The following is a 61,826-nucleotide window of genomic DNA, read 5'->3' as shown; positions in this document are numbered from 1 at the left end:
ACCGAATCTATAGTTTTCCGTGTACATTTTTCTATGTCTAAGGTTTCGGCCTATTGATACTGCTCATTATCATGTTTTATTCGACGTCGTGACTGTCGTATTATTAAACTTCGTTAAATATCGGATTTGTATTTGAACTTTCGAAGCTTAAGCTTGGAAGCCGTTAATGACGGCGAGCCAAAACAAACCGTTGATCTGTATACGGGTTGGAACTGTTGTAGATTATTGAACACTGTTTATATATTAAATCTCGTTGGTTGATGCCGAGTTTAGAAGCAGTGGATGGTGCTGTCGAAGCTCTGTCAGAGCTTTGTAAATGTATTCATGGCGGCACCAAGGAATCGCCTGTCCAAATTTTATGTAACTGTCATTGTCGTTTTTGTTTGGTTGTGGACTGATGATAGGTTGTAGATTCGTGGGGAGGGGTTTGAGTGAGTGCTGGAGAGTGTTAATTGAAAGCTAGAAGGTCCATTAATGGCAGCACGCCCAGACGTCCTCCAGTAACATAATTCAAACTGTGATTTGGTTGGTTGTTGAGGTATGTTTGAATGTTGGTATTTGGTGGGGGACTGTCGGAGGTTGTAGAATCCATTAATGGCGGTCGGAAAATTCTAGATCTAGTTTTGAAGAATATATGGATTGAATGATTTGAGGGTTTTGGTTTTGTTAATGTTGTGGGGTTTTTCCCCCTAACCAATTTTGGTTGGTTGTTTTTGGGTGGCGAGTGGAGATTAGGGTGGCCGAAATTTGGGGCTAGTGGTGGAGGAAGAAGCCTGGAGAAGATGAACTGTTGGGGGTTGGGCCTTGGGCCTTAGCAAGTTTAAGTTGGTTGGGCCAGTTCTATTTTGTTTCTTTGGGCCCAGTTTAGTTGTGTTAGTTGGGCCTTAGTTGGTTTTCCTTTGGGCCGATTCTATTTTGTTTATTTATGGGCCAATATTAATCTTTTGGTTGGGGCATGTTATAATTTTTGTGTACATGGACTGGTTCTCTTTTATTTTTGTGGGCTGGGCCATTATTGTTTTAAGTGGATCTGTTCCCTCTAGATATTTCTAGTTGGGCTAAATTTATTGTTGGGCCGGTTTCTAGTTTGGTTTTTATGTTGGATCTGACTAATATTATTTGAACCTTTGGTTGAGTCATAGGCTTGGCTAGTTGGGGCTGAACAATGACCCTAACCATGACTTTAGCCATGATATGAGCCATGCACTTTTGCCTTTAGCCATGAACCATGGCTACGACCCTGAACCTGTTGAACATAGAAACGACAGTTTGATTTTGACAATGACGTGTTGACTTTCGACTATGACTTTGACCGTTGATTGTGAAATGTTGACTTTTTCAGATTTCCACATATTTGATTTTATGGACAATTGTAATAATAAAATATTGTCGAAAATTATATAACATTGTTTGTCATTATCTAATTAAGATTTGACGTGGGTAGTGTGTAAAACCTATATAAGATTGGCACGTAACCAAAGGAGAATTATGATAATAAGACTTAGATATATATGTTTTTATGAGTATTAAACTACATACGGGCTTAGATTCATAGACTTTAGATTTTTGGGGATTTGATTGTGGACTGTGGACTGTTAATTGTGCTACATTTTATGTTGTAAATTGTATGGACAAATCAAATGCTAAAATATTGTGGAAGCTTGTGTAAACTTGTTTGTCAGTATTTAATATAGATTTGACGTTGAGGTTGTGTATTTTTGACACGTGACGAGATAGAAACTTTAGGAGATATAATATTCCTAAAACGCTACAAAAATGTTATGCGATATCTTTGAAGCAATTGTGACATTATATAATATATTGGGATATATATATATTAAATACAATAGTTTTGGATAAATAAATGTATATATATATATATTATTTTATCCGTTGAGATTCTAGTAGACTATTATTTTATTTGTGGATATTTTGTGGATATTTCCCACGAGATTGTGGCGTAGTACAATAATATATTGGCACGTGAAAGAATAAAAGTTGTATTGAGATGTATTGAGATAATTCTAAATATATTTGGCTTAGTGCAATAATGTATTTGACCTGCACGTGATATAGTGGAATTATTATGAGTCATAAATGTATGACACTTGAATAAATTACGTAACGAAAATCCTGAACCTAGCTACTACAACTCATGTGATATGATTGGCCCTTCTGGCGTTTCAGTGAATCTGAATGGCCCTTTTGGCGTAAGTAATGTGATTGGCCCTTCTGGCGTTTCAATAAATCTGAATGGCCCTTCTGGCGTAGCCGAATAATGACTTGATTATTCCGTTCGTAAAATAGAACGAGATGCGCGATATTTTATGCCGAATAATGGCGATGATTTTACATAATGACTTTTCAGTATGAGGGTTACCGATGTGCAAAGATCCCGCCGGGGTAGTTACGCATACGAGTGGTTCATTATGTAAGGGGAGACATGTGGATATACATGTTCGGCGTTGGAAAGCGATTGTGATAGCCAGAGAAACTAGGTAAGAGATACGATGTGATTTTAGGGATACACAAAGAAAGCCTTAAATAATATAATTATGGTAAAATGTTTGTTAACTATATATCTTTAGATAGAGGATTGTATATGGCTTTGTTGAGGGGTGGGTCAAACTAATTACTTGGGCAGAGACGACCCACTCTGTAATTGAGCATGAAATGCGGTACGGATATAATATGCTTGGTTGGATATTTGTTTAGTTAGAACCTAAGGCGCCTCGATGGAGGAACTACATGCCTTATTTATTATGCGTATAGTTTGTTGTGTGGTTAGTGGGGGGTTAAGGCGCCTCAGTGGAGGAACTACCTACCTTACTTATTGTAGTTAAGAATGTTGTATTAGTTGTTGGAAATTAAGGCGCTTCAGTGGAGGAACTAACTGCCTTATGGATTATATATATATATATATATATATAAGTATATGTTTTATTTTAGGGCTACTCACACCAACATTTTTATAATGCTGACCCGATTTGCATGTTTGTTTATCGGGTGTGTTCATTAAATGAACATAGTTGATAAGTCTTGACATGTTTAGTGTTGAAGAAGGTTGGTTGCTGCTTGTGGTTTGCATTAACGTCGCATTTCAAGATATGTTTTGTTTTCCCTTGAGGTGATATAAATTTTCAGTTGAGACAATGTTATTTGTATTTTTATTTGTAAATTTAATTAAAGAGTTATTGAAAAGAGATTTGTAACCTAATCTTATTTGTGAATTTTTGCAATGAAGATGACTTTTGTTTAAGTTAAAAAATTTATTGGTTTTTAATTATCCGCATATTTAAACTGTTTATGGGTTTTTGGGAGTTGAGTCGTCGTCACCCTCAAGATCGAAGAGTCGGAAACAAATATTTTTTCAAATTTTTGGGTAGTGGTGGTGGTGGTAGTAGTAGTGGAGGTGATGATATTGGTCTTAATAGTACGGTGGTAGTGGTGGTGGTGGTGGTAGAACTGGTGGTAGTTTTAATAGCACAATGGTTGATAAGAGCCCAAAAACCGTAGTTTTAACCCCTTAACAATCGCTTTTAGACCCGATTATGTGAATAATAAGTAAGAGTTATCTGATTACATGTTTTATACAATTCAGGGCTTCAAAGTCCATTATGTGCAGAAATGCCACACTTTAGCGAGATAAAGGAGTAAAGGTCAGTTTCTTTGGAGTTCTCGATTAAAGGCCAATTTCCAAGAAGACAAAGCCTCAAAAATGGCCAAAAGATGAAAAGTCAAAGTCCACGCGGCGAAAACAAGACAAAGTCAATAGAACTTCCTCCGTATCTTTGGACTCGGACCTCAGAATTGGGCCTACCTTATGTCAAAACGACCGCTCGGAAAGAGTTTCCAATGGTCCAAGCCTTGGCCCAATCAGAAGAGGAAAAGTGGATGAAAAGCCTGTCGAAGTCAACTGCACTTTTGAATAGGCCCTTTTGAATTTGAAAAGAATTAGGTTTTGGGCCCGATTCTTCGGCCCAAACATGGCTCCAAGCCCATGCACGATTTTGGATCCAAAACATATAAAAACAAAGAAAAGCTTAGTTCTTAAGTTATCTAGTTTTATTTAGAAAACTAGTTCCTTGTAATGGTAGCTAGGGTTAGGTTAGAAAAAGTAGATCTAGATCTAATTAGTTTTTACATTCAATTAGTTAGTTTATAATCCTATTTAGTTTTTAGAATAAAATATTAGTTCTTCATTTTCAATTTATATTATTGCTTAAATTCTTATTTAGATTTAGTTGTCTTAAATTTATAATTAGTTTAGTTTAAACACCAAACACCAAACACATCACTCTCACTGTTCCTTGTGTTTGATAAATTGAATTATATTTAAGTCTTGAAGGTTTAAGAGTGGAACGAATCCTTACTCGTTATATTGCATGATTATGTTTTGAGAGTAAGAAGAATTGATTTAAACGTAAGAACGGTAGGATTACGTATTAGTGTTGTTAACATTAATATTTAGGATTCAACTGTTTTTACGGGTTATCAGTAGTGGTGGTAGTAGTAGTAGTAGAAGCGGTGGATGTCTTAATAGCACAATGACGGTGGTGGTGATAGTCTCAATAGTACGGTGGTAGTGGTTGTGGTGGTGGTGGTGGTGGTAGTGGAAGTGATGATATTAGTCTTAATTGTATGGTGGTAGTGATGGTGGTGGTAATAGTAGTAAAAGTGGTGGTGGTTTTAATAGCACGGTGGTGGTGGTGGTGGTGATAGTCTTAATAATACAGTGGTAGTGGTAGTGAAGGTAATGATAGTGGTGGTAGTGGTGGTGGTGATGATGGTGGTAGTAGTGGTGGTGGTGCTGATAGTCGGTGGTAGAGTTATTTGGAGAAGAAGATAATGAAAAGAGAATAAGAGAAAAATGAGGCTAGGGGTATATGGACGGGGGTGTTTGAGTCATTTTTCAAGTTATAAGACTTGTAGAATTGAAGTAGATCCAATTTTAGTACTTATAGAATTAGAACCTCTTAAAAAACAAACAAAAAAAATGTCCAAAATCACTCGACCACATCTTATAAGAGGTTATAAGACTTCAAAGTCTTATAAGAGTAAAAAACAAATGGCCCTTAGTTGGGTTTTCACACAAGCCAAATTTAGGATACTTATTAGGATCCCTCTAGCAGCCCATTGTAACGGTCATTTGGGGTGCTATATCCTTTGGACTTGCTCTTATTTTGCATTTTCCAGTTTCCTCCTATATTCGAGTGAGCGGAGCGAACGATTTTGACAGAAAGGCGGACAAAAACCAACTTGGTTGGTTTCTGTCAGTCTTTGTCCTCATCTTCTCTCTCTCTTTTTTTTTTTTTTTCTTCAAAATACTTTCTTTCTTCTTCACCCATCTCTCTCCCCTACATCACCCAACTCTCTCTCTCCCCCAGCAGCCCGCCACTCCCCATCGCCAATGCCAAAGATATCTTAGTATATTAAAAATTTCAAATTAGGGTGTGTTTGTTAAATTTTAACTCATGGAAATGAAAGGAAATAAAATGGGTGGTCCACTACTAATGGAATGGAATGGAATGGAAAGGAAATAATTTTAAATGGTATGTGTTTAGTAAACCTGAGAAAAGGAAAGTAAAAACTGGGAAAGGAAAGTAAAAACCGGGAAATGAATAATCATGTTTGTTTGTTAAAGCTATGAAAAGGAATAATTGTATTGTTGGGTGGGGTGTATTAGTAGTAAGTCCCTATCTATCTATTTACTTTCACTTTCCTTTCCACAAAATTTTCAGGGGTTAGTTAATGACACAAAACTTTTTCCATTTGTTTCCATATGGAAAAGCCCATTTCCTTTCCATGGGTAAACAAACGCCTTAAAAACTATGGAAAAGATGAACCACTCTCATTTTCCTTTCTTTTCCATAGTGTTTCCATCATAACAAACACACCCTTAGTTTCCATTTTCCACTTAAAACCAAAACCACTACCGTTTCAGATTATTCAAAAAGTCAGAATTATTATTTTCTCCATAATAACACTCGCAAGTTGTAGACGAGAGAATAAGTTTCTGAAAACAAGGTACGTGACAAACCAAACGTGCCTTTTTATGACTCAGCCGTTTTCAGCGTGTTAATTTAAAGTTGTAACATAAAATAAAATTTATTGTTTCAGTGACTAAAAAAATGGCTCTCTCTATCAGTCACAACCACATTAGTATCAGAGTTGTAGACCTTAATAATAAGGTAATCCTTTCCAATTTTTCGGCCCGGTGTAGTTTCAAAGTTTATGCTTCTTCTTCTTCTTCTTCTATGACGAGTTTAGACCAATCTTCCAAGTACATCCCTGCTGCTCCAATTCTTCTCCCTCAAGGACCTTGGAAGGAGGTAATAACAATTCTACAACTCTTTATTCTCTATAGTTTTGTTTAATAATAATATGAGGTGAAAACTATATATAGGTGCCAGGTGGAGTGATTGCTGCAAAGGGGTTTAAAGCCGTGGGTATGTACGGTGGGCTGCGTGCAAAAGGAGAGAAACCCGACCTTGCATTAGTGACTTGTGATGTTGATGCTATAGCTGCAGGTGAGAGATTTCATTTTTTTTGTCATGTTTCCATATATTTAAATGCTCACGATTTACGATTGTGTGTTTTCAGGGGTTTTTACTACAAATGTGGTTGCAGCTGCACCAGTGATTTACTGCAAAAAGACGTTAGATAATTGCAATACTGTATGATGCAATACTTTTTTCTTTACCCCGCCTTTTGTATATAGTAGCTTCAAACATACGGTAAACAAGTAGCTTGAAGATGACAAATTTGCTAATAAAAACTTAGAATCAACTTATGTTAGCTAAAGTTTTACATCTATAACTAAATAGAATTTTTTTTGTTTCATAACTGTTTAATGGATTTTCACAACAGTGTAAGCATCGAGGCTTAGAAAAAATAAATAAGGGACTTCACTAATGCCTTGAGGCGTAAGCCTTTTATACAAACAGCCCTATATTTTGAACTGCACACAGCATGCATATTATGAATGACAAGTCCACAATAAGATGTGATTTTGCTTTCTAACTTTGTTAGACATTATTAATCTTGCTAATGCCATGACGGATTTGATCTCTCTCTCTCTAGACATAGGCTTACATTTCTATCTTAGTACGGCGTTTGTATAATCTTATATTTTTTTATATCTTCCAGGCTCGGGCAGTGTTGATAAATGCTGGTCAAGCTAATGCAGCCACGGTGAGCACATTTGTTATGTTGCTTGGTAGTGTGATGTCAAAGACACATATTCTTTCATTTATGATCTTAACTACATTCTGGATGAGTTGCATAAAATTTAAGGTATTGACTGTTATGTGGCTTTTGGATTGTTTCAACTTGTTTCAGGGCGATGCAGGATACCAGGATGTTATAGAATGTGCAACCTCTGTTGCTAAGGTATTCACTTTTGGGACATACATATTTGTTAATAACTCTCAAAGTGTCCTTCATACTGGGGTTTCTGATGCTGTAGCTTCTCCACTTGCGTTCAGAAGAGGTTTTGATTGAATCTACTGGTGTAATTGGTCAAAGAATAAAAAGGTACTCATGGCAATGGTATATATATGTAACTAAGTTTCCCTTAAATGCTGACAATGGCTTGTGCGTCGTTGCTTAAGTGACCCGAGAAGTGGTTTCTTAAAAATGTTTTTTGGTTGAGTCTGTTGGTAAATTTTCTATTAAGCTTTATCTTATTCATGTCTGTGTTTTCCTTACAGGAGGCTCTTCTTCACTCACTTCCGAAGCTAATTGATTCACTCTCCTCAACTATCGATGGGTATCTCAAATCTGTCTCCTACTCTCTCCATACAAAGATTTTTTTCTGATTCTTTTTTTCAGTCCTAGCCTTGGAATCCTGATATTTTTATATTCATTATAGAAATTCATGTTGTCCGAAGTTTTTTGCTGAACAATTAATAATTTGCAAACTTGTTCCTTGGTTCAGTTGTTGTAGATAGAACTTAAATTTGATTGACGGTGTGCAGGGGAGACTCAGCAGCTGTGGCAATTACAACAACTGACCTTGTGAGCAAGAGTGTGGCTGTCGAGTGTGAAGTATGTGCCATCAGCCAATATCTCTATTAAATTAAATTATAAACATAAGATGCACAATCCTTTTACAAAAAGACAGGGTCTTGAATATAATGACTGTATATAGATCTAATTTTATCATGTTTAAGGAGTTGGCCATCTTATTCGGCACCTACTTATAGAGACAAAACTAAGTTCAGTCACATTGACATCTTTTATGAACAAAATACTTGAGGCTTTAGGCTTGTATGCCATTGAAGGGCCTTGAGTATCCACTACAGTTCACCCCTCTATATGTCTTTCAGAACTGGTGTACAAGTCATTGCCAAACTAAAGTTTTTAAAAGTTTTGGCGAATGAATCATCCTTTGTTTTGTTCAGTTTCATCATCTGTAAGCTGTAAATGAGACACTTATGCATACTCTGTATCTTCTGAAGACTCTTTTCTTGACTAATATTTATCTTTGAATGGCTCGTATTCCTCAATATCCCCTTTTAAATGGTGAATTCGTAAAGTATACTCTCCCAAGCTCTGCTGTGAAAACTTGCCAAACAATCTGACAGTCTTGACCTTCCAATCTCATATGCAAGAAAGAGAAGCACAACTTCGTCAATAGGGTAACCGAGGGTTGGAATATGTCAAATGGATGGATGGATAAAGAGTCTAATAAACTGGTAAAGATTGGCAAAGTTTATATTGTTAGAACATGATTTCCATCCACACAGAGAAGCTCACTCTTTCATTTTTAACTGAAGTGAGAATGATAATTAAGTTTTTCCTCTGTGGAGCTTGTATTCTGTTCATTCCAATGAACTAGAAATACTTTACTTTAGCTGCCCAACTCCCTATATGGTAGAGTCATTTTAGTGTTGATTAATTTATCTAGTTTAAACTGTATATTTAGGTTGGAGGTGCCTTAGTAAGAGTTGGGGGAATGGCCAAAGGTTCTGGAATGATCCATCCAAATATGGCGACACTTCTTGGTGTACGTATTTTGCAGTCTTCCCTCTTGCATTATTCCCTCTATGTAATCTTGAAGTTGTAGATCTAATAACAAAATGTTCCAGGTGATAACGACTGATGCACTGGTTACCAGTGATGTATGGAGAAAAATGCTGCTGACAGCGGCAAACCGGAGTTTCAACCAAATTACTGTGAGTCGGAGTTTTCGAATTGCGTAGCTTAGTTTGATTCTAAAAATTAGTAACCCATTATATTCTGGACCTAATTGTCTATCTCGATCTGTCAATAATGAAAGCTATTGAAAATAGTTGAGTGTTAATTATCTTCTTCTCGAGCTCTACTGTCAAACTATGTAGTATTTTTCAGTGCATTATGAGTGTGAACGTGAGTCTAATTCAACCTTTGAACTGTAGTTTGGTGCTGTTTATTCGATCTATATATGTTACCAGTGTGTATAAAACGTGCATCTATCCAATATGAATTGTTGTTTTCTGCTATGTTTTGCTGTATTGTCCATATTTATGACAATTCCAGGTGGGTCTGGGACTAGTAAATTTCGCTTAACATGCCACAATCATAATTAATTGCAACGCTTTATTGAACCCTGACCATTATGCCATTCTTTTCCTAGCCATTGAAAATACTCCATATTCTTTTAGTGTATCATATCTTTTTTCTAACCATCCTATCTGATTACATGTAGTACTTGAAATGTCTGCATGGTAGTTGCTTGTTCATTTCCTTGAAGAATATTTCATAATTAGTAGACTTGGTGCTTGCTATAATACTGTTATTTCGATATCCTATAGGTTTTTAGAGTTCCATTAAGTTAAGAAACAAACAGTTCTGTTAAAAAACACTTTACTGCAGAAGTGTGATCTAATGTAGAGAGGCAAAACAATGTACATCGAAGAGTCCATGTGATGTAGTGATGTATCTTTGTCGCGGAAGCAAGAACAATAGATACACAATGTATAAAAATACCCAAAACTAGGGTTTAATGAATAAAAACGAATTTCATAAATTCAATCTAATAATAAATCAAGTCTCAAAATCTTAAGGTTTACATCTGCTTATATAGAGAACTAGGTAACAAATCCTAATCATAATAGAACTTGGGAAACTAAAATAGAAGCTAGTCTAATTCTAATTAACTAAGGATTTAAAATAGAAGTAGAATAAAAGATAAACTCTAGTCAGAAGCATTATGCATGTGATGTGCACATGATAATCTATTAAAGGCCCCTCGCATCAATCCCCCCACTGGTAGAAGAGCTCGTCCTCGAGATTAAGTCCTTGTACTTCCGGTAGAAAGTAGATCCATGAGTTGAAATGTAGCATCGAAATCCATGAATTTTCCGAGAATGGACGGTCACACCACTTCACCAAATAACGATCATAAGTACCCCCGGCGAAGTCGTAGTAGTAGAAACATCAATGACAGCGGTTTCAATCCGACCAGAAGTTTTATGATCTACGTGGCTATTGCCAACAAAAGGAGTGAGATCCGCTACATTATGAGTCGCGATATATCGATCTCGGAGGGAGGTCCAATTCATAAGCATTTTCTCCATGACGGCGACAATGGAATGAGCCAAATCGTCGCATCATCAACTTGTGAGATGAAGGCCGACGTTCTTTCTCAAATAAACCATCACCAAATCACCAACCTCGAAAGTCACCAAGCCAGGTTTGTTCCGCATTAGTCTTGTACATGACATACGATTTCTCCAAACGCTTTGACATCCCTCATGAATAAGGTGAATCCGAAGCAAATTCCTCTGCAGATGCACAAACGGAACAAATCGATGGAATAAGAGCAAGATCAAGAACGAAGAGGGAGTTATTCCAATCACAATCATGAAAGGAGAAAGGCACAGAACGGTTGACGAGTTATTATAAGCAAACTCTCGCACAGGTTCCCAAGATTTGGGATTATCATCAATCAAACACCTCAATAGGTCACCCAAACTACGATTTACAACCTCGATCGCCCATCACCGGTGGGAAGCGTCAGAAAAATTGGAGCTTACTTTTAAAAAGCTTCCATAATGTTTTCCAAAATAGCTAGTAAACTTGACATCTCATCGGGATAAGTGATAGTCTCCATGCAAACTACTTAACCCGAAGTCATCGTAGGCGAACAAAGCCACTAATAATAGCCCGGACTTTGGAATCATCAACATGAATACCATCGCCAGAAACCACGAAACCCAAAAATACCACAGAGTCAACCATGAAAGAACATTTCTTGAGTTGTAAATAAAACTTCTCAGTACGCAAAACACCCAAAAGAATCTCAATATGCTTGATATGTTCAGACTCAGAAGAATTGTAAATCAAAATATCATCAAAGTAGACAACACAAAATTTATTCATATAAGGCTTCAAAACCCGAAATCATAAGACGCATGAAGGTAGAATGAGCATTAGAAAGACCGGGCGGCATGACCAACCACTCATATAAACCGCCTTTTGTTTTTAAAGGCGGTTTCCATTCATCTCCAAAGGCGGATACTGAATGTGATGAAATCCAGATCGCAAAATCAAGCTTGGGAAACACCTTAGCACCATGCAATGAATCAAGCATATCCTCAAGGCGTGGAATGGGAAAACGATATTTCCAATTTTGTTAATAGCCCCGCTATCAACACACATCCTCCAACTCCCATCTTTCTTAGGAGTAAGTAAAGTCGGCGACCTGACAAGGGACATACTTCTAACAAATCCCTTTAGCTAATAATTCAAGAACTTGCCTCCAGTAACTTCGGCGTGTTCGGAAGGAGCCATGCGATAATGTGGTAAGTTAGGAGGGGAGCTCCGTGAATAAGATCAATAGCATGTTGGATATCTCGTAAAGTGGGCAATCCTCCATTAGCGTGCTCAAAAAACATCGAATATGAATCTAGCATTGGTTGTAAATACGTGGTATAGTAGTAGGGTTTGCAAGAAATGACGCAAAGAAGAGCAAGAAACATACCGCAATGACGTCCGAGAAAACCCGGTTTCACCGGGAATGGTGGGCGAAATGGAGTTAGTGGTGCCAAAACAATTTTCTCGCCACTAGAAGTGAAAGTATAAGTGTTCTCACGCCCATGAATAACAAGGAGATCATACCGCTAGGGGACGACCAAGTAACAAGTGGCATGGCATCGTCCATGGGTGCAAATGTAACACCAAACATCATCCTTGTATTTAGGACCAATGGAGAACGAAACTAGACAACGGCGAAGTAACCTTTGATCGTGGCACCATCCCGTAACCAAGAAAAAGTGTAAGGTTCGGGGATGTGGCTCATCCCTCGAAGTTTCAAATTTTGTCCACCATATCGTTAGAAACAATATTATCACCGAAACCGGCCAATGATAACATTACATAACATGCCATTCAAGCGCAAATGAAGTACGGAAGATATTATGACGGGCCATGACGTAGGATCATGCTTAACAACCGGAGTAATTAAAGAATCCATTTAACAATCAATTGGGGACAACCATAATCTGCGATAAGTTAAAAGTCATCAATCTCGGTGACGCCTTCTTCCTGGGATGGTTGAGATTTTTTTCATCCCGTGTTAAACCCACGCCATGCGTTTAGGGCCATCCACTACTTAATATGTCCAATTTCCTTACACTCATAGCATGTGATTGGACCCACTCGGGTAGGAGGAGGTTTGGATGACGGCGAACATGGGTAGAAGTGGCACTAGCAAGAATGGCGGGATGAAATGAGAGCATATTTAATAGCATCGGACATATCATAAACATCTTTGAAAGCTAATGCCTCTCGAAGTGGTTTTCGCAACCCATTCAAATAACTTCCAATTTTTGATCGACGGATTCGCATAAATCAGCCCGTGCACAACAAAAAAGAAACTCCTCAAGATACCCGACCACACTTTGAAGCCGTTGTTTCAAGTTTTGGAGGCGCATGAATAAATCCCTTTCATAGTCATGAGGAATAAATTCTTTTTCAACTCTACAAGATCTTATCCCATATAGTAATCTTATTGTAACCTAATTTAGCACGAGTCAATTGAAGTTCATCCCACCAAACAAGTGCATAGCCCGTTAATTTAGTCGCAACTAATTTAACACACTTAGGATCCTCAAAAATTTATAATCAAAAACTTTTTCAATCTTATTTAACCAAATGACAAAAGCATTAGGTCGCAATTTTCCATTAAATTCGTGCACGCCTAATTTAATATCACCCATCCGATTCTTCTCTAAAATGCGAATAAACGATTAATATCAAAATTACCAGTATTATGGTGCACATTTTGTTGATGCCCACGCTTTGATTAAGGTTTGGGTTATTAGTGGAGAAAGGACTAGATGGAGAATCAAAGGTCCGAGGATCAAAAGTTTGTGCTAACCGATGTATCGGCTTCGGTATTTGGCGAATCAACTTCGAATGGGGTGCACCCCGGTCGCCAGTGAATGTTGTTCTTCTTCAGGCGTGCCTAGTATTATGTTGGATTTGAATATAATTTGTAGCCCCGAAGTATCATGAGGTCTTCCATGGGCCCGCATTATTGTAGCCCCAAGGAGCATTAGTTTGCCCGACCAAATTAGGCAAATAGGATCGCCTCTTTGGCCGATCGAAATTCTAATGAAGCATCAATATGCCTTTGACCACGCCGGCCCCAGATTTCGACGATAGCTTATCGCGATTTGCATCGAGATCCGCATCATAATAAATTTCGAGCAAAATCTTTATGCTGAAAAGTTGGATCAACATGGGAACTCGAATTGTGTGATTCGCGTCTGCGATCTTGACTCGGAAGGCCAAATCAGACGAGGAAATCGACCCGATCGATCAAATGGATTCAAAATCGACCACTTCCATCAACAATAGTCGTCCCAATCGATCCAATTGAGAAGATGGTGATTTAGTGTTTGAAGCTACATGCGATTCTTTATCGCTTTCAATGGAAGATGGATGTGGAAAGTTCTCATGCGGGTGCATTCGATTCGATTGAAATATTTTGGGGCTGCAACAACTAACTCAACTTCGAACCGGTGGTGCGAATCTTGGGGTCATCGTCCACCCACCGAATCCGGCCCACAACGCCAATGGTGTGTTTGGGTTGAAAGTCGCACGAGCTTCATCAAAATCTTTTTATGTCGCAAATCGGTCGAATTTGCTTGCAATTCTTTCAACAACACGAACCAATCTTGAATTCATCATTTGTGGTCCCCGTCCTCTTCGTTGAGTGGCCATGACGAGCAAAACCAGAAAAAACCTAAAAATCGATACAATTTGATGTATCTTTGTCGCGGAAGCAAGAACAATAGATACACAATGTATAAAAATATCCAAAACTAGGGTTTAATGAATAAAAACGAATTTCATAAATTCAATCTAATAATAAATCAAGTCTCAAAATCTTAAGGTTTACATCTGCTTATATAGAGAACTAGTTAACAAATCCTAATCATAATAGAACTTGGGAAACTAAAATAGAAGCTAGTCTAATTCTAATTAACTAAGGATTTAAAATAGAAGTAGAATAAAAGATAAACTCTAGTCATTATGCATGTCTTTGTTGATAATCTATCAGCGTCCTTGCATCATGTTTGCATCATGTAGACATAGAGTTCAAGTCAAACCCATGGGTTGCATTAGGGCGGGCCCCTTTTAGTTCGTTTATTTTATTTAGTTATTTGTCATATGAAATATTTTCATTGGTTTGTTTTGTTGTCAGTTAGTATAGATAAGGGTTTGTAGTTAGGGTTTCAGTAGTTGTTTTTGTGTTTATGAATTATTTAGTGAGATTCAATAAAAGGTGAGACTTTTAGGGGTTTGCAAAGTGTAGATCTTAATTAAGTGTTGCTTCCACCACTTCAATATACATTATTTGGTATCGGAGCAGGTTGATTTTTGAGAGATTTGTGCATAAAATATTGTTTACGGGACCATTCACTGCAAATTGTCATGTGAAAAAAATCATTTTTTATTGTTATTATGGTGAATCACAAAACAACTCGAGGTCGTCCTCCTTTTATGGATACTCCCATGTCTCGTTTAGAAGAAAACATGAAAAACATGACACAGATGCTCCAGAACCTGATGGAAGCAAGATTTCCAGTCCAAAGAAAGGTGCAATAACCACCTCCACCACCACAGAATAATGGTTCAGTGGCTAATACTGATGATGCATCTCACGTTGATGGTTCAATCCCTCTTATGAACTCTTTTACGCCTATATATCCAGAAAATGACGGAGAGAATAGAGTTGGCAGAAAAGATAACACCAACAGGGATCCTCCTCTCAATGAGGAACGTGAGGGTGTACCCCTCAATGATGGTGCCACTCGGCTGCCGACAGGTGTTGAAGCCCCCCTATTGGGCGCTCCACCAATCTCTGATAAGTATGAAGATGAGTCTCTTTTTGATAAGTGCAAAGATCCGATTTTGGGGAAATTTTGTGAATTATTTTGACAAACGAAGTGATTTGATTTTTAGATAAGTACGATTGCAGGTTTGGATTTCCTTAAAGAAAGTCACACATGTTGGTGAAGTTACAAGCTTTCAAGACGAGCCTTTGGTACGAAATTTTTTAGTACATCTTCTGGTTATTGTTTTCATAATCTGTGTAAGAGCATGTTGTGGGTTATTGATTTTTAGTCAGGGAAACTTCTATAAAGGAAAAATTCATGGTCGGATTCCTTTCAGCTGGAGTGTAAGCCGATTTTCTAAAGTTTGTGGACGTGGTTCTCTTTACTTGAAGTTTTTGTTGATCAGAAATTCAAGGACGGATTTTTTTTCAGTTGGGAAGAATGATGTAGACATTGAGTTCAAGTCAAGCCCATGGGTTGCATTAGGCAGGCCCTTTTTAGTTGGTTTATTTTATTTAATTATTTGTCATGTGACATATTTTCATCGGTTTGTTTTGTTGTCAATTAATATAAATAAGGGTTTGTAGTTAAGGTTTTAGTAATTGTTTTTGTGTTTATGAATTATTTAGTGAGATTCAATAAAAGGTGAGACTTTTAGGGTTTGCAAGGTTAGATCTTGATGAAGTGTTGTTTCCGCCACTTCAATCTACATTACCATGGGTCTAACAAGAGGAAAAAATTCACACAACACCTGGGGGAAAATGATATACAATACAATACCTCTTCTCTCTCTCAGAATATTAGTCCAAAAGGTGAGGCTGATGGAGAGAGGCACACTAGGAAGCACGGATACCGATACGTGACACAGATACGACACGACACGGATACGCGGACACAGCATTTTTCACAAATATAGGACACGGATACGTCATGGACACGTTTAAATAATATATATATAAATATTATATGATTGAGCATTTTTCACCAAATTAAAATTAAAATGGCAATTCTACTTCATAAAATGACCAATTCAAACACATTAAGCAGCAACTTACATGTATAACTTGGATTCACTTCATCTTTCTTCTCTTGCATCTCTTCTTAACTTGGATTTTATTTCACTTACTTTTTTTTGTTGAAGTTCCAAAAAAAATTCTTGTATGTGTGAGATTATTGTCCCCTACGTGTCGGAAATTAAAAAATTAATTATAAAATTGGATACTCCAAATCGCGTATCCGACACGTATCGGACGCGTATCGGGGCATATTTGTGTCGGACACGGATACTTCACCCTTAGGGACGTATCGGTGCTTCATAGGAGGCACATCCATGTATATAACAGGGACCATATGTCTGAGACACGTTGAGCACACACACAAACACACCTAGATACCTGTAGGGCAAAGACTTAGACAAATACATCAGCACAAGTTGACATAAGGAAAATATATCCTGATTGTACAATAATTTCTAGATTCCCAATGACAAATCTGATATTGCATATTGATGCAACTGTCTTCTATCAATAGGTTAAGCAGTATTAACTTGGATGATGTAAGTCTACCACATTGATCTAACAAGGCACATCAAAATTTATGCATACAGAGATTACTCTTGCAGTTCATTTGTTTCTTAATATTTTGGTCGCCTCACTCTTAGTCAATATTCTTTAGTTATTGTCAGATGCAATACATGTTGATGGTTATGGTTGAAAATTTTAAGCATACTGGTGGATTGCCAGGCATCATACCCTGCCAGTCACAGCCGTTGCTAGGTTCGAACAAATATGTTGAATCATCTTATGATTTGTAACTAACTTAGGTAATCAGCATGTACTTTTTCAATTACTTATTGCACATTTGTGCTACAGCCGAACTTGAAAATACAAATTGTAGCCATGAGATTATATGGAGGGTGGATCCCACACCATCCATCCATGTTACGTCGATTGTGTACCCTACTAAATAGTGGGATAAGTAGATATTTGAACCTTTAAGTTGGCATTAGTTCAAAAACTAGGTTCCTCATAAGACACGTAATTGCTGCAGGTTGATGGTGATACAAGTACTAATGATACTGTTATTGCGTTGGCTAGTGGACTATCAGGATCAACCAAGATATCTTCTTTAAACAGTTATGAGGCGAAACAGCTTCAAGCCTGCCTTGATGCAGTAAGTTGTGCCCCATTTTATGTTTACCTGTTGCAGTGTTGCTATAGTTTCAAGTTCTAGAATCAGCCTGTATGCATTGAAGTTAGTTAAAGAAGAAATTCAATGCAGTCCTCAAGATTGGGTCTTTTGAATAAAATTAGCACTAAATAGTAAGTTAAAAAAGGTTAAAGTTCACTACTGTAACGCCCAAGAAATCATGCTACTATGTCGTACTACTTTGTCAATTACATTGAAAGGTTCTCATGTAGGCCATTGGTACTTTCCTTCCCAAAACTGTAATAGCATTGTGCCATTGTTTACTAGTATAAAACTACTAAGACATATTTATTTAAGCAAGGCGAACAATTGCATAGAGCTCACTCTCTTAAATAAGGAGTGAACATGACACGAGATTCCTAGTTGTTCAATGTGGGACTAAATACCAACTACACAACACTATATAAAGGGGTCACTCTCTCACTTGAAATTGAACCTAATTGTTCCATGTATCTCTATTTCCCGTATCAGAGCAACCACCAAGAAGAGTTTGAATAAAAAAAAAATGGATGTCACTTGCTACCACCACCTTCATTATCTGTTTGATAAATACCACCCCACGGTGTTCTAAAGACGCTAGGCGGTAGTTGGGACGGTGGGAGAGTTTCTAGGCTGCGCGTAGACGAGTTAGGCGGCTTTATTTATTTATTTATTATATATATACTAGAAAGCAGGCCCGTGCATACGCACCGGCTCTTTTGAAAACTTGTCTAATAACATATAATAATTTCGTGACAAATCTTATGTTTGAATTGGAATAAAATCCCATTTTAATTGAAACGTTTGAATTTCCTAACAAATTGTTTTAATTGTGCTTTAAAATCCCGTTTTAATTGGGGGAGGGATCCCTTTTTTATAGTTGACTTAATCGGTATGTCGTTTTAGTAGAAAAATGATTCTTATTTTAATTTAGAATTGCTAAAATTTCCCTTTTTAATAAGGGAATGAATTTCCATTTTAATAGGAGATGATGTAGATTTTTAATAGAACTTGAAAAATACATTTTAAGATATAGAATAGTGTAATTGTGTAAATGTGTTTATATGTATGAAAAATGAAGAAATGTAACTTTACAGACTTCTTAAAATGCATGTTAGTGAACACCAAAAGGCATATCAATTTCCAATGCAAACACGTTTCATAATTGACACAAACAAAAGGATAAAAATATCAAATATTCCACTATTTCTCTAACTCTTCCTCTCCATATCTTTCCAAATTGGGTTTGTAACTAAATTTTTTAAGTCTGCCTTTATATTTTACAAGTAATTGGGCTGAGAGCCCAATTTTCCAATTATTTTCGCCCCAAGTCCGCCCTAAATTTTAATTACGAATTTAAGAAAGAAACGCGAGCTGATGTCAACAATGTGATTTACAAATTTACACAAAACAATTATGTAAATATAATTTTATAAACTTCTTCAATTGCAAAAAATAATGTGTAAATTTAAATTTTCACATGTAAAATGTACATTGTCAGATGTCAATAACCTTTTTGAATTTTTGAATTAGATCACATGCAAAACAGTCGAGAGGCTAATAAGACATTAGGAGGTAATGCTATTGGGATTAAGGAATCATACAGATTATGCAATGATTTCCTTATCCTCATTTGAGTTTACCCTCCCTTCGGCGCCTATACCTCCTTTGGCAAATCTTAATCAACCACCATCATATCTATAACATTCCATAACATTCTAGCGAGTGTCACGCTAAAACCTCCAAACTTTATTTATATCTCCAAAACTTCCCGACTTTCCTTTTCTTCACAAAAAAAAAAAAACACCCATTTTCTTCACACCAAAAAAAAAAAAAATCTAAGTTCTAACTATTCTCCAAAAAACATTCTTTTTCAAGTATTCTTCTTCCGTAACCTTCTTCAAACAAGTAACCTCCAATTCTCAAATAGGTAACTTTCAATTCTAATCTTTATAGTGGTTGTTTGTTAACCCCATTTAATCGAAAGAATTATAGTTTATGTAATGATGTTTTCCATTGATCTTTGTTTTTTTACCGAATAATTAGTGATTCTATGAGTACCTAATAATCACTTTGTTCCCAATGGATAAATCTGTTTAATTGTAAATCCCTTCTATGTTAACTCACGGGTTATGATCATACCCCTATTCAGATTAGATTTTGTAATAGTATATTACAAAATAAATTCTTTTATGTGATTAGGTTGGCAATAACTGATCACTCGTGACTCACTCACTCACCCTTTCAGTGATATGTAAAATAGTAACTACCCTTCCGAAGGAATAATTTTGTCAATATATCAATCCAGTAATTGTTTGAAAGAAAGTACAACATGAATAGTTAAGTTTGTTACTTCACGATGGGTAAAGGCTTTAGAATAATTAATTTCCATTGTTGACTGCATTTTCATTATAATAGTTTTGATACGGAGTTTCCCTAACCCCTAGGTGCAACATTATTAGGTATTATTGGAACTGTGATGAATTCTCTAGCACTGTAACAAGGTTGGAGAACATAGTTTGTAAAACTTTTTTTTGTTTAGTAACGGGTCTAGGATGTAAGTGATATGAAACTTAACTTTTGGACTCACCTTAAAGAACATCATTTGGTGAAAGGAGATGCTGATGATCTTTTTTTCAAGATGCTTAAAATAGTTGTTTAGCGTGAAACTGAATAGTACAAAAAAATGTTGTATGCACTTCTGTAAAAGCAGAGTGCTGTAAATGTACATTGTCATATGTAAATACAATTGTACATATCTACATATGTAAAATACTATGTAAATTTAAATTTATATAGGTAAAAGAAAACTGTGTAAATTTCTACTCATATGTAAATACAAATTTACATATGATGACGTCAGCCCGGTTTGTCCTTGAGCCGAAATTATTAATGAAGATTTGTCCTCAAATCGAAATTATTATTGAAGATTGCGGATGTTAGCCCAGTTTTCCTTAAATCCGAAATTAAAATTTTGGGTGGACTTGGGGCGAAACTATTATTGGGTTTTGTCCTTGGGCTGTAATCCCAGTATATTTTTATTTTGGATAGGCCTCTTAAAAAAAATTGGACCCGTCTAGTCCCGCCTAGACCGATTAACCAGCACGCCTGGGCCTGTCTAATCGGACCACCGATTATAGTCGTAAACAGTTCGGCTAGGCACCGCCTAGGCCGATTTTAGAACTCTGTATCCCCCGAAAAAAACAAAATCTCCATGGGTTTTGTCTATCAACTCCAAAAATTGCCATGGGTTATGTATGTTATACCCTGACTGCAGCAGCAGTACTAAGAAGAATATTTATTGTTCTTCAGTTGACGTAGGCTGATTCTTGATTTCGACCACAACTTCTCTTCATTTCTCAATCTGTAGTTGCCCATTTCTCACCCAATGATAATCAGCGGTGTACCTGCCTTGTGTTTGATGAAATTGATGAGTCAATCTGCAGTGAGTATTTCAGCTCCCTGGTTTGCAATAATTTCAATGCTTCACTAATTGGCTAGTTTCTATGGTTTTCATCTTTGCATCATTTGCAAAATCAGATTTCATATGACTGGAAGTGGAACAAATAGCAGGACACTGAACCTTTGGCATCCAATGAGCCAGCCGGAATATCATATGGGTCTGGATCCAAGATGTGATTCTAGGTTATATTTGGAATTTCACCATTTGGTTGTAGAAGGATTCCTTGACTTTTATGGTACAGGAAACTTCCATTTTTGGAGTTTACCTTATGAACTCTTTTCAATTAGGATCCTTTTATTTTAGGATTACTTTGATGGTTTTGTAACAAGAGCAGGAGTTCTATGGTGATGCTTTGCTTGGACTCGAAGCAATCTAGGGATACCGATTTCAAGTCTATAAGATAGAAGCCACGCTTGGAGGTGTGCACAGAATTTCTTCTCGCACCACAAAAGTTTGTTTGGCCAAATTTAAGTTTAAAATGTGTTTGAAGGGAGTTCCCACTACCAAATTCAGTATAGAGGATGATCCAAAGTTTAGTTAGAACTCTTCTGCCACAACCAACTGCAAGGTTTTGAGTCGATTCAGCCTCCATAAAGTCTTTTAAATGAGAATGTGAGATTTATTAGGGATGATGACACTCTTATGCCCTTAAAGCCCACTAATCAATATAATCAGGCAAAGTCACTCGGAAACATTTTGCTTTCTACAAACACAAACTGTATGTATTTCCCCCACTTTCTCTTCTTTGACGTGATTGATATTCATTAATCCAAATGAAAAATGCACAAGTGATTTCTTAGTATTTGCCAACTGTATAGAATACAGCTTCTAGGTGTTGTTCAGGGAAATCCTTTTAAGACCATCTCTCTTTCCAGGTAATGCAGGGTCTCGCGAAATCAATAGCATGGGATGGAGAAGGAGCAACATGCTTGATTGAGGTATCCTTTATTTTTTAAAAAAAAAAACCTTTCTTCTTATGAGCTATACTTTGAACTTTTACTAAAAGTAGAGAAAGCAACCAAGAAACATGGTTGGAATTTGGATAATTATCATCAAGTACATAATCCAAATATTGTTTTGGCATTTGTTCTTCATAGCTTTTATTGATCATCATCCTGTTTTTTGATAAGTCCGCAAGCCACTTATTATTGGTTAGAGCTGGACTCATTTATATATTCTCCCCCCCCCCCCGTCACGAATCTTACTAGTGCAGGTCAACTAGAACTATGATTTTGTGGGATTCATGCATTAGTGAAATTACTTTTCACTTGAGACTGTTTCAAGGTCAGTCGTATGCCTTCTTGATAGGATATTTGATGTGTAATTGTTTTGTTAACTTTTGTCCAGGTCACAGTAACTGGTACCAATTATGAGGCTGAGGCAGCAAAAATAGCACGTTCGGTGGCATCTTCTTCACTTGCAAAGGCATTTAATTCACTATTATCCCTCACTTTCTTTGTTATGAGCATTTTATCTTAGCTGGTCTGGGTTGCTTATAATTTATATAACCATTTTAGGCTGCTATATACGGTAGAGATCCAAACTGGGGAAGACTTGCTTGTGCTGCTGGTTATGCAGGGATTGCTTTCCATCCAAATGACCTTCGCATATCACTTGGAGATACTATTCTAATGGATAAAGGCCAACCACTTCCATTTGACAGGTAATTTTAATCTTGTATCCCACCCAAAAATCTTGACAAAATTAAGATATAACTTTTGCAACTTTACCATTATTATTTTCTTTTGTTTGTCCCTTGTTATATGTCCTATACGAATCATGCATGGAGAAATGCGGGTGTTGTGGTTGCCGGTTCGATTAGTATAGTTGTTTTACATTCTTTACAGTTTCAAAGTTGTTTATGCGTTAGTAGTCTGAGTGGAAAAGTTTTTGATTGCTCTGAAGGAGATGACACTCGCAGAATCACGTTAATAAGCACCAGCATACAGGAAATCTTTTACTTGAGTAATAAGAACTCGACAATGACTTTGTGATTGGCGGATTTGGTAGGAAATTAGGAATAGCTTCAATACTTGAAGCATAGTCTCCTTCCAACAAGGATGTAACCAATAAGAGGGTGGAAATGGTCCCATGAAATCAAATACCCCAAAGATAAAAAAAATCTTTGAAATAAGGAGTGGTTGTTGAGGCCATTCAAACCCTTTCGAAATATTTCCCAGATGCTCACATCTAGCCATCCAGGACAAGTTCGATGGTATGCATGCGAATCTTTGAAGAGAGTAGGCTAGTAGAATCCAAATTGTAGTACCTTGTCTGCAGTACAGTACGTTGGGGACCAAAGTGGTCTCGACAATAGAATGGATTCTTGCTCGGACTCTGGAATGCACCTCTCAATGATCTGATATGAACATTTCTTGAATAGATTGGGGCTGTCCCAAGAGTAGAAATTGGCTTCAGAGTAAAACAAATCTCTCTCTTGCTTGCTCTGGAGAGTGCTTTGTCAATAACAAGATAATTGGCTATATTAGCATAACAAGATAAAGGTCGTCTCTCATCATCAAATACAGAGATTTTTGGTATCTGCATCCATGCGCATAACCTTGCCTGGTAAGGATCCAAATTTTTGGTAATCAGTCACAAAATTTTGATAGAAAAAACTTGCACTTTGGGTTTCGAAAATAATTTCTTCAATGGGGAGTCGTAATAGCGAATCTTATGTGTGTTCCAAACCATCCTATTCCGAATATTTCTCGAGGCAAATGCATAATCAACGGTGTCCATTTTCCTATGGGATAGTTTGAGGACTAGTTTTGTGTTAATAAGGTGGACTCATCTTGTGCATTAGGTGGTTGGAGTTCCAAACCATCCCATTTTCCCAGCATTGGGTGGTTGGAGTTGTGCCCTGTCAGAAAATAAGTTTGAAAATTGGCTTATTGTGTTTGCTATGTGACATTTGTATGTATTGTCATTCTAAAACGAAATATTTAATTCTCTATCTGTTTTTATTGCGATAGAGTATTTTTGGTTCTTTGAACTCCTTTCAGTCAACGTCATTTCCCACTCGGTGTTGCGTGGTTGGAATTGTGCACTGTCAGAAATAGTTTGGAGATTTGGTTATTGTGTTTGTTATGTGAAATTTATTGTGTTTGTTATGTGAAATTTGTGCCTTCAGAACTGTTTATACATTATTCTCATTGTAGTCACTTGTTTTTGCCCTGTTATTTATATTTGAGAAGGTGGTAATTTCTTTTTCTTCTATTACTTACAATGAGCCAATTTCAGGGCTGCTGCCAGCTCTTATCTTAAGAGGGCTGGAGAGACTCATGGCACTGTCAAAATATCCATTTGTGTTGGTAAGCTTTTGACCTAGCACAAAAACACCTGCATGCACACGGTATGCCATTATCGATGCTAAAGTTTTCATAATGTTGATAATTAAGATAAAGAAACATTTTTTTTTTTATTTAGTTGCTGGTGCCAACTAGCCAAGTTGGTAAAATCTTTGGGTGATGATACCAGAGGTCTGGGGCACTGATCTCATTAAAAAACAGGCTTGCCAATCAGGAAGTGAATTTCCTACATACTTATTTACAACATTTAACTTATTAGTTAAGATCAATTTTCTGCTAGGATACCAAACTATCATATTAGGGTCCTCTTTTATGCTATCATATTTGGGTCCTCTTTGGTCCCAAATTGTGTCTTGGGTGCGGCCAAACGCCTTTGTCAACAAACTCCTTAAGTGCTTCGTTAGGAGTGGTGCCTAGGCATTGCTTTGGATGCTTAGTATAGGTCCCATCAACTTGGAATAGTAGCCTTTATTCTTACCCCTAAGAGAATCTAACCTATCGATGGGATCCCAGACTACTAGAATGGACCCTGTCCGCTATCCATGAGTTCATTAAGTCTGTGTCCGTTGAGGAATGACTTTTTGAACAGTGTTTCACAATCATATATAAAGGATGGGGCCCTGAGTCAGGTCTTCCCAGAAAAGATATGACTCCCACATCCACTATATGCCTCTAAACACTCATTATCCCTCTTCAAAATCCACAACTATTAGGATATCTCATCCATCGTGTGATAGTTTTTCTATATTAATATAAATTCTCATTTTACCTATAAAAAATAAAATAAAATCCACGACTATTAGGGTTAGGAACATCCACTCCGAACAAGCAGAACCATTACTCGAGATCACAACTCGACACCAAGGTATCCTCTCCAACCCAGATTTCCAAAGGCATTTACTTAAGAGTCCCGTCGAATCTGTGCATATTTGGGATCCCCCAACATTGTCTTTTTTGGACAAACACACCAATGTCTTAGGTCCATGAATGTCAGTCATCCCATGGGTTGGAGCTGGTGTCTATGACGCTGGTTACTACCACCACACAATACCGATGGACTCTTCCTATGACCCACACCCTTGGGATAGAGAAGAGCACATGTAATACACTTGATAATTCCATCGATTTAGTTCGTCTGTTTCTTCTACAATGATAAACAAAACTATATCTGTTTATAATTGCTTCAAAAGAAATATTAGTATGTTGCTAATATATGTTAGTACCGTTGTCCAAGATATTGTATGGAAATCCACCATGCTGCTCGTCCCTCAATTCGTCATCGGTCCGAAGTTCTGTTTTAGTTTGTCCGTGTATGTTGAAGGTTTTGTAATGTGTTCACTCATCCTTTTTAACAGGAAATGGACAGGGTTGGGCACAGGCATGGGGCTGTGACTTAAGCTATGACTACGTCAAAATTAACGCAGAGTACACAACGTAGAAGGCTTGGGAGCACCTCTAACAGGTTTTTCAGTTACTTGGAGTCAAGAAATTGTGGTCCTTGAGACAGTCGTAGGCTCATAGCTCCACAGGCAGTACAATCTCAGTGAGTGTTTCAGGAGATTTTACAATCTAACGCAGAAGGAAGAGGTCTCCGGGATGTTTTAATGAGCAGAGGACACCTGATGCAGCATTGCTTTGGAACTCACAAGTCAATTTTACTAAATAGGTAGGAGTTCAAAGGAATGGCCGCTATAGATTTTTGTTGTGTCGTATGTAGGATTGGAGTACAGGTACAACTACATTGTGCTCTGATACTGCCTATATAGGAAGGAAACTTCCCTCCCCGTTGATGAAACATTGATCTTTTTTTTTAAAACATGGTTCAAGAAGATAAAAAGACCAAAACCCTCATGCGTCACAATAAGGTTGAACAGATTATGCCCTCTGCTTAGAAAGGAAAGCCGAATATATAATTTAAATGGATTGAAGTCTATAGGAAAACAAAGTCTTTGAAGAGAAACGCAACAAACATAATTAGAGATTTTAAGACATTACTCGTTCTCTCAAATTCATTGGCCAGTGTAGAAAGACGAGAGACTGGCATTAGGAATGCTAGTACACTCTGCCAAAGAGGCTCATGTTTGCGATTAAGCTAATCAAATTATAGCCATTGGTTTTTCCCAAATGAACTAAAAGGAGACTTTGACTGAGTAATCTTTCAGTCGTGGAACAGTTAGGAGCATCTTTGCTTGTATCACTTTACGAGCAACTTTTAAGCGGTTGAAAAGAGATCAGTGGGCTCTCGCAAAACACGACTTCCAAAATTGGGTGACAAGACGCAGGGATCAGTGTCTCACAAAACACAACTTCCAAAATTGGGGTGACAAGACCGCAAGCAGTGTTCATAGATATGTTCCAAAGAAGTTAATTTCTCTCAATCTTCTCTCCACAGCACTTTTCAAAATTATTCCCCTTTTAACGTATATATATTGTGCATGTCGTTTCTTATTAAGGGTGGAATTCGCAAACAAGTCATTTACTATGTAAAATAATGGGTATGGTTAAACGAAATGAGCTCGAGCCGAGTTTAAATGAGCGAGCGGTTATTTTACCGATTGGTTTTGAACTAATAGGCCAATTTCATCAATCATTTGTTAATTTTATTTACCCTATAGTAAGCACATTTTAATTTTCCATCAAGTCAAACAATTAGTTTAGATTTTTTGTTGGTTTTCCCCCACATAATAATTTAATTAGTTGATTTTAATTTTCCATCAGTCAAACGTTAGTTGACTTTGTTGATTGACGGAAAACAGGTTAGTTGATTTAGTTGGCCGGTCAATCTAACTGTTTGACCGATTATTAATGTGGGAGGTATCCGGAATAAAACCAATCTATCGAAAACCAATCTTTCGGGGGCAATCGCTAATTTATCCTAAAATAATTTATCGATTATGCCCATCTACTTTTATTTCTTTCATTGTTATGGCATCCCATTTAGGATGTCAACAGGTACCGTTTATCGAACCTGAAGAAAAATTGAGGTTCCGGTTCCATTTTTCTAAGAACCAATTAGAAATGGGGAACCATAATCAAATGGTTATTATCCGGTGGGTACCCATAAGAACCCTAACCAATTGGTATATATAAAATTTTTAGAGAATAATTATAACTATTTAGTACCACGATTTATTTATTATTATTATTTTCTTCCTAAATAGTACTATATTTTTTTTTCCTGGTATTCAAAATTTTTTTTCTCGCATATTAATACAACGTATTCTCAATTTGTTTCAATTTAGTACTTCAATTTAGTTGCCGTCTCAATTTGTTTGATTTCTATAACGGCGAGCAAGTGAGCTCGGTTGTTTTAATTTATATTGCTAAATCAACCAATTAGTTAAGTGGCAGGCAGGCAGGCTTACTACAAATGCTTAAAAGTTTTTTGGTGGGATAGAAATTAATATAGCTCGGTTGTTTTAATTTATATTGCTAAATCAACCAATTAGTTAAGTGGCAGGCAGGCTTACTACAAACGCTTAAAAGTTTTTTGGTGGGATATATATATATATATATATTAATTTAAAATTTGACCAATATAAAAGGATAAAAGATTTTAGCCTACTCAAAATTTCTGAGTTACCGAATGTATCATATCTTTCATTTTTTTTTCCTATTAATAAGTGTATACCGTATCAAACTAGCACATATACTTCATATTGATTGAACTTGCAAAATGATGTCTGACAATCGATCAGAAACTCTTTACTAGTACTTTCACTTCACCGGTCGTAGCTAGGTTCCTATACCACCTCAATATTAACTCTTGTCCATTCCACATGCCTAAAATCATAGCCCACCATATTCCATTAACTTTGTAAGTACTCATTATTTTGAAAATACTTATAGTTAACATGTTTTTTTTAATTTTAATTTGTTAGTAAAATGTATAGTTTTTGTACTAATTTAAAAGAATAGTTAGCTAAGAGCATTTTTAGGTGGTGGTAGTATACTCTTTAAATTTGAAGAAAAAATTTGAAGAATCTGATCGCAAATTTCGACCAATTCTAAGTGGTCGCAAATATCATTCGCAAATTTAGAATATAGACTACCTTGCGCGACATTATCAATATCGTCCAAAAAAAAAAAAACTCACGCGACATTCCTACTATCACACCAAATTGAAAAGGTAAAAAAAAATAACTCTCGCGACAGTACTATTGGTGCATGGTGCTAGTCAAAATCAAAAAAAAAATTGGCACAACATTACCAATGTCGTTCCATATCCGCAACCAAATTGCCTAATTTTGCAAACAAAAATGTGAACAAACAGGTAATGCGACCGAATTTGAGGCCACCTAGAAATGCTATAACAACCTTTAAAATGGTTTTTTTTTTTCATATACAATTAAATGAAATAGTCATTTTATACCAATGTTAGAAAAGTAAAGCGTTATCGCGTTTTTTATTTGTGTTTGTACGGTATAAAAATGGAGCTCATAAGAACCAAAATAAAGAACCAGAACTGGTGGGCACCCGCTGGACCGGTTTCTATATAAGGTTCCACAATTTTAAGAACCGGACTCAAAACGATAAGAACTGGAGCTGAAAAGTTAAATGGTTCTTACAGGACCGTTGACACCCTATTCCCCAATTGCCAAGTGGAAGCAATGAGACAATGGCGAGGTTTGTTTGTGCTTTCCACTTTGATTTGAACTACTACCTGATCTGTCTCCCATTGGATAATATATTGCTTTATGAGACAAGCGTTGGACCCTTCAACAGTTCAACCACTCTAGATGACTTTCTAAGAAATGATCATATATCAATGGTTCGTTAAAGGGTTTTACAAACAAGAAAATACTTTTTTCACCTATTCTAAAGGTTTTCTTTAATTGTTTTGAGAAAATTAATGAGTTGACTCAGTTTCTTCTCTCTCTTTTTTAACAAATGCAGCACCCATTAGTTCCGACTGCCGGAATCCGTTAAAGGTCATTTTTTTTTTCAAACAAGAAGAATCAACACTTAATGTTCTTTGTTTGAGATACAACAAAAGCATAACATCATAGCATCAAAATAGATGCCTTCAAGTTTGAGATGTAAATCTTCTAGAAATTTGACACTTCCCATAAAAATTTAACCATTAATAAGTAACGCCATCATGTTTAAAAAAATGAACTACAATAATTTTTTGTATGTGTATGATTTTTGTTGGTGTTGGTGGTGTGGAAGGAAGAAAAAGAAAAGAAAAATCAAATGAAAAAGGTTTTAAAAAGAATTATCAACAATTAATTCTAACAAAATATTAAAGATAACAACAGTGACGGTGCTGGATTTTTGCTGCTGGATGGGGATTGCTTGTGGTGGTTTTGAAAAAGATGTTTTGAGTTAAATCAGTTTTAAATTTTAAATGGTCACTATAGTTTGTTTCTAGTGTGGTAGGACGGTCCTACCCCTTTAAAGGGGCAGGACGCTAGCAATCCTCATATCAATGGTTTGTTATTTTGTTTTATTTATTCTTTAACAGGAAAAGTTATACTTTAGGGTAAGTGTTTACTTTAGGGTAAGTGTTTACTTTCGTCAGCTGTAGGGTCATGTTTAGAAAAAGATACTAGAAATTGGGCTATAGATATTTTTTTTAGTGTGTTTTTTGTCAAGAGAAAGACCAATATTATCTTTTGATTCTACTCCAATTTTAACAACACGTCATTTTTTGGGTATATTAACTGTTTTTAAAACATTTTATTTCTCCTTTTTACTTTTTTATTTGTAACTGCCAATTTCTTCCACAAATAAATAATACAAAAAAATATGTGCGATTTGTCGTTTCATCAGGCAAGGATTTTTGCTCCAAGATGTCTTCATCAAATAATACAATTGTCTTATAAAAAAAAACGATTTGTCATTTCACAATTTGAATTACATCAAGCTTAAACATGCTATTCAAAATTATCAGAGATATATTTTAAATTGTAAAAACTGTATTGAAATTAGTTGTAATCAACATACATTTTTTCCGTTTTTGAAGTTGATGTTTTTCACATTGTTTTGGTCTCTCCAGAAATTCATCTCAACTTTTAATTAGAATTTTGTAGATTTAAGACGAATTTTAGTTATTTTGATTAACCCACTACTCTTTTAATTGGAATTTTAGTATCTAGTATTTTTTTGTTGGTAGTTGGTTTAGTTGGGACTAATAAAAGAGGTCAAAATTATAAAAGTCAGTCTGAAATTTGAGACAGATGTCAAAAATTTGAGACAGATGTCAAAAATTCAGTTTTTTTTTTTGCTATTTTCCCTAAAAACAAAAAAAAAAAAAAAAAGTGCTATTTGTGTCCGTATACCCAATTTCCTGGAAAAAGATATAAACAAAGTAGCAGTTAGAAAAGTCCCAATTAACAGCTTCCTGGCTGAAGATTGTAATGCACATTTTATCGAAAAAAAAAAATTGTAATGCACTTCATGCATCTTTTGCTCTCATATTCATTTGTTGAAATTGGAACAAATTACATATCACTCTAAAGGAGTTCCACCCCTTAACATATTTCATTGTTTACCACAGACATGTAAATCGCCTGACTAAACATCATATCCTCTCTAGACAATCTTCTCTACCTATATACGGTCCCCACGATCTTCGGTTGCAAGGATACGTGCTGCATTTACAAAAGACCCTATCTATAACTGAACATTCTGAATTAAATTACCGCCTTTCGGCCTTGGTCCAATTTCTTTCCTCTTGGGAGGAACACGAACGGATCATTCTGTACTTACGGGTAGACGCGTTTGTTCGTAAAGCCTTTTCCATTTGATAAGTGCAACAACTGATATAAATTTATTTCTTATCCGCTTTCTGTCATTACGAGTGAGTTTCTCAGACTCTTTGTTCCAATTAATCCTTATGGCTAATATGACTAGGGTGATAGTCTGCAAGAGAAATCCCAGTATAACACCCCACCAAATGCCCTGCACGCACAGAGAATCAAGATGCAATCAAAATCTAAATAGTTCTAAGAAAATGTAACTAGAGATTGAGTTGGTTATGGTGTATATATAATGGCCGGACTTACCGATACACCAAAGTTTGTCATGAAAGCAATACCATATCCGAGGCCAAGACCAACCAGGTAGTAATTACATGCATAAGAGCATACAACAAAGCCTGCCCGTCCAGCTCCAATTGCCACTCCTACATAACCAAAAGCAGCAACGGTTAAAAGGATAAGAAAATTTGCTTAATTATCACTAACTACAAGCAGGTAGGTTCAACAGGTAAAGGATACTTAGTTAACACTCAAATTACCTGAAAGGATGGGTTCGATTCCATTTAAGAATATGGAGAACGCAAGTAATGGCGAAAAATCTGATACTGCTTTAATAACCTCGATGTCACTTGTAAAAGCCTTGCTTAAAGTACCACCATATAACAAAACAATTGCGCAGAATATTAAACTGATGAGAAGGCTATTGCAATTGGCAACAACTGCTGAGAACTTTGCTACTGTTGGGTGAGCACCTTCCAGCTCACCGCCTACGCGAATGCTGCAGACACAAAGGAAATGATATTGAACAATGCCGAAACAACTGGCTAGAATTGGACGCAACGTAAATAGGTCATAAGGTGCATAATTAGTAGTTTAAAACAAACCTGGCTGCTGTACATACTCCCAACATAAACGCGAGATCCAAATGTAAGTAATTTAGGCTGATACAGAAAAAGAAATGAAAATAAGTGCACAAATAACAAATCTTACTTTATGCATGTTGTGCATTTTTGGTGCGAAGGAGTGTTCAAATAAGGATCAATAGTTACCATATAGCAAACGAGGCGATTGAGACTGCTGGACTGGCAAAGAAACCAGCTGAAAGTACAAGTCCGATACTGAACCATGACTCGAAACTGCATATACACAATCAAGTTAAGTTGACGGCAATCAGTTCAGTTCGAAAATTTATACTTTAGTACGTGTTCAGTGTTCTTTATATATTAAAGATTGTATGAAGTTATATACCTCAGCACAAAAAGAGATGAAAATGCTATCTTTGAGTAGCTCCAAAGCCCTTTGAAAGCCTTGGTGGAAAAGCCTGTCCATGTTTTCTCACAGGAGGGGCTAAAAATGATATAAATCAAAATTATAATGACTTGAAGCCACCAAGAGAAACTCAATGTTAGAGCTGCTCCCATGAGCCCGTAGTTGAGCACATCAACCACCACCCAGTTGAGAAGCAGATGTAAGAAAAAGATCCCAACAGCGGTGAAAACCAACGGGTTGACGATGTTTTGCGCTTGAAGAAATCTTTGTAGTGGGAAGTTGAGGGCATACGCAAAGAGTTGAGGGAGTAATCCTCGTGCGACTATCTGGCTTTGGTCGGCTATGGCTGCCCATAAGCCAAACGTTTGCAAGATTGTGCCTGAGTACCAATAAAGAGAAGAAAGAACCACTGCTGTTCCCAAGTGCAATATGATGGCTTGTTGGCATATAGTACCCAGGGAGTCATACTTCTTAGCTTCAAAAGCTTCACCACAGAGACTTTGCACCGCTATTGCCATGCCCGTCTGGATGAAGAATCAATAAGCTAGTTAGCAGGATCAACAAAAATAAAAAAGAGAGACAGGGATCAATGAGAACAAAAGTAACTACCATGATGATAAAAGCAAATCCTTGAATTTCAAGAATAGCTATGGATACACCAGCAAGCTTCAGGCTACCCATATAGTGTCCAATAAACATCTGAGTAACTAAACTCAGCATAAAATTGAAAACAGATATAATTATGCACAATCCACAGAGGCTCCATAGTTGTCTCAACTCCCAACCAATAAGCAAAGCCCACCATTCGGAAGGTAAGTTCTCCTGACCAAGATACTCCTCAATTCTGTCGGAGGACAGATCTGTACTTACGGCCTTTTTCTTTTTACTTCCATATTCATCATCGCGACTGGGGTGAGTCTTCAGCAATGGCTCCGTTATTTTTATGACAGTTTCCCCCATTACCATGGAATATAATATAGAGTTGCAGTTGCTAGTACTTTGAAGCAGCTACTCCGGTATCTAGCTAACTAGAGAACTTTCAAGTGCACACACTGTAAATATTTAATTGATGATGTTTTTTATTTTGCAAAGTTGCAATGAAGAACGAGTATCGATGTTTCTTGGTCCCTCAATATATATTCATGGGAATACATGACGACGCATCCTTGAGTATTCCAATTGAGAATGTCATTTGACTCCCAAGGAAAAAGTAGAAAGTACTATCGAAGGTGTATACGTTTCAAAGTTGGGTGGCTGACTTGGCGCATATATGGGCGCTATACTGTGGGTTATATTTGGGATGTTCATTTTTTTTGTTATTTTTGCTGGGTAAGTTAATATTCATATCAAAACTAAATTAAAAAAATTACAATGCTCAGTGCGAACCAATGTTTTGAAAACTGAACCGGTAATTGAACCGATTTTTTGTTAAAATGGTTCAACCAGATTATATTTGGGATGTTTTATATAGCAAATTTTTTTTTTTATATCAAAATAAATTTCTGGGTAGTATGTTGGTTAATATTCATTATCAAAAAACTAAATTTTAAAAAAAATTACAATTCAACTACTGGCTCCGGTTTTCTAAACACTGGTGCGAACACTAGAGCATCAGATCAAACAATCCTTACAAAATAGTCATAGGGCATTTGGTTTCCATGTCATAAGCCATGGAGGTTTGTCACCATAAACAAAACTATGATCAACTCCCAAACCAGCTGCAAGCTTGGCTGCCTTATCTGCAACAGTGTTGCGTGCTGCCTTCCCTTACCAATAATGAAGCAATAATCCGGATAATATCACAAGGTTAAACTTGATTTAGTGATGTAGTGCCAAACTGCCAATAACTTTCATGTTACGCGTGGATATGTATTAAGGTATGTAAATTATGAAAAAGTATATCCAGGGCACTAATAAACATGGTATACCGTACACAACGATATTAACATACCACAAATAACCTTGCGTTATCTTTTTATGAAAAAAGCTCCGTTTTTTTCAATACCATCAATAATTTTCTTAGTAAGTTCAAATCTGGTCATTATGCAAGCGCAGTATCTCTGCATTGGATAAGGACATCCATATCTCTCTAAGTGGGACTCGTATTTTGAACAAAGCGACAATGGTCTAGTGGCGTCGACTTGTCTGTTCTCTTTGGAGTTATATGGTGCTTAGTTTTCAGCAGTACGTACTTGATTCAATTGAATTCTTGAGTCAATTATTCAATTATTGAATTGGAAGAATAGCTAAATACTATCGAGCTTCACGTGTAAGGTGCTGCCTGCCATTAACAATTTAAAGATAAATAACAATAACAAAAACAATTGCTGCTCATAACATTTTGTACCTAAATAATGCACAATGTCATATGTCCATATGAGGCACCAGATAACCTAGTGGATTTTTAGTACATCGCTCTCGAATTTGTTGCGACACGACTTGAAACAGAAGAATGAGAGCGGGGTTGTGCCACCAGAATAATAATGAAGTATACAATGAGATGCGGAACATAAAATTGTTATTAATGATAGAATAGTAAGAAATATAAAAAATTTGATAATATCAATTAATATATTATAAAATAATATATAATATATAGTGTATGAAAAATATATTCTAAAATATTTTATACTGTGAGAGATTATAATTTATTAGATTTTATTTCTATTTGAGTCTCGACGATCTAAATGAAACCTTGATTCAATAAAAATCATCCTATTCTTATTTTACTTAAATGGTTGCAGGGTATACAAAACGAGACTGTCGTAGTATACAGTGTTAGTCTGATAGCTTAGATCATTATTGTTGTCTGCACAAAATTTTCAAAGTCTTCATTCAGAAAAACTGGTAAATGCGTCCAAAGAGATCTTATATCCAGTCAAGTTTGTTTATCACGAGCATTTGTTTGATATAATCCGCGGTTGAGTGTTAGACACTTTTCTCATCGTGTCAAACATCAAGGGCAATTTTAATGGTAATTTTAGAGATATTTGCATGGCGGCCGCCTGACTTTCAAGTTTCAACTAACCACACCTTTGAATTAAGATACAGCTCTTTTAACGAACAACTAAACTTTATCCTATTCAACATGATGATGTAAGTTAGTTGAAATTTCAACATTAATAAAATAGGGATATTATTGACCTACAGGAAACTTGGAAATTATTTTTGTAGCGTAAAATCCATACATATATATACTCGAAATCTCCAATACTACTTGGTGATCGACATCTGGTCCGTTGATGTTTTCAAAATGTTCCGTTCTTTTAGGAGGCTAAGTCAAAAAAGTCCTATTGTTTATCGTTTATCTTTTACTAATTTAAAAACTCATACACACACCTACGCATAGTACAAAATATCTTGATATATCGTGATATTTGGAAATATCTATCTAGATTTTAAAAAAAGATATATAAATATCACGATATGTTCAGAAATATATACAACTACAAATATCGGTGATATTTACGATATTTGTGATATTTGGAGATATTTGATGATATTTTGTGTATATAACAATTTTATTTAATATTTACCATTATATTTTAAATAAATATAAATAATGTATCATGATATATCAAAAATATCCACAATATCCACGATATTTGTATGTGAAACAATGTCAAATATCTCCAAAGAGAGGGATATATCCATGATAGATATCCAGAAATTGAATATCGATAAATACCCATATCCTAATATTTTGTACTATGGATCTACGTGCCCACAATAGTATTTTATAATATTTTGTGTAACTCTTTGTCTATTTTTTAGACGGTTTTATCTCTATTTAAATTATTAAATTTCAGTAGTTGTTTTGTCACAGTATAGTTATAAGTGTTGTAGTGTAAAGGTATAAAGAGAAATAGAAAAAAAGACAATTGGTTGCTATATGTTTTCTGCAAGGTATTCGCTATGGACACCTCCCATTTTGTGTTAAACGGACCCCATAAATTAACATTTTATTACAAATTTACCATTGACCTGAAAATCATAACCCTCCCTCCCCCCCCCCACTAAATCAAGGTAACATGTAGCCAACCTATTTAGCCTTTCTCTTTCTCTTCTCCCATGTTCATAATCCCTAATCCCTAAACTATACCCTAAATCCTAAACTTCGAAATACTAAAATGGAAGACCCAAACTTTTTAGAACATGAAGAAGAGAGAAGAATGGAAGATGACCAAATGAGAGAAAATATTGAAAGTGAAGAAGTTGCAATGGAAACTGAAGAAGTTGCAATGGGAAGTGAAGACGAAGATGATATGATTAGTTAGACAATAGAGATGCCAAGAAATCGTCGATGACCAAGACAAAAGGTAAACCTAGCTAGCTAGATTATGTGTTTGTGCAAACCCGAGATTTTCAGTCCCAACGACCCGGCCACATCGCATTTAGTCATCCCGAACGACTCAGCCATATCAAATTAGGCTGGGTCGTTTGGGACTTACCCAGCTCGATGTGTCTAGGTCGTTTAGGATTGTCTTAGTCCCAAATGACCCAACCACATCGAACTGTATTAGTCTCAAACGACCCAACCACATCAATTAGTTTCATCATCTGTATAATACATCATTTTAACAATTGTTCTTCATGCAGGATTCTTTGTGGGATTCCGAGAACCCTAGAAACTTGAATGACGTGGATGATGTTCAACCGTTTTCAATGGATACAACAGAAATATTTACTACAGATTAGGCATTGATTTTATTTGTTTATGTTCTAAATGAAATAATATTAGTGTATTGATTGTTGTTTTCTTCATATCTTTAGGTATTTCACGTAATGAGGTAATTGGTTGGGCAATTGCTCGGGGAAAACTTTGTAATGTGGTTGTAGTAATTGGAAAGTCACAGAATGCTAAGGGGAACCGAGTACCAAGGCTGGATTTAACTTGTGAGAGTTCGGGTGTGTATCGTTCACACAAAAAGGTAGGTGAAGATAAAACTAATAAGAAAAATACAAGAACCGCAAAATGTGGATGTCCATTTAAGTTAAGATATTTTTTCCAACGCGACATTGTCGATAGTTGGAAAATTGCTGTTGTTAATGGTGTTCACAACCATCCACTGGCGAAGACCTTTGAAGCACATACATTTGCTACTCGGTTGACCATTCCATAATTCGAGTACTTGTCAGAGATGACTCAAAAATCAGTTAAGCCTAAAGAAGTTTTGAAGTCCATAAAAAATAGGTATCTTGAAAACCTATCCAGCATATATCAAGTCTATAATGCGAGGCACAAGGTGAGGACGTTAGATATGAACGGTTACACACAAATGTAGAGATTACGTGAGATGTTAGCAAAAATCATTATTTCGAGGAGGTGAGAGAGGATACGAATACGGATGAGATAACGAGGTTGCTATGGGACTATCCAGAGGGTGTTAAGTTGGCACAGACTTTTCTAAAAGTTATCATCATAGATGCCACCTACAAAACCAATAGGTATCGATGGCCTTTTGTACAGTTTGTGGGGGGTGACTTCAACCTAGAAGTCTTTCACGGTCTATCAAGTGTTGTTTCGGTCTGAAACAACGATAGACTATGAGTGGGCTTTGCGTTAGTTTAACGGCTTGCTGGGTGACGAAAGACCATCCGTGATTGTGTCTGATAGGGAGTTAGCCTTGATGTGTGCCGCTGATATTGTATTCCCTGATGCACACAAGCATCTCTGTAGATGGCATATCGCTACGTGTGTCCTTCAGAAATGCCATGATTTTTTCCCAACCACATAACTTGTAGAGAAAGGCCAGTTCTCGTGGAACACTATAGTGAAATCAAGGATTGAGGATATCTTCAACCGTAGATTTGCTGCTTTGGAAAACCATTATAGGGTTGATGTACTCCAATTTTGTCAGTTATCTGCGAGAGACTTGGTGGCCTTACAAGGATCGAATTATATGTTGTTGGATAGACCAACACATTCACTTTAGGAGTACAACGACCAATAGAGTCGTAGGGTCTCATGCTCAGGTGAAACGTGTTCTAAGAAACATAAACAGACATGATTTTCTAGGTATGTTTTACTTGATTCACCCAATTTTAGAGATTCAGATGTCCGAGATTAGAGGTACTTTTGAGAGTCTGATTCTAACTCAGCACCGCCACAAAATTCCGTTATTTTGTGAACTCAGAAACCTGGTCTCTATAAAATGTTTGGACTTGCTTTTTGAAGAACTGAATACCCGCGTAAGGCATGCTGCTAAAGACTCTGAGTTCATTTGTGGGTGTTATTTGTGCACCAGCCATGGATTGCCATGTGCTCACAAAATTATAGAACTTCAAAAGCAAGAGCGGTCTATATCTTTGAGTGCTATCGATCCCTTTTGGAAAATTTTGTCTGCTTCTCCAAATGTGTCTGTGGGTGTTAGTCTCGATTGTAGACCTTCGGTGGATATGTTCCAAAAAAGGTATGAAATGGCTTCTGAAGAGGAGCAGAGGGTTATGGTTAGGAAACTTATGGAGATTGTCGTGCCAGAAAGTACATGGCTAGAACCGCCTTAGGAGAAGGCGAAAACCAAAGGTCGGCCCAAAGGTAGCTATAATAGAAAGCTTCAAACTGAGGATGAGAACTCTTCAAAGCGAGGTCCATCTGGTTTTGAACATTCCCAACGTGAGCATGAAGAGTGGGGCTCGTCGCAACAATAATAACATACGCCAAATTCCAAGCCTTCTCATAAAACACCCGCATCATCGAAATATGCTACTCCAAACCCAGCTACAGAGAAGTCTTCTCCGAAACCACCTTTGCCACCAAAAACAACTACACCATAGAATAACTCTTCTCAAAAATCACCTTTGCCACAAAAAACAACCATACCACGGAATAACTCTTCTAAAAAATCACCTTTGCCACCAAAAACAACCACACCACGAAATAACTCTTCTAAAAAATCACCTTTGCCACAAAAAACAACCACGCCACGGAATAACTCTTCTAAAAAATCACCTTTACCATTAAAAACAACCACACCACGGAATAACTCTTATCAAAAATTACCTTTACCACCTAAAATAACCACACAACGGAATACCTCTTCAAAAAATCATCTCAAAAGTTATACATTGGCACCCTGAGGGGGCCAAAACATTACGGTAAGGATATTCCAGAAAAACTGCACAAATATATTATTAGAGTGGATGACCCTGATGGTGATGGCAATTGCGGGTATTGAGCAATGTGCATTACATTGGGAAGAAGTTAGAAATAGTCACCGTGGATGAGAAATAAGTTGTTACAAGAACTTAATGACAAACTCCCCCTATATTGTACATTGTACACTCACAGTGAAGTTAGTTTTGTGAACCCTACAATTCCATATGAAAAAGGTTGGGCACCCCCTGATAAGTGGATGAGCATGCCCTTTGCTAGATTTCTATTTGCTTCGAGATTTAATGTCGTCCACGTACATTTAGGAAGTACGTACTGCTATCTTATTTTGCCACTGATAACCCAAGCAAATCCTGAGAGAGTAAAGAAACTGTTGGGTATCACTTACGTACATGGATGTCATTTTGTCTATGTTGAACTTATTGATGATTGTTCGGTTCCAAAACCGATGCGAAGATGGCGCAGAGCTCAACACTTAATTGTCGATAGTTGGGATACTGCATTACAAGCAAGACAAACATAATTTACGGCATTGAACATTCCCAGTTTAGTATTAGAAGACGTGCATACTAATGATGGGTCTGAAACACCAATAGTACATGTTATCGAATAAGTCTATTTAATTAATGTTCATGTGGTTGGAATTATAATTTGGTTTTTGATACAATTTTCTTAAATTTGATGGTATTCTTTGGTGGAATTTGATGTATGGATGTATGTTTGCTTGATTTGGATAGTTTGGATGTATGTATATGTTTGTTTGGTTTGATCGTTATAGTAAATTAGTTTTTTTGGATTTGACAGGGTAGTATATGATTTTGTTTGGATATGAAAGTCCCAAAAAACCAAATGAATTTTGCCAAGTTTTTGTCCCAAACGATGTGGCCACATCGAGAAATATACTCCCAAATGATCTGATGGGATCGTTTCAGAGCCAAAATTCTAGTAGAATCAATTTTTAGTCTCAAACGATCTCACCACATTGGGGAAGTCAATTCCAAACGACCTGGATATATCGTTCCAAGGCCAAAATTCCAGCAGGTTTGTTTCAAACGACATGTCCATATTGATCAACCTTTGTTACAAATGACCTGGACATATCGATTATCCTATGTTCCAAACGACCCACCCACACCGCTAGAATCATTCCTGTGTTTATCCATTTGTGCCTAATATTGGGTTAAGGGACTCAAAATTCAACACATTTTACGCTAATTGAACATTACAAATTGTGAAATTGATTAAAACTTTATAAATTCAATTAACAATACTTAATTGAACAATAATCGTTTCAAATTGATGAATTATCAACCAAATTACATCGACTCAGTGTATATCTTAGTAAGTTTAGGGTTTTGACATATGTATTCAACACAGTTTACGCTAATTAAACATTACAAATTGTGAAATTGATTAAAACTTTATAAATTCAATTAACAATACTTAATTGAACAATATAATCGATTAAAATTGATGAATTATCGACCAAATTACATCGACTCAGAGTATATCTTAGTAAGTTTAGGGTTTTGACATATGTATTCAACACAGTTTACGCTAATTGAATATTACAAATTGTGAAATTGATTAAAACTTTATAAATTCAATTAACAATACTTAATTGAACAATAATCGATTAAAACGGATGAATTATCGGCCAAATTACATCGACTCAATGTATATCTCAGTACGTTTAGGGTTTTGACATATGTCTTATAAGTTTATAACATATCAACACAACCAATCAAGATAAAAAAATCGTAATTTGATTTGAAAAATTGAATTATGAAAAATTAAAATCATAGCAAGTCTTGCATGTAACAAACTGTTACATGCAAGACAGATGGTATCAACACGAAATACATGTATGACCAACTTAAGGTTTACAAAAATAAATTGAATGAGAATAATTGTAATCAAAGAAAATCTAATCTAATATTATTTTTTTTTAATCTAAACTTTTTATTTTCCATTTTATCATTAAAAACTACTTGCACCGGATTTAGGGTTTAGGGTTTATGAAGAAGTGTTTTCGTACAAAAAATTCGTATCCAAATCGAAATTTTGAACATATTTCATAGAATAACTATATTCAAATAAAAAATATTTAAATCATAATAATTTTGAATTTTTTAAAATTATTTGAAAATTTGCACAAATATCAATTCATTTGTTCAAAAGTATAAAAATTTCAAGTGTACCTTTAGAACAATGTGATAGGGTCATTTGGACTTACTATTCCTCGATGTGGTTACATCGTTTAGGAACTAAAGTCCCTCGATGTGGTGAGATTGTTTGGTGCTGAAGTCCCTCGATGTGAGGAGATCATTCCCGACCAAAAAAATGATGCTATTGGAATTTTAGCTCTGGAACGATATGGCCAGGTCGTTTGGAAGTGAAGTCCCCGATGTGGTGAGATCGTTCGAGACAAAAAAATTGATGCTGCTGAAATTTTAGCTTTGGAACGATCCCATCAGATCGTTGAGGAGTGGATTTCTCGATGTGGCCACATCGTTTGGGACACAAACTTGGCAAAATTCATTTGGTTTTTTGGAACTTTCATATCCAAACAAAATCATATCCCTGTCAAATCCAAAACAACCAATAAAGATTAAGACAAATCTAAAATAACCAATAAAGATTAAGACAAATACGAAGGCATCCGTTTAACTTAAAAATACATCAAGATCTACAATTACATATATCAAATCTCATAATACATTAGACACCAAATACATTAAATCCAAAACAACAAATTTCCTATCTAAGATGTATCAGTGCGATATCGTCCACCAAAGAACTTGCACTCAGTGTTGGCTCATCCATTAGGTGAGTTAGGCGGCCGCCTAAGGCCTCAGATTTGGAAGGCCTCAAAAATTCCTTGTTTCTCCTTGCACATGTTTGATATTACCATTTTTTTAATAAGCAAACAAAACACAAAAAAGGGACAATGTCGTCTATTTGTTTTCTCCAATTCTCCCCACCGCACTAAATTTTGGGAATTGAATTGGTTTAAAGGAAATAATATCCAATAGTCTACTAAATAATTTGCATCTCAAAACTATATGACAAATCTGATGGCTACAAACGCGTAGTAGTCTCATTTTTTGTGTGAGTGTCCTCATCTAGTTAGACCTCTTAACTAGAAATAATAAATGAAAATAGAAAATCCCACGATTAATGCAAAAACTCCACATTCTATGGCGCCTTTCCCACTTCTTCTTAAGTTAATTAAAGACAAATTTACCAATATCTATATCAATTATCTCTTTCTCAACGTCTCTCTCTCTCTCACTACTTCTCTGTTTCACTCCCAACCATTGATATCTTAAAATCACATTCTCACAATCTCACAAATTGGTATTTAATACTTTTGTATTTGGAAGGCGATCAATTTATACTCTTTTATGTGAAATTGATAATTTTCTTTTTTGATATGAATCTATTATTTACATATTATTCTCTGTTGTCAATTTCATAAATTCTTTGCATTTTGGCGCCTATTGACAGAGTTACACACTAAAGAAATTAAAAGGGTGCCTATTGACAAGTTACCCAACTACCCAAGTTTGGTAGTTTGTTGGTTTTATGTGCTCTGATTGTCAGAAATATGAAGCATATGTCTAGCTGAGCTCGTTGCTGCTTCATTCTTTTAAGCTATAACTGCTCATCAATACTTGTCTTTTATTGGAATTATTTGTGAATGTATTGAGACCATGAAATCAGCTTATTATGATTGATTTCTAGTGTTTGCATGAATTGGATATGAAATGTTGGAATAAAAAAAAAAAAAAAAAAAAAAAAAAAAAAACCTTGTCAATGAGCTTAGAAAAAAAAAAGGCCTCACTTTGGATCGTCGCCTAAGGCCACATCCACCCTTGAGCCGGCCCTGCTTGCAGTGGGTCAAATTGTATACATTCATGAACTCATCCCGTGCTTCCTCTGGAATCACAGTCCCACCCAATTGAAGTCCCCTTTTAAGCAAGTGAATAGTTTCATCGATGATGGGGTACGGTGCTGCCAAAATTAAAATGCAAAACTACATTAGTATATACATTTCCAAAATACCAAAAGGTGCTGCCAAAATTAAAATGCAAAACTACATTAGTATATACATTTCCAAAAGACCAAAAGAAAAAAAAAACTAAAGTTCGAATATTAACTCACCAGATTATGATATGGACAATTCTATAGGGAGAAGTGAATAAGAAGATCACGGTTAATCATTCGAATATGAGTTTGCTTTTCGTACCAATATATGTACCTATTCTCACACTCCCATGGATAAGTAGCAGTAGGTCCTCGATTTTGGGGTTGCATCACGTGATTTTGCCATTTACCCTAATAGGCATGCACAATACTATATTTCACGTCGTAGCCACGTCCAGAAAGGGTTCTCGTCGAGGTCTTTGGTCTTGGGGGATCTAAGGGTACAAACTGAACATGTCCCAACTGATGCATAACACTAGAAATATTGTAATGCTCCACAACATCAAGAAAACATATAAATTCCTCGAAAAAAGCTATTTCATCCACCAGGCATGTGGCTCGGACATTATCATAAGGATACCATTCAACCTGTCAAATAGCATATGATTGAGGAAATCAATCATTAACCACGTACTCCAATAATCAATTAATAAATATAATTATTTACAAACCCAAAATACTTACATCGAATAAGTCAAATCATCAAGTATCACTCGAGTATAGTTCAATGCTTCTGTTGTGTTAGCATAGCTCAAATGAGTAACTGAGTGCTTATGAGTACGCGACATGCTCAAGTTAGAATTCAAGTTTGGGAATGGCCTAAACCTTGGGAAGTACTCATAGATCCATGCCTAGATTAATATAGACACCCAGTTAACATTCTAATAGATAGATAAAATTAACAATGAAAAGAAAAATGAAAATACTCATACCTGTAGGAGAGTTAAATAGCCTGAAACACCCTTCACCTTGGCACTTGTCACAATCCCAAGACCTATGTACAAGTATGCCAGTAAGGCTGCACCCCACGCGTAGTCTCTGATCTTGTTAAATTTCAAAAGCAGCCTCAGATAACAAACATGAACTGTAGTTTCAGACGTGTCGATGAAGGCGGTACATCCAAAGAAAAATAAGAGATAAGCTCTCACAGCAAACTGCAACTCTTTCTGGGTTGATGCCTTCTTCACAACAACCCCATTTTTATCACATAAATCTTGATCCGTCACCTTCCCAGCAAACTACTTCAACAAGAAATCCATCCTAACTCTGGAAGTTAACTTATTGGCTTTCATCTCCGTATCTATCTTGTCTATAGGTATGCCAAGACCTTTGTGGAGGAGTTTCTTTGTCTGTTCCAGACTTAAAAGTGTCCCCAGTTACTGCTTTGCATCTGATCGGAACTCCTAGGAGTTGGGAAACATTGTCCAATGTGATTATCATTTCACTCCACGGCATATGAAAGGTATTGGTCTCTGGATGCCACATGTGTACAAACGTAGAGACCAACACAGGATACGTATTGATGCCTATATACATCAAATACTATAGCACATAAGCCGGTCCTTTGAAGCTCCTCATGAAAATTTGAGCAGTCTGAACACTCTCCGACGATATCCCATTGTAACAACTTGGTTAGGTGCCCATTGCACTTCAACGCTCCTCGATCCGCCTAAAACAACAAAAACTCATTATTAATGTATGCACAAGGTTTCATAATAAAAAACTTAAATACTAATAGATACTATATGATATTACCTACCCCTCCCAAACATCGCGAGCCACGTGCACCGCATAGTCATACAAAAGATTTAACCCATAAAGGCCACCTCCATAATTTCTTCTCTGGAACTCCAAGTCATTCTTAGACTTTCTCACAATAGCCTGTGGAGGTACAGGGCTACCTCGACATCGTCCTCCTCCTCCTCCTCATCCTCCTCTTCATCCTCCCCCTCCTTTCCATCATTAACACCTTCTTCGTCATCTTCTTCACCATCATCATCATCAGTTACAACTACACTCTTCCCATGATCCATATTTACATCTTCTTCATCTAAATCTGCATCTGCATCTGCATCTTCATCTAAATCTATATTAAAATCACTATCCGTATCACTATTGCTTACATCACTCGGAATACTTCCCTTTCTTCTCTTTTTCTTTTCGTGACTCTACACCACTTACAACTATATTGATAGGATCATCCGCTTTTCGATCCCTTTATGGACTGATGCCGAGGTCTTATTTCCCCTTTCTCTCTTTTTCTCAGGCGCCTCACCGCAACCTAAACTACTACTCCCCATCTAACAACTTCTTAGCACCCGTGTAGAAAGTTTTCGCTACATTCTTCACATTCTTTGTTCGAGGCATTGTTACAAAATAAATAAGAATCACCAAAATGCAACCAACATCAATGTAAATGTTTGGATACATTTCAATCAAATAAATCACCATCAACAAATGTAGAAGAAAACTAAAAGTTAGAACATTCTATCTAGTGTGCCCGAATGAACATAGAAGCAAATTAACCAACTAACTTAAACCAAAAGTGCAAACAAAGTTATTACTAAAAGATATATAAAAAGGAGCACAGGGTAATAAAAAGAACGAAAGGAGAATTGAAGAGGGTTCTACTGTTTTAAACAGATGCTTCAACACTCAACCAAACTTAAAAATTACGTTTTAGGTTTTGTGCAATTTAATTCACCATAATAACTCGATGGTCACATAGAGAGAGGCCTTCAAGCAATAGTTAAAATCATATGGACTTGTGTCAGTTTGGAGATCATGACGACATATAACATAATCATTAGAATACTTCAATTACAATTTTCAAACAATAAATTACTAATACAATTATCAAACAATAAAACGAGATGCATTTACTGAAAAAGAATTAAACAGTTGAGGAGAAGCTATTTACCTCTTAGTAGAAGATGAAAATGATTTTGCTACAATGATTTCTTAACAATGCCGGTTGCCCAAACTCAAATTAGATGAGACTAACAACAATGGCGGCAAACACTAATTTGATTCAAAATAATACTTTGGATAATGCTTTGGACCAAACAACAATGCTTCAAAACAATTTGGTGGAGTAGAGGAGATGAAGACGAAGGCTGGGATGTATTAAACGTAAAGAATGAAGTTGGTGGAGTAGAGGAGACGGAGACGGAGGCAAAGGTTGGGATGTTAAACACGTAAAAATTGAAGTTGGTGGTGTAACTGGTTATTTCGGGGGGTTGGTTTCGGGCTTTTAGTGATGGGGTCTGCCCAACACTCTAGATTGCGCCCAACACAATTACTGACCCTAAATTGGGCCAAGGTCTACCCAACACAAAATGGAGTCGGTCAAAAACAGGACCCTTTCTGCAATAAGATTAGGGGCTCCATATCAAAATATTTTGGCACCACCACGTCCTACTCTCACACGTGCATATGCATACGTCTGGATATTTTAATCATGGACAACCATAAAACATGTCTTGGCCATCTTTGTAGCTACAGCGATATTGAATTATTGGATAGAAATACCTGCAGGACATGGCATGGATAGAAATACAGAGAAAAATTATAAGTAAACGTTCAGTTTCCACTCGTGAAGCAGGCCGGACGTGTTTGTCCCCGTCCAAGGCATTCATCAATGAATAATGCAATCATCTACTTTATATGTCAAACACCGTGTTGTTTTGTAAGCTACGAAGCTTGAGAATTGCGATAATGAGACTGAAAAGGCTCCTCGCAGGTAATCCTGCAGCTCCATTGCAACCGTTGAGAATGTCAAACCATTTAAAGTCCACAGGTTTAATTCTGAATAATTTTCGTTTTTTGACCAAGTTATCCCAGAAATGATATAGGTAGCAAAAAAAAAAAAAAGATAAATACATTGTGAGATATTTTGCAATGGAAAAAAAACAAAAAAAATAGCTATAGAAAAATTTAGGTGTTTGTTACTAACGGACTCCATATTGTGTTGGGCAGACAAAAAAAAAAAATTATTACAAGTGTCATTGGTCCCAAAAAACCCAAAAAAAAAAAAAAAAAATTATTGAAGTGTGTCATTGGTCCCAAAAATTGAATTCCCGAAAACTCAGGTCTTTAAAACGACCAGTGGATTCGTTGTCAAAACCAAGCGGTCCCAAAATGTCGTCGTTGGACTAAGTCCAAAACGATGTGGCCAAAGTCGTTTGGGATTTAAACTTAAAAAAACTTACCGTGTGATCATCGTTTTAGACTAAGTCCCAAATGACTTTCCACACCGTTTGGGATTTAGTCCAAACGATGTGCCCAACCCGTCAAAGAGGCCAAAAAATATAACTTAATATTTTTTCAAAGGTAAAATCTCAAACGGTGTGGCTATATCGTTGGGGATTTAGTCCAAACGGTGTGACCATATCGTTAGAGACTTAGTCCAAACGGTGTGGTCATATCGTTGAGGATTTTTCTAAATCTAAATCCCAAACTACATGGCCACATAGTTTTGGACTTCGGTCCGGGCAGGTTGGACTGCATGACGGACCGTTTTTGGTTGAAAATTGACTATTTCACAACCGGGTCCTAAGCGACACGTTTTTCGGTTTGTTGATTTCTCATTCCCCACATGCAGTACATGCATATTCAGCCCCAATGTTTAATGTTAGTGTTAAGATATAGTTTTAATGGTTTAAGATTTAGGATGGTGGAAGAGAAGAGAAGAGAAAAAAATGGCTGAAAAGAAAAAATTCACGTTGGTTTGAGAGGTGCCCAACACGAAACAACTTTTTAGAACTAATGACACACGTATAATAATTGTTTTTTTTTTTTGACTTTTTAGAACCAATGACACACTTGTAATAACTGTTATTTTTTTGTCTGCCCAACACAATATGGGGTCATTAGTAATAATTTATGATCACTCTACTAAGCTCTACATTCAGACCTTAATCTCTCATGTTTAATTTCTCTCAAAATTGCTAGACCATATCCCCTCCGTGGTGGAGGTACTCTTGAAACACTCAAGTGTACCATACATTTCCTCTATCTTGCTTGGAACTCCCAAGGAACTGAGAAAGTGACATGCATGTATGTAGTACTGCAGGTTTTGAGTCATGACTCCACCACCAAAGGTCTGTCCCACCTTTGGATATAGATAATTCAACCCCTTCTAAGATCACCAAACACTCAGTTCTGTAATTGTTACATGTTAGTTGTTACTCACATCCCATGCTTAATACTGTTAAAATATGCCACTATAATCTCTGAAGATGACCGTCAAACTCAACTCAGGATTCCCACGTACTTGATGCCCCATTACAATTCAGCGTAACTGTCAGACAGCTACAAAACTAGGCAGATTTTCATTTTAGCTTCTTCCTTGCTTCCAAGTTCCAACTACAGGAACTAGAATCTCAACATAATAATCATATACACAACGGTTGGCATGTAATGAACTCTAAAGTAATGGTGGAATTCGAGCTAAACAAGCCGAACTTTACCATGCTCAAGCTCGGCTCGCTAATTACACGAGCTTTAAATTGAGTTCGAGCTTGGCTCATATAGTAAACGAGCGAGCTCGAGTCGAGCTTAAACGAGCCAAGCCCAAGCCGAGTTTCGAACCTTCTTCGTTATTTTACACTATAAATATGCTATTTTGAACTAAACGAAATTACCGAAATTCATCAAGCTCATTTGTTACACGAGCTTTTATTTGAGCTTTCGAGGCTTTCATATAATAAAACGAAATTTGCAAGCGAAGCTCGAGTAAGAGCTTCATCAAAGCTCATTTGTTACACGAGCTTTTATTTGATTTCGAGAGCTTAATAAACGAATATTTTTCAATCCCATGCTTAATCGGTAATTATAATGTTCGAGCCGAAGCGAAGCCCCATTTCCTTCAAAATTGCCAGAATATCCTCAGAGCCCTCTTCACTCAAATTCCACCCTTACTCTAAAGCATTGATAGTCATTGATAGTCAGAGTAAGAAGCCAGTGATTTATACAGTTGTGTAAGGGACATCCTATCAGTCATGTGATGTACACACACAATGACTCCTTCAGCATAACGCGGCCACTATACATATGAATACTCGCCGCACTCGCATACTCAGCAAATCAGTGACTCGTCACTCGACTTCATCTCGTAACATCATCACCTACTACCATTATTACCAGCTTATCCTTAAGCCCCCTTCCCGCCGTAACATATGTATTATTACAGCCATACACCATCATTATATCCTATACCAACTCAGATTAACCTACAACTACTATCCACACGCATCTCATAGGCATATGTCATCTATTTCGACTGTACATCTGTAATCATCAGTATATGTGTCGCACCCGATGCTCACTCTCAATGACTATAAAAGCCATTCTTCAAAGCTACATATGGTTTGATTCCAGTCTCACTAACATAATGCTGGATATGTAGACATCTTCTTACCCATGAAGAACAACCATTAATACTATATAAAACCATTCCCTCTTGATTGTCTAAACTTAATAGTTAAGAACTAACTCATAATCCTTGATGTAAATTTTGATATTTACACGCTATATACTTCAGACTTAGGAGAACCAACTTACTGAAGGTCATAATATTAGTTTTATTGGGCTAATATGGACGTCGAATGTTAGCCCAGATCTAGTGTCTTTCTGAGTTCAATTTCAAAATTGAAAACCAAATAAATTCGGGTGGGAAATTTTAATTTTAATTTTATCTCTCCCTCTCCAAAGTCAAAAATTGGACAAAATTAAATATGAAACCCACGAAACATTTTGTTCAAAACAAGGGGTTTGAGATATCACCGAAAATTAAAATCCAATTTCAAATTTCAAATTATTTTTGGACAATATTTTTCAATTCAAATTTCATATCACAAACTTCAAACACAAACTAAATTCATGTTTTCCTACTGTATTACACAAAATATGAATAATACAAACCAAATTACCAAAATATTGTGTTTTAGATTCAAATTTTAAATTTTGGGTAGGAAATTTCATACCCAAACTATAAAATGAAAACACATTTAAGGCTTCATACGAAAAAAAAAAAATCAATTAACCAAAATTTTCGAATTCAAGTTGTTTTCCTTCACTATATACTCTAAATTAACCCTAAACTGAGTCGTATATTTAAAATACAAAGGTAATTTTGTTAGTTGGAATTTAATAATAAAACTTGAAATAAATAAAAAATATTGTTGACATAACCTTACCCATAAGCCTTAAACCCTTACCTCATATATACGCCTAAAGTGGTTGGAGTAAGAAGGAAGAACATATATAAAACAAATATAAAATATTTGAGTGTACAAACAATGGTTAGTATTGATTTTCTAATTATTATCTTAAAATCAAGATTTTGTCACCTAATGTTAACTAATTCTTTTTAGTGAATTATTAAAAGTTGACCAACTAAATGATTCATATTAACTAAACCCTAAACTGAAAGTCTTGTATTGAAAATCGAAAGTAATTTCTGTTAGCCGAAATTCAATAATAAAATTTGAAATAAAGAAAAAATATTATTCTAATCCAATATTATTTGCATTTATACATAGTACTCTTAAAATCAAGATTTTGTCACCCAATGTTAACCAATTTTTTTAGTGAATTATTAAAAGTTGACCAATTTTGACCAACTAAACGGTTCATATTAGCTACCTAAACTGAGAGTCTTGTATTGAAAACCCAAAGTAATTTTTGTTATCCGAAATTCAATAATAAAATTTGAAATAAAGAAAAAAATGTTATTCCAATACAATTTTATTTGCATCTATACAAAGTCCAGAACCTTCAACTTTGAACTCTACACTTTTGATCAAATTTTAGTGACTTAAACAATATATAGTTAGTAATGATTTTCGAATTATAGTTTTAAAATCAAAATTTTGTCACCCAAAGTTGACCGAACTTTATAAATTTACTAAAAATTGACAAATTTTGACCAACTAAATAATTCATATCAACTATCCAAAACTAAAGAGGTTAGTCTTGTCGAACTGTCTCTATCTATGTATGAAATGGGGTCTTACTATGAAGATATTTGGAGACACGTCCGGTATTTTAATTTTTAAAGTGGGGTCTGATTTGAGAGAATCAGTAGGTGTATATAGCAATCCCCTAAAGTACATTATATTTGACGTGCGCGTGAATAATGCGTGATGCCAAACAAACAGACTTTGCTAAACAAACAGACTTTGTTTAGTTTTTGCATTCTTGTTGTCCCTCCTTCAGAACCTAAGTATATAACAATTTTCAATTTTACACAACAAAAACAATTTCTTGTTTTCCCAATCAACCACATCACCTTCACAGCCGCCACCAACGTGTCGTATTATATTCTCAGAGGATACCTCTAAACCTTTAACAGGACCCTTCAGCATCACACCGCTGGCAAAATCATAAGGATATAACCGGTCTTCATTTTCATTGAAAAACAAAATAACGCCAATTTTCTGAAAGCGAGCGGTGAAGACCAGTTTCTCCAACACATCACTTTGGGAGATCTGCCAGAAGAATTGTAGTATTCCCATCTATATCTATATAACAAATTAGGAAAGGGTGTGCTCCCAAAAACAACCACAAACTTTTGGATCTACTTGTGACCAAAGAGGATCTTAATGTTTATGGGGTGTGCCAGGATAATAAGGGGCAACAAAAATAGTGGATCATTACTAAAGTCTAAAGTCAACAAAGGCTGTCAGATTTTTGGTGGGCAGTTGGGTTTTTTTAGTCGGGTTTTAGTTGGGTTGCGTTCAAGTCGGATATGGTTATATCTAAATTTGAACAAGAATAGTTTGAAAATATTCGAACCCGAATTCGAATCAAATCTTCAATCTTTAATCCAAACCCAACCCACACCCGATCAAATAACACTAAAAATTTAAAAAAAATCTAAAAAATATATCCAAACCCAAATCCAAATAAATAAACAGATATGAAAATCAACTTGAGCAACGGGTTCAGAACAATTTGGATTCGGGTCAAAACCAACCTAATTCTCTGCCCTAGTTAGAGAACATCAATAAATTTTTACTTTTTCACTTTTTACACCATATGGAATAAGTCACTCAAATATTTCACTTCGGAGTTGCGTATAGTTTGATTTTGTAGTGGAAGTATGCAGCCTAGTGCTCTGACATAAATGCCTTTGCACACAGTGGTTTATTTTGTAGTGGAAGTATGCAGCCTAGTGCTCTGACATAAATGCCTTTGCACTGCTGCACATTGAGCCTCCCCCCAAGCTCCAGGATAACAATATACATATTCAAACGACATTCAGGTTTGGACATGATACATAATTACAAAAACTATTAAAGTGCATTTAACTGAATCAGAATAAGAATGTCTCCTTTGAATAAAAGAGTTTACAATGAACATTGTTGACGATTAGATACTCTACTAAGGTACAGTTCCCATCACAGTCCTGTGTCTTGGATCTGTAAGAGTTGAATAGACGTTTACAAAGCTAGCTTCTGTCATTGTCTCTTCCACATCAGTCAGGTAGTACTCATCCAAAAATGGTTCTGTGCTTTTCATCAGTGTAAACAATACTGGTGACAACTCCTATAAAAGACTGAGACAAGTCAAGTAATGCTTTACTATTGGAGAAAAATCAGAAACAGCATCCTCCTTATGCTTACCATTTGGGATCATAGAAATAGCATTTTGTTTGATACAGGAAAGAAAAACAGGATCACTATAATCAAGAGAGTAGATGATGTTTGGAGGAGAACTCTACAAGCTTTTGGGGAGGACCAAGACAACAATATCTCTAAACCCTAATCCATTTCCTTTTCAGTTTCATGCATGATACAAATAATGTAAACCCTGTAACTAGTACTATGGTTAATATACTGTTCGATGCTTCTTTTGATAGGTCTAGTGGCAGAGCAGCAGCAGGAGTGATAGTTAAAACTGGGGGAGGTGAAGTTCTTAAGGCTGCATTTAGGAACTTCAGTGCAACTACCGCAGAGGAAGCTGAACTTGTTGTTGCAGCGGAGGTGGCTGCTTTGTTAGCAAAGGATTTGGGATGTATGCAAATACAGTTCTATGGTGATAATCAAAGCACTGAATGAACCTCCTGATGAGTGCAGCTGGAAGTATAGAAGTGCAGTATACCATATTATTGCTATTTTGGAGTTTTCTGAACTATTTAATTTTTGTTGGCTAAGTAGGTCTTTAATAGGGGAGGCTCATGAGTTGGCTGGCTGGGCGGCTAAGGCAACAGCTCACAGTACTCTTCCAAGTTGTATTGTTGAGTCAAGTGTCCAAACAATTAATCTTTGAGTCACGAAATATCCATTATCAAAAAAAAAAAAAAAAAAAAAAAAAAAAGAAAAATAGGACTATCATCGCAGCCTAGGCCCAGGTACTACTCATGCGAAGCTTTTCTAATTAGGGCCAGTGTAAAAAAAAAATGCAGCATAAATTGTAATCTGACAGACAGTGATTTAATATCTTAAGAATCTTGAGTGGTCAGAGATTTTTCTAACTTTGGCTTGCAAATCTCCAACACGTCCAATATTCAATTCCTCACTTTTTCGTAGTATCACTTAACAGTGCTGCTAAACACTTTAAAATAAAAGTTCTGAACCTCTACAGCACCTATGCAATATTTAGTTGATAGAATCAAAAGCCAGTAGACATGGCTAATTAGCAGGTCACAGCAGATGATACAGTAAAACACGTGAGCGCACAACAGCTAAAGAGCTGAACTATAATGATTTTTTCTTGTGAGTGCCCGATGTTTTTGGAGTTGATTAGGTTCACTAAAGAATGTATGAATGTTGAACCATATTATTAGTTTTTCTTATAGCGGTGAAAGTCAGATAATTCACTTATTAGCATCCAGTTCTAATATTTTCTGATCGGTAGCATCCAGTTTTAATTAATCACTGTTTTCCTTTACAACTACATAGTCTGAGCATGTAGCTTCCCCTGAAGTTTCATTGTATACAAGATAACTTGAAAGTGATCAAACTTGAATCGCATCAATTAATTGGAAATTTGGAATATGATTTACTAGTACTTCAATGAAGAGTGCTGTCAGATGAATAAAGGAATAAGAGATAGAACCTGAAGGATCTTGGACTTTGGCTGAAATGAAAAGAAAATGGAACTAGATTAATAATCAAGGCTCTAACAGCAACAGACATCATATACTACAAAAATTTATAGATTACCGAATTATCAGTTATTGCAAGCATGCCTCCAGGACGGAGAAGCCGGAAGGCTTCCTTCACCAGGCCAACTATTGCTCTTGTAGGACATTCATGAATCTGCATTTGTTCCCATTCTCTCAGAGGGATGGATTATAAAACCTTCATTTGTAAGAGCACATTTTAAAATCATACAGAAACAGGGTTCCAGATGCAACCAACGCTTGGTTTCTTGGGATTTTACAGAGAAAGTTTGTGGTGTGAACCTTCTCATACTTGATATAACGTGGCTACATCTTCTATCAAAGCAAATGCCTTGTTTCTTTTAAGTTCAAACTTTGCAGAATAAACTTCTCAGTGATTCAACAAACATTACTGTTAACTGATACAGGGTTATAAGAAAAAGGAAAATGAATAATTCAACAACATTCTCAAACATCCAAAATCTACTTTTCAACACTATCGACTGAAACTACTCACTTTAAACAGAATCATCGTTAAAATTTTATCAACTACTCTACTTACGGAATTCCAAATTATGTCTATTTCCTCATTGACAATTTTTTATGGTATTTCCTATTGACTTTGTTTTTAATAGATAAGTAGTTTCAATATGTGTAACACTAGACTTGCTCTCCATACTCGAGCTCAACAGCTAACAAGCATCACCGAATCAGGTGCAGAAACCCTTGTCAACTTAAGACAAGGTGGATTTCGCATATTGTCTCTAGTGCAGACCCTAAACAAACTTTTGTGTTACATCAATCAGGCTACATGGTAACAGATTTCATTCCTGTTCTGAGTTGATAGATCTAATCATCTTATTCTGATGCTTGGAAGTTGGGACGGGCAATGTAACAAAAGTTACACAACAGAACATAGCACATGTGGAGCTCATTCAAAACAATAAGCATGATAAATTGAACACCACTAAATCCTCAAAGTAATGAAAAATGTACCACATATGCAAGAGAGACAAGGTCAAAAGAATTGGATGGAAGGTCCGTGGCTTCACCATTTGCATGAACCCAACTAATTGGATTCTTTCTTGGGACCATCTCCTTCTCCTTGAACTGTGCTACAGCAAGAAAGTAAGGTGATAGATCCAACCCCTGTAACATAGTTAAGATTCTTTAGTACATGGTGGAAATTAACAATGCATATTTTTTTATGCTAGAGAAGACTGACTATTATAGTAAATGTAATTGAGAATTTGAGAGGGGTATTCTGTTACTCCATACACTATCATATATTAACAGAGTAAATCAGCAATTTTTTTCCCGCTAATAGAGTAAATCTGCATTCACCAAAAATTGAAATATTTCAGCGTTGCTGCAGAAAAGAAAAAGAAAATGTGGTGTCTTTAGATTATCTTTAACATTTTCAGACACAACTCCGACCTATATGTTTTTCCAAATGTCACGGATGGGATATGCTAAGCCTTGCATGAGAATATATAAATTCCTGGGCCTCTCCACTTATCACCAATTGGTTTTAAGTTGGATGCCCATCTTCTACAATATAGTTTATCTCTAACAATCAATATTACTTGGTGTCCTTCAAACAACTCCATTGGCACACTTTTGTGTCTCTAATTGGATGAGATTCAGATATTGCCCAAGGAAAAAAGGCTGCGGACTATAAACAGCCCTTTGCTCCAAGAAAGAGAATCAACAAGAATGGGCATGCTACGATATACAGGTAATGGTCAGTAATCGTATTAAAACTAATTTACACTGTCAAATAACAGCTATTATATAGTTTGCTTGTAAGAAATGTTAAACATGATGCAATAGCCTTTTTCCCTAGAATACGAGATCAACTGATTAAGAACCTTGGTTGGAAGATAATTCTACTTTGTGTTGGGGTCGCCCAATTTCCTTCTGCTACTCACAATTCCTGTTTTTGACTCAGTAAAAAGATATCAATATTGGAGTCATGGACAGTTCAACTGAAGATAGTAGATCAAGGAGCCTTTTCCGCCCCCTGCACAAGCAGGGACAGAATCAAACTTTTGGAATGAGTCCAGCTCTTCAAGCTTCTTACGGAAGTGACTTGAGCTTTGTGTCTCTCACTTGCTATGCTAAGATAGGAGGTCTATCAATCGGGAATACTTAAACTCGCTCAATATTTCTCAATTCGAAAATCCAGGAATGGAGGTCGTTAAACTTCTTCCTGCTCCATTGTTTCCTCCTAAAAAGCATCCAGTAGCACCAGGCCAGTAGAAAGAGTTAAAAATACTAAGCTAAGCTGCTGTTGGGAACTCGGTAGAAGCAGCTTGCTTGTTCCCCCTCTAGGCTGAACAATATATTTTCCTATACAGAATGCAAATTAGCCTTTTCATAAGTACATAGCAAGATCTCCTGCTCTTGCTCTCCTCCAGACCTTTCATCTCAAATCTCCATCATCCTCTGCTGTGGTTTTATGCTATCTGGAATCCTTGGCATTGATAACAAGGCACAACTAGCCGTATGTATTTCTTCTTCACCATTCCATTTCCTAGTTCACCACTTTTACACTTTACTGATGTTCATTTACTAGTATGCCATCTGATCTCATGTTATATTATATAATAAAAAAAGACTAAAAAAAAAAAAAATAGAAAAAAAAAAACTTATATGCAATATGATAGGGATATTAAAGAGATAAAGTAAATAGATGAGCAAAGAGAGTCTACATATAAAATTATGAATTTCTTTACAAAACTATGTCATGCTCAAGCAGAAGAATGAACAAATAACAGCAGAACTACCTATAAAAATTGCCACATATTTGAAATTATGCTCAAACATAAGTACCAAGATGATGAGGGGGTACTCTACTTAGAAAATGACTTGCACAATATCAATTGATATAAATGTAAACTTCAAAGGAAGAAGAAAGCTCACGGTAACTTTTGCTGAAGGAAACCTGTCAGCAAGAAATCTTGTGCTAACACCAACAGAACAACCGATATCCAATATATCATTGATCGTAGAATTTACTGAACACAGTTGATAATGCTGTTCAATCGCTTGAAGCCAATTTCCACGCACAACTTGATTTGCTTCGTCAACAGAAGAGGCATTGGGAATTGCTCTTTTACCAATGGACATAGTCGCAGCTTCTGCTTCTGCCGCTGCCTGCCATGAGAATATGTATGTATTGAAAAGAGTTCCTCCTTTCATCCATATAATACAAAATTTCTTAAGAAGTGCTATGTCCTACTGTACATTATTGGCCAAAGAAAATTCATAATAAGTTTAAAGCTAGTCAATAAACGAAAGATTAGAACTGAAAGTAGTCTAAAGGTTTACCAGCCATGAAAGGTTACCATCATCATATGCATGAAATGGATTCAGATAATCTGTTCAGTAGCAACCACTCCATAATTCAGTTGTTAAGAAAAGGAAAAATAACAACAACTGAGCACTTAAGTTTATCTCATCCTCCTAAATAGTATATATTAACAATAAGGATGTAATTGTCATGAATTATGAAGCATGTGTGACAAAAGGATGTTTGCAATTATATAGATTGCATTTGGTAAAGATTCAACCATGTTATGCCATCTTAAAAAATAGGAAAGTTTGTTTTACATTGCATAGAAAACAGAGTATGTATTTTGAAAGGTAAAATCTTAATCCCTAAGTAGCAAGTCCAGTGCAACATGCAACCCAAGCATGCCATATAGGTGCCAAATATAGCATATGTTAAAGTTTTTTTTTTTTTTTTTTGATTGGTAAGCCTGTTTTAAAATGAGATCAGTAACTCTTTGATGCTGGCGGGGCCAGACCTCTGGTATCATCACCCAAAGGTTTTACCGAGCAAAACATATGTTAAAGTAGCACTGGACCATATTTGATAGCCAAATAAGATACGGAGGCACAATTTCTACTGTTTGTCCATTAGCATGCAACATAGACAAAAGAATAACTGAAAGGTGACTAACAAGTGAACAACACAATTTTTGCTGTCTGTTACACTAACAGACGCCAATTGCATAAATTGTGCCGTCCATATCTTCTAGCACCTAGTATCCACCATGCCAAATTTCCTGTGTGTACATTGGTACATAGCACAATATAGCATCTGTAGTGGATTGCGATGTGATGTCCATTATATCAGTTTCCATAAGACTAAGGAGACACATGTTGTTCCTCGGGATCCACATCCATAGATCCCCTAGAGTATTTGATGCATGAGCATGGAAGTTTCTAAATTAATTAATTAATTAGTAGGTTCTATTTTATTTGGTTTCCTAATTCAATTAGGAATAGGATTTAGGATGGTTGGTTTCCTATTTGGAATCCAATTAGATTTAGAAGTTAAGTTTATTATATAACGACATCTAGACCTTCACTGTTAGATTGGTTATTATTGATTATTGATTTTTTGAGAATTATTCTTCATGTTTGAAGGTTTAAACCCTAGTTTTAAGTGTTTGTTTTATTAAATATTATTGATGTTTATCTATTGTTGAAGCTTCATGAGATGGATCATTCTAGCCTCTATAAGACTGAGGAGGCGCATGTTTTTCCTGAGAAATCAAAATCACATATGTAAAAGCAGTAGAGTATTATTTAAATGGATCATTTGTATCTAAGGAGGAGGGTGGGTTGGGGATACGAAAGTTGGTGACAATGAATTAGGCCCTTCAAGGTCGGTGGCTATGGAGGTATTTAACCGAAAAGGGGTCCTTGTGGCGTGAAGTTATTACTGCAAAGTATGGGTATTCTAAATCTAGGTGGTGGCCGAATAACACAAATCAATGTTACGGTTGTGGACTGTGGAAAGGCATTCTTAATATTTTACTCATCTTTAAGTGTGGAATTAAGTTCAAAGTTGGTAGGGGTAACAAGTGCTCCTTTTGGTTGGATAGTTGGGCTGGTGACAGAGCTCTGGCAGAGCAATTCCCCTTAATCTATCAAGCATCAACTAACAAAAGGGGATTTGTTCATGAGTATGCACACACGGACAACAATCAAGTGGCTTGGAACTTGTTTCTTAGGAGATGTTGTAATGATTGGGAGTTGCAGCAATATGCAAACTTGACTGCAATTTTGGATGCAATGGTAATTACTGAACAGGATTATAGGTGTTGGTGGAGTTCGACTAAGAGCGGAATATTCTCGGTGAGCTCTTTTTACGATGTTATAATCGCTGAAGGCAGAAATCAGGATTACCAACCTATTCCCTCGTTTCCCCATAAATTGGTATGGCAAATTCCTATTTATTTGAAAGTGAGAGTTTTCTTTTGGGAAGCATTCTCACTACTGATGTACTCACACATAGTGGTACAAATGTGTGTCGACTTTGCTCTATGTGCAATATGTTTGATAAGGGCATCTGTCATCTTTTCTTGCATTGCTCTTTTGCTCTTGAGGCATGGGCACAACTGCTACAGCCAATGGTCATAGTCTTTCCACTACTAGCACAAGTTGATTCAGTACAAGAATTCTTAAAAAACCGGAATTCCGAATATAGAGTCGAAATATTGATTATTCCAAAATCAATTGAAATTCTGAATATGATAAGGGTCGAAATTTGATGAATTTCGGTTTTTGGATTTGTCGGAATTCTGAAAATTCCGAAATCCCGAACTATGCTCTTACCATATGCAACTATGTGGGTGTTGTGGAAGACGAGAAATAACCGTATTTTCAGGGGTAAAGCATCATCAGTTCAGAGTACTGTGTTAGAGATCAAGGGGTTGTTATGGCATTGGTTGTCTACTACTCAACAAAGAAGGAACTTCAGGTTTAAGGATCTAATCTTAGAATGGAGTCTTGTGATATCTGGAGATTGACGAAGTGTTATCGGTGATCACTTTGCATGAGGATAGTTGGTGTTCTTTTTTCTTTTTTCATTTTCTATCTCTGTAACTAGGTGAAATTCTCACTCACTTTTTTTTCTATGTAATGTACTGTATCTTTTGCTTTGCACTTTTCTCTCAATAAAGTCTACTTATCAAAACAAAAAATCATTCCAGTTTCCATACGACAAGGCCAGAAAAAGCCTTGCCCATAGTCTTGGAGGGTTATTTTCTCATCCTCAATTTACAGAGAAAGGCTCTTCCGAGGTCCAGATGTTTGTTGAGGATCAGTTGGCAAACGAATTGGGAGGGTTACTTTCTTATGATCAGTATTATGGATACTCTTCAACTTGTTAAAATATGTTTGAATACTTTACTAAATCTGCCTATGTGAATCCTTAAGAGGAATATGCACATCCTAAGTATTAGCGAAAATAGAATGATCCATCTGAGGAATACTCTACTGCTTCTACGTATGTGATTCCTCGGGGAAAATATGCGCCTCTTCAATCTTATGGAGGTTGGAACGATCCATCTCATGATTGCTCCAATGAATTTACATATGTGATTCCTGAGGAACAATAGGCGTTTCCTCAATCTTAATGGAAACAGTATGGGAACCTAAACGTCGACCCATTGTTGAAAAACCAAGACACCATATTATTGTTTACGATAGTTGTGTTGGAAGAACACTGGTCTGCGTACAACTTGCACGTGAAAAATTATAAGAATTGGTTCGGCAAAGCCTTGACTTGGAACCAGTATTATACTATTCCCTTCTTGAGTCTGGCATCATAGGGTGCCGAGTGCTGGTTTGGTGTCTGTTTTGTAATGGTTTGGTGATGTATCTTGTTGGCGGAAGCTTCAACAATGGATGAACATCAATAAAATTTAATAAATCAAACACCTAAATCTAGGGTTTAAACCTTCAAACATGAAGAACAATTCACAAAGAATTAATACTCAATAATAACCTTCTAACAATGAAGGCCTAGATGCCTTTATATAAGAAAACAACTACTAAACCTAATTGGAAACCAAATAAGAAACTATTCTAAGTCCTATTCCTAATTGAATTAGGAAACCAAATAACATAGAAACTACTAATTAATTAATAATCCATGCTCATGTATCATTTGGAGTATTGGTTTGGAATAGTTTTGCGTGTAAGTTTGTAATGGTTTAGAGTGACGATTTCTAACGGTTTGGAGTGTTGGATTGTAATGATTTGATTTCCAATATACATTTGTGTTAATCACATAACATCTTATTATTTTAATATGTACATAAACTGAATTTTTGTTTCCTGCAATTTGTTAACAAACAACAGTGGATCATTCTCAACCACCTCTCCTCAATGATGCTTTCGTGGAAATCAACGCTAATTTGACAATTTTACATTGTGAGACGAAAATGTTAAAGATAAATATGGTTGTGTTATTCACAAGTATGGAGATTAATGCAGTAGATGGCCGTAATGTTTTACAAGTTGAGGCAAACAATTACTTGCAACAT

The 61,826-nt window shown here is 36.1% G+C and overlaps 3 protein-coding genes and 1 long non-coding RNA gene across 6 annotated transcripts in view; 2 read left to right on the top strand and 2 right to left on the bottom strand.

Annotated features, from left to right (window-relative positions):
- Positions 1–6,008: 6,008 nt before the first annotated feature.
- LOC147516538 (arginine biosynthesis protein ArgJ family) lies at positions 6,009–26,138 on the top strand. Of its 3 annotated transcripts, none has more exons than XM_086589091.1 (17): positions 6,009–6,027; positions 6,121–6,332; positions 6,407–6,530; positions 6,604–6,677; positions 7,150–7,194; positions 7,342–7,392; positions 7,469–7,535; positions 7,711–7,771; positions 7,980–8,049; positions 8,930–9,010; positions 9,093–9,179; positions 17,382–17,504; positions 21,858–21,920; positions 22,330–22,407; positions 22,500–22,645; positions 24,226–24,296; positions 25,649–26,138. In XM_086589091.1, exons 2-17 carry the CDS (start codon positions 6,132–6,134, stop codon positions 25,729–25,731), a joined length of 1,425 nt encoding a protein of 474 aa, XP_086445217.1. In that variant the 5' UTR covers positions 6,009–6,027; positions 6,121–6,131; the 3' UTR covers positions 25,732–26,138. The 3 variants fall into 3 exon arrangements, with proteins under 3 accessions (XP_086445217.1, XP_086445218.1, XP_086445219.1); XM_086589092.1 differs by having other exon boundaries at positions 24,226–24,337; XM_086589093.1 differs by lacking the exon at positions 24,226–24,296.
- LOC147516539 (uncharacterized) lies at positions 14,999–15,928 on the top strand. The gene is made up of 2 exons (XR_015211067.1): positions 14,999–15,541; positions 15,622–15,928. It is a non-coding gene; the product is annotated as an uncharacterized LOC147516539 (long non-coding RNA).
- Positions 26,139–30,680: 4,542 nt separating the features above from the next.
- LOC147516537 (protein DETOXIFICATION 41-like) lies at positions 30,681–33,505 on the bottom strand. The gene is made up of 7 exons (XM_086589090.1): positions 32,876–33,505; positions 32,246–32,790; positions 32,047–32,133; positions 31,882–31,938; positions 31,537–31,775; positions 31,304–31,422; positions 30,681–31,199 (listed from the first exon to the last, which is right to left on the bottom strand). Exons 1-7 carry the CDS (start codon positions 33,230–33,232, stop codon positions 30,993–30,995), a joined length of 1,611 nt encoding a protein of 536 aa, XP_086445216.1. The 5' UTR covers positions 33,233–33,505; the 3' UTR covers positions 30,681–30,992.
- A 19,149-nt stretch (positions 33,506–52,654) lies between these two features.
- LOC147516536 (uncharacterized) overlaps positions 52,655–61,826 on the bottom strand; it is an 11,673-nt gene continuing 2,501 nt past the window's right edge. Inside the window, exons 3-8 of the mRNA XM_086589089.1 lie at positions 57,814–57,863; positions 57,406–57,639; positions 55,477–55,629; positions 54,542–54,637; positions 54,435–54,455; positions 52,655–52,922 (exon numbers count right to left, since the gene is read on the bottom strand). Coding sequence (XP_086445215.1) covers positions 52,758–52,922; positions 54,435–54,455; positions 54,542–54,637; positions 55,477–55,629; positions 57,406–57,639; positions 57,814–57,863 — 719 coding nt within the window. The 3' untranslated portion in view covers positions 52,655–52,757. The remainder of the gene's footprint in view (positions 52,923–54,434; positions 54,456–54,541; positions 54,638–55,476; positions 55,630–57,405; positions 57,640–57,813; positions 57,864–61,826) is intronic.

Source organism: Coptis chinensis, chromosome 2 (genome assembly GCF_015680905.1).
Source record: "Coptis chinensis isolate HL-2020 chromosome 2, ASM1568090v1, whole genome shotgun sequence".
Lineage (NCBI taxonomy): Eukaryota > Viridiplantae > Streptophyta > Magnoliopsida > Ranunculales > Ranunculaceae > Coptis > Coptis chinensis.
Note: the sequence above shows the minus strand (reverse complement) of the source record. Positions and strands in the feature narration are given on the sequence as shown.

What these genes read in the sequence shown, in the direction of transcription:
- LOC147516538 (XM_086589091.1), top strand. Translation starts at nt 6,132, where the DNA reads ATGGCTCTCTCTATCAGTCACAACCACATTAGTATCAGAGTTGTAGAC. An exon ending in GTCAAGCTAATGCAGCCACG is followed by an intron (nt 7,195 to 7,341) that starts GTGAGCACATTT and finishes AACTTGTTTCAG; the next exon opens with GGCGATGCAGGATACCAGGA. An exon ending in CATCTTCTTCACTTGCAAAG is followed by an intron (nt 22,408 to 22,499) that starts GCATTTAATTCA and finishes TAACCATTTTAG; the next exon opens with GCTGCTATATACGGTAGAGA.
- LOC147516537 (XM_086589090.1), bottom strand. Translation starts at nt 33,232, where the DNA reads ATGGTAATGGGGGAAACTGTCATAAAAATAACGGAGCCATTGCTGAAG. An exon ending in GATTTGCTTTTATCATCATG is followed by an intron (nt 32,791 to 32,875) that starts GTAGTTACTTTT and finishes TTCTTCATCCAG; the next exon opens with ACGGGCATGGCAATAGCGGT. An exon ending in AATCGAACCCATCCTTTCAG is followed by an intron (nt 31,423 to 31,536) that starts GTAATTTGAGTG and finishes TTGGTTATGTAG; the next exon opens with GAGTGGCAATTGGAGCTGGA.